Genomic DNA, 60,241 nt, shown 5'->3' on the forward strand with positions numbered 1-60,241 from the left:
CAAGCTCAAAGACAGTCCAGAAGGATAACATGATGGTATCAAATGCATACTAAGAGAGTATCAAATGCAGCTAAGACCAGGAGAATCATACCACCCCAATCCCAATCCCACCAAAGATTATCCATAAATATAATCTTTCCAATGCCATATCAGTGTTGTATCCAGACCTAAAGCTGACTGGAAAGATAATCCACTTTCTTCAGGGCCCTCTGAAGTTGTTGTACCACCACCTTCTCCACAACCTTTCTCAAAAAGGAAAGGTTGAAAAAAAATATCCAACACAGCTAGGTCCATCAGTGGTTTCTTGAGGAGAGGGCACATCAAGGTCTTCTTGAAGGTAAACAGAATAACCCCCTCACTCAAAGACAAATTAACCACCACTTGAAACCAGCAGTTTGTCACCTCTTGGGAAGACTTAACTAACCAGGAGGGACATCGAACTAAAACACAAGGAGCAGCTCTGACATCCCAGAAGATCCTTTCTTAAGATTCACAGGCTCAAATTCCTCTTATATAATAGAATTGTTCAGCCAGAGTGCACTTCTGAATGAACCCCTGACTTTAGCCATCAGATGCCTAGAATATTTCTCAGAGCAGCCCTTCAGTTCTTCTTCCTGTCTCTCAGCCCCCATGAGAGACCGGGTTATCTTAAAAAAGGGACACTGGGCACATTCTGCCAGTGTAACATGGAAGGGGGGAATAATTAAATTTTGCTACCCTTTTCACCATTGTGTAAGCCTTAACATAGGCTCCTACATGTGCATGATCAGATTCATTCTTCATCTTTCTCCAGCAGTGCTGGATGTGTCTCTTCTGATGCTTCATTTCCCAGAACTTCTCCAAAAACCAATAAATCCACCATGATCAGTGCAGAAGATAGGCTGTTCAGGTGTAATCCTATTCAATAATCTGAGGCTACTTTTTAGCATCCCATTACTTCTTCATAAGTAAGACTTGGAAGTGGTTATGGAGATATGTATATATGTGTGTATATATGAAATTTAAGAGAAATGTATGAAATAACAAATGTATTTTCCTCTTACATTCACTTAACATCTGTCTCCGGGATTGCTTACAGAGGAAAGTAACAGGATGGGGGGTTGTCTCCCTTAATTCAGTTTGTTCTGGAGAAGCAAAGACTATTCAGCTGTATGAAGGTGGGTGGGTTCTTCTATTAAACACCAAAGAAAAGTCAAAGGACAGACATGAGTTGTCTCAAGTACATGTTTTATTACAGCTTTTAAAAACATATTCATGAAAAACAAGATCAGATTTAGAAATAGTGAATCACTGCAGTAATCTAAAACCTAACTAGTCTAAAATCAAATAAACGGCTACAAGAATCAGACCTCAGTGAGGTCACCCAAGTTAGGTATCCCTGTTTCACAGACAGGCATTAAAATAGTAGAAATTTCTCATGAAACATGCTCTGAAGAAACATTAGTCAAGATGCTTAGAAGCCAAAGAAACCAATCTCAAGCCAGACAGTTCCAAACTCTAAAAACAGTACAAAATACATAATATGCAGCCAGAAACAAGGGGGGGGGGGGACATCCCAACCCAGCATTCTTAGAGGCCAGGGCCAGGGTCTACCAAAAATTCTCCTTTGCAGACGCCATGACACATGCTCACAAACATTACATGTTTTATGAACCTCTCACTCATTTCAGTGCTGTATGACTAGGAGAATATTCTGGTGGACTAGGTAGCAATCGTGCATTCAGTTACGCCTACTGAAGTTGCACCTAGTTTGTTGAGATTCTAAGCCAGTGTTTCTCAACCTTGGCAACTTTACAGTTGCCAAGGTTGAGAAACACTATTCTAAGCACACATAGCTAGATGTCAGGCTCCAATCTAAATGCTTTCCTTCCTGTAGCAGACAGTTTTAAGTGAAAAGCCATTTCTTCTAAGCCAGCCTTTCCAAGCTTAGGTCTCTCTTAATTTTGCCTCTCCCAGCATCCTCCCTGAACATTGGCCATACTAGCTGCAGTTAATTAGAGTTATAGTCCTAAACACTGGGAGGGAACCATTTTGAGAATGGTAGGTTAAACTCAGAACTGATTCAATCTGGTTAAAACCAGAAATTAGTTCCATGTCTCTTCCAGTGTTTCTGGCCCTGCATCAGGGCTACAGCTGAACTTCAGTGGTATAAAAAACTGTTAGTGGTCCATCATTAAAAATGATTAATACAAAACATTGCCAAAGGTTTTCTGATATCCACTAAAATGTGTGTCATTTTTTTTTTACAAGACATGGAGGTATTAAACTGCATGTCCAACTCTGGAATAAGTAAAGCTAAACCAGGATTTAGTGTTCAGGGACGTGAGCTCTTTCTCCTCTGAGAAAGCTTTCTTATATGGTCCAGCAAGTAGAGCAAAGCCAGGGCCAGTGAAAAGGAATTGGAATAGCAATTTCGGCTCAGTAAAGCTGCAAGGGAGGCTGTCACAGACTGGTAGTCCTTGCAGAGAATCAAGGACGGAACGTTTCCCAAGGCTGTTCTACGAATAGCTTAACGGGATATAGTAAATGCAAATATAGATGGCAAACAGTACGAAGAGCATCCAGCACTGCTGATATGCTTCATATAAAACCAGTCAGCTTTGTTCAAATTAATCTCCAGGTGCCGCTTTCTGTTCTGAATTCATGCTTCCATAAGGAAACACGAGGGGGAAACACAGAGTCTGAGGCCCAGACAGTCTCATATACTGGCCACTTCTCAGGACATCTAAGAATGGTACAGAGTCTTCATAAACCAGCCACAACACAGGGCTTTGGACAATAGGAATTAACATCATGAACTGGTTTCTGTTTCAACGTGTACTGGGTCAGCAACAGAGCCAGTCAGAGCTGAAAAGATGTATTTGTGTCCAGATTGGACATCTGTTGGCTTCAGTTCCATGTTCTCAGTCTGGTCACCAACTATTTTGTGACTATTTCCAACAAAGTATCATGATTGTCCTCTAACCACATTTTGACAGCTTAGCAATCCACATGTCAGACTTATGGTCACTTCCATACACAGCCCATGCAAAATGGAGCGTTACCTTCTACTCCAAGGCAAAGAATATTAAGTCACATGTCTCTTAGTCCAGACTTAAATGGAGACAGTACAGGAGAAAGTAGAGAGACAGTCCCTTTGCCCTCATTGGCCTGCCAGCTAGAATACTGACAATAAATGAAGGAACTCTGTCATGCAGGAAAAGGCTAACTTTTATGCCCCAAGAGAAGTGCAGCTGATGTGACTCCTCCATACAGATTCCTCAAGTCTAATCTTCTACACGGCCTCAACTTTTAGACCATAACTTACATCATTAGAGCTTGGTGGACAATGTATTGAAGATTCTACAGAAGGGATTTCATTATCTGTCCTGATGGTGTTTGGGTCAATCAGTATGGCCTGGAAAACAAACAATATTAGACCTGCCTCTCTTCCCATCTTTTCCCACATTCATCTGAGGAATTGGTTCTTTTTCTCCCAAATGTTTAAACTCAACTGACTGGATCATTTTTAACTTTAATATTTTCATTTTCTTACCTCACTCCAACCCAGATTAATTATTTTTAACCCACACCATTTTTCTGTCCATCCTAGCTACAATATGCCATTTTTTAAAATCACAACCTTTTGCATATGCAATGCAGTGATGGACATACTTTAATCAGACTCAGAAACAATAACCAAACTTCAATGCGCAGACATAACAGCAATGATAATTCTGGTAAGAAATCTCACCTCATTGGAGTCAGAGCGGGTTGCCCGGCACCAAAAATATGCAGTTGCAGATGCAATACAGAATTCCACAATGGTAAATGTCAGCAGCACAATGGCGATCCTATTGCCTGTCTTTTCCCCAAAGGAAACATAATGATACAAGCCAATTAACAAATGGGAATCTACTCAGTTATCTTCTCTTGGGGCCTGCCTAGATTTGCAGAATTGTTTCGTTCTATTCTCAGGGTCCCCCACTTACTGCCTTGGGGCTCCAATACTCTTGCAGAAATCTCCCATTGGGCCAGTTTGGCTATTTGTCCTACCTGTTTACATCTAAACCCATTTAATGTAAAAACAAGAAAAGTTGCTATAATGCATAGCATTAGCGTTGCATATTGTGGGCTTGCAGTATCATCTTCATTTCCAAGAATGTTTCTGCACCCCAAATGGTCCTGTATACTTTCTTAGAAAATAAAGTGATCAGCTTTATTGTCCAGAAGCAGTTGAGTTGCTCAGAAGAGGGCAAAAGTAATTGGGGGAGAAGAGATGTCCTGTAGAAAGTTGGGGGGGGCTAGAGGGCATAGCAGGTCACATTTGGATAAAAGAACTGGGAAATTTTCCCCTCTGCCATTCAGCCTTTTGCAAGAGCTCCCACAAAATGCTCTCCAAACACCAGATATATTCCTCAGAGCTAAAAGGTTGGGGATTCCTGCTCTAGTCGTGTGAACAAAAGCCTTTTCAAACTGAAAACGTGTCATTTGGGGCTTTTTTCTTTCAGACCATCATGTGGGGGAGGCATCCAATCTCATATACAGTATATCAGGTCTGAGGTTTTTAACCACTAATCAATGATAGGGCTCTCATTGTAAAACTCAGCACTAACCTCATGTCTCATAGAGTACAGAACACTTACTTCTCCATGAACACACATAGGATCAGATTGTATGTATTCTCAGCCCAAATTATTTAACTGGAGAAATCTGTTTTAGACAAGCTATTTGAAGCCCTTTGGCTATACATACGAGGGAGAGAAAGAGAGAGCAGAAGATGTGTGCATGAAAGGAGGGAAAGAAAATGTCAAAGGCAGGAAAGAAAGCAAACAATTGCCTAGAACAGTGTTTCTCAACCTTGGCAACTTGAAGATGTGTGGACTTCAACTCCCAAAATTCCCCAGCTAGCCATTGGCTGGGGAATTCTGGGAGCTGAAGTCCATACATCTTCAAGTTGCCAAGGTTGAGAAACACTGGCCTAGAACAATCATTCCATTCTTATCAGAAACCTTTCAAGATATGTTTCTAAGAAGCAGGGCTACAGTATCTGTTGCCTTAGGTTCCTTCTTAATTAGGATTTCAAGTTAGGACTTGAAGTTGGTTAATGAACCCTAGATAAGAGGACGATCTGGATAGTAAACAATGCTAATGTAACATATAACCATGGTTAAGTCAGGCTGGAGAGGAGCTGGAGAGCAAACATGCTGCATCATGAGTCTCATCCACTCTCTTCTCCATTGTAAAGAGATTAAATTATCATGTGATCCTAAGGACAGCTTTCTCCAATTCACACTGGGAGCCAATCCAGAAGCAGTACAGATGTCATGCTAAGGAAATCATACACAATAGTATAGCTTGGCACTACAGAAGGATGGCCCTGAAACTGGCTATCCATAGCTTGAACCAGGTTGCCAGTTTGGATTCAGGTAGTTATCATCTGGGTTTCAGGCATGTTTGATATACATGATTGACTGCCCAGATGAAATGTTCTTTAACTGGATACATCCTAATACTAGGAAACTGGATGTTTTCCTTCTCAAATATACAATAACTATACCAATTCCTTTGCTAGTTTCAGTTTTCCGACAGAACTGCACTGTGTCTAAACTGTTGAAACTTACCATCACTAGCGAATACTCGTAGTTATCATCTGAATGAAATGTCCCATTTATGCTCAGATCTACTATAAAGGCCAATATTCCAAGTAGTGCAAAAATGGCACTGATGATATTCATGGCTTGTGAGCCTTTTACCTAAAAGGCACAAATAATGAATGTTAGGCCATCATTGGGAGAACAAATTCTACTGAGAATTTTAGAACAGCCTTACCCAATCTGGTATCATCCAGATGGGTTGGGACTACAGCTTTGAGGAAGAATCTCCCCTAGTGACTTACAGCATCTTCTAGTGTCATCAATTATAGTGTCACCATTGTGGTGCTGATATAATAACAACAATAGGCTTTACAGAGCCTTAGTAATGACTGGTTGATGGTAGAAGATGTTCAAAGTCACTAGAGGGACAATTCTTTCAAGGTCTCCAGAACACATGGCTGGGAACTTGGGAGTTGTAATCCACCGTGTTGGGAGAGAACAAGGATAGTGAAGGTTGATTTGGAATATTAGTACATGTGAAGAGCTGCTTAAACTCTAGTTCTGCTGCTCATATCTTTGGGAATTCAACCTTCTCATTGAGAATTGGGAAATTTCAAATACTGTTGCCTCCTGCAGATGTCGATTAGAATGGAAACAGACAGACACTTTTTAGAGAGTTGAAGGTGATGATAGAGACACCATTTCCAGTGGCATGCCCTCTAATTTCTTCTGTCCTACTCTCACCTCTGTTTGAAATAGGGAGAATATCCCACACATATACACACTGAGCTGCAAAATCAGCAGTACAATGAGCTGGTATATTGTGAAGAATGCTGCCTTCTGTTCTCTCAAAAAGCAATTCTCAGCCTCCAAAGTTTGATAACTCAAGAATGATGAGCCAGCGAGTACCCTCAGTCTGAATCTCTCCCCTTTCAGTTGTGATCCCATTGTTCCAAAATCTCCTTACAAACGTTTTCTGCTTAGTTCTTTCCAGAAACACCGTGACTAAGAAAAACTCAGAAGCTTCCCATCTCCACCCCATAGAGGATTACTTGGAAGTAAGTCCCACTGAGTTCTGTGTGGATAAATACAGAGGCTTAGAACTGCTACACTGTTGTCATAGATCTACAATAGAGCTTAGATGGAATGGAATGCCCTAGGCAAAGCAAACTATTTTTGGGAACAATGCTTCTGATTCCTGCAGTCATTGTTACATAAAAACATTATGTGAAAGACAGTTAAAATCCTCCACAAATGGAAAAAGAAATCTCTTCCAGAAATGCAGTGGGTTTTTAATAGGACAAATGAGCAGTCCCTATGCACTTTATTGACGCACACACAGACGCCACCGCCCAAATATCCTCCTCTAAGTTGTACACATGCATTTAGTGGCTTCTAAACCTTCCTAAAGCAGTCATGCTTTACCCTGAAGAGGTACTTTGCACCTTGGAGGCAATCAGCATCTGCAGCAAACCATTGTGATTCCAAAATAATAGCATCTATGCAGTGAGACCATCATATAAATGCCACATTTATGTACTTCTATCCCAATGTCCAGCAGAAGTAAGCTGTGGCATTTGTGTGATGATGTTGTCACACCTTTGCTCCCTTCCCCACATGGATGCAGTTGTCTCACTTAGGTGCAGCTATAATGCGATTTGTGTCATCAAGGCACACTGAATCACTTCTTAGATCTTCTCTAGTATTTCCACTTGATGGAAGAGGCTTCTGCACATGCACAGAAGCCTCTTCTCCTACTGGAAGTGCCAAGGGAGACCCACGAAGTGAAGCAAGGCAGCAGTTTCTCATGCTCTTTAGAAGGGTGTGTGTCCATTATTTGCAGTTTTAAGCTCTGAAGGGTTGTTGGAAGCCTTAGTGGATTCTGCTACAATTCAAGTCATGGCTGGTCTATAATTGCCTATGATTTCCTTCTGGGTTGTGACCAACATGGGATATAATGGCACCCATGATTAGGGTTCTGTTCCCAGCTATGACTGGTGAATCAATTGTCCCTCTTCCTAGGGGAGTTGACCTAGCTATATTCATCCACGACTTAATCACTGTATATTTCTGCAACATGCTCTTCACAGGTCTAACCTTGAAGATTATTTGGAAACTGCAGCAAATGCCAAATTAAAGCTTTTTTGCTTTACATTGACTATGGTATACTAACCTTGCACCATCTGCCCTGGCTGCCAATTTGTTTGTTTGCTTACCTTTCCTCTAATGACAAAATTGCAACTAGTACATCTTCAGACCACTTCCCCCCTCCTTTATGAACCTGCCCATAATTTCAGATTTATTTTGAATACTTTTCCATATGTCCCATTATAAATTGGGTTAAATAGTGGGAGAACTGAAAAGGGTGTTTTCAGTGTGGCATCCCGTTATGTAAGTTTTTCTCTATGAGAAGGTTGGACTGCCCCTTCTTTTGTGTAATTTTAAGCCAGGGCCGTTATAATCATTTTATTCCACTTTGCATTGCCATATCTTAAAATTACTGCCTCCAATTTCAGCATGGACCTGAGGTTGATGGGAACTGAAGTTCTCACTGACTACCAGGTTGTAGAAGGCTGTTCCAGCCCCTATGCTGCAGCAGCTTATGGTTGATCTCCAGGCATGCATGAAGTCCACTGTTAATTCTAGGTGGGACAAAGCATTAAACTGTAGTTCACAGAAGAGAAAAGAATGTGAGACAGACTCACTGCACATTCGGTAGGGCTCTTCTCAGCACCAATGGAGAGACATCCGGAAACAATGAACTGTGTAGGAAGAAGGAAACCAGTAAACATTTACATCTCAATTAAGAGAGCTTCCCTTCCAACCCTCACTAGACAGTCTCATGAAGTTATGATAGAAATGAGAAGGAAGATTGGTACCATTAAAAATGCTTTGTCAAGAAAGAAAGGCTGTTTGTAAACTAAGCAGAGGGATATAACCCAGTATCTGTCCTGGAGGTCAGACCTTCAGTTAGCGATGGGCAACCCACCCACAGGGACATACGGGACCCTTCTGTTGATAATCCATCTGAATCTACAGCAAAAACACTCAGTTTTAATCTGATGCACAGGGAGAGAAAGACAGAGACAAAGAAAAGATATAAAAATGGAGTGGGGAGAACCTTTTACTTTTAGCTCCATTATTTGCTTAAACTCCACTTTCTATTAATATGTAAATCTCTAAGGGTTTATGAAAAAATATTGCCCAACCCCAATATCTGAGAAGTCTACCCTTTCAGTGTAATCAGTCTTACATTGATCTGTTAACATCCCAATCTTCCATCTTCTTCCTAAGGCCTTGAAAATCAGGCTGTTTCTGCTCTGGTAGGCAGAAGGTATAAAGCTCTTTCGTGCCTTCAAATTATGGATTCTTTGCTTTGGAGCCATAGAACAGAACAGTCTGTGCTCAATAATGATTGATTTTAGGGCTGAGATGAAAGTATTTGCCATATTTTTATATATTATATTAAAATAAACCAGTTTCTTAACCTCCGTTGCCCTCATTTGCCAACACTACTCTTTAACTCTGCTGGCTGTGGTGGTAAATCTGATAGTTTTATCAAAACTATCATGAAGAAAAAATCTCATGGAACTTACTCAACTTGAGCACATAGATCATCACAGCAAAAATTCAATGGGATTGCACAAGTGAGGACTTGGATAGTGAGGACAAAATAATGCGATTATTCAGCGAGAACAATCTTTTTATTAATAATTTGTGCTGATTCATAGGGAATATTCATTGCAGCCCTAGTCAGATGAGGGAAGTAAATGAACTTTGGGAAGTGATTTTACAGAAGTAGTTTTGAGTATTTTTGTATATGAGGCTTAAATAGTCTTTCTGTTCTTCCCTTGCTATTTTTCATAAATACACAGTTGTGATCTTCACATCCAGCATCAGCCTCCCTGGTCAATTAATAGCCATCACAGTTGCCATTTTAATTTCCATAATGATGCAGAGCAACATTATGCTGGCAGCACTGTGGGAAAGTGAAGTTGTAGGTCTATAGGTGAGCCAACAGCTAGAGTCCCGTTGACATAGGATCGAGTCCAAGATAGGTCATTTGGTACAGCCACCATCAAACCTGGCACCAGCATTAGTTGCTGGAAAGCAGGAGAGGGACACAGTTTTGATTTCAGACTCATATCACATACCAATTTAAGCAAACCATATTTTAAGCCTCATATATGAACATGTATAATAATACAGAAGAATGCTGGGAGGATAGTAATGAAAAGTAAGCTAGGATGATCAGACTGGTAATTGGTTTGAGGTGTATGGAAAAATGAAGTTGTGTGAACAGAGACAACTATATAAACATGTGTATAAGAACATGAACATCTACACAGGAAGTTGATGGTGAAACTGTTCAGAAGACAGTCACAGAACTGAACAGGGGTCAGACTTAGCATTGACAGTACATCACGCTGCTGCTTCACACACAATCAGAATTTGCTGGATGCAGTTCTGCTAAAGCTAGCAAAGAAACATCTGGGCTTATGTATAATCCACTAGAGATGGCATTTTCCAGATTTGTCTTATATGCAAACTGCCTTGACTGTTAAGCATGAAGATATGAACATATAGTTTTCATTATAAAAACAAAGACTTATCCACAAAAAGATTTGGACAAAACTTCCATGGTTTATCTTCCCTTTTCATAGCCTGCTGCTCACACAACACTATTCAATATTCGTTAGTGTATTTTTATATCTTTCTATTGGCAGCTGTGCATCACTGTGCCCATGCAGACTTTGCTGAGGTCACTGGTCAATTTTCCTCTTGGGTAATTATTCTTAGAGGACACTCAACTTATTTGTTACATCATCGGGCAGATCCTTCCTCATTTTTTTTCACCCTCTCCCTGCATCCAATGCACTGGGGTACACAGTAATGTAATTTTTTTAAAAAGTACAGCATTTAATAAAACACAGAACAAATGCTGAGCTCACATTTCTAGGATGAAAAGGCGCAACAGGAATGAGGAAATACTGAAACAGTGTTGAACCAAGGGAAATAAGAAAGGGATGCTGACAATAATTCTGGTTTAGATGCCTGCTAAGACGAACAAAAGAACTGGGAATATTTACAGTATATGAGTGTGTAGGTGTGTATGTTGCCAGACAGGTTGGTCCCAAGCCATATGGCAAAGAGGGCATTTTGCCACTTTCTGTTTTCGGCTGCCCTATAGACTTGACTGGATTTTGTCCCCAAATGAAAGAGCCATTTACTGAACAAAGTAACTGGAAGGCCCTCATATGTGTTCATTAGCCCTGACCTTAAAGCTGCTTATTCCAAATTAAGCCTATTGAGATTTGTATACTAAGAATTATGTTTAGGAGTCCCACAGTGGCATAAGGGCTGCTGTAGTATACAGCCCCTTAACACAGAGTAAAGTATCTTGTATTCTGTATGAGTGAAAAGCAAATAAATAAAGAAGAAATCCAAAGAGGGGGAGAGCAGTACGTTGACACTTTTCCAGGATGGTTGCATACTGACATCCCACTCACTGTAGAGAAGATGAATGGCACACCAGTTTGGTCCCAGAGTTGCAGTGGCAGGACCAAAAGGCAGTGCTAGAGTTACCATATCTCGGCTGCAAAAATTTAGACAACAAGATGGCAGCCGAGGGTCAACAGTTTCTGTATCTCTCTGCTGGCCTCCAATAATCACCTAGTTGGCATTAAAGTGAAGAAATGTCCCACTGACCACCAAAGTATGAATTGTGAAGGCCATGGTTTTCTCAGCTGAAACATATGCTATGACAGCTGAATTCTCAGAAAGACTGAATGAAGAAAAAGGATGCTTCTGAATTGTGGTTTGGAGAAAATGGTTGAGAATACCTTGGACTGCAAGAAGAGCAAATCATTCAGTATTAGATGAAGTGAAACCAGACTACCCATTGGAAGCACTAATAATGAAGCTAAAGCTTAGCTATGTTGGACATCCATTCCAAAGGCAAGAGTCACTGGAGAAGACCCTGATGCTTTGAAAAAGCTGGTTGACAGAAGACAAGGTGGTTGGATATTATCTCTGATGACATAAGCAAGAGCTTACAAGAACTCAAGCAATTATTAACAGACAATCCTGGCAACATGATGCCTATCAGGTCACAAAGACTCAAAGTGACTGAATGACTGAACAACAGTGACCACTCAGATTTGGGTAGCCCAGAGGTGGTAGCCCTAAATCATGATTATTTATTTCTTAGATTTATATCCCACCTCTTCTCTAAGAGCTTAAGACAGCTTGCACAGGGATTTCCCTTTATTTTATTCCCACACCAGCAATCCTGTGGCCCAAAGTCACCCCAAGAGTTCTCATGGGACATGTGGCTAAGACCACATGCTTGCTGTCTTTATATAGGACAATGCTCAATTAACTACTGAGCCCAACTTTCCTTAATGAGCTCTACAATGTGCTCAAGTTCCTTTTCCCATGGCAGCAAGATCTGACAATAAGCCTCAGTGAACTCTTGCCTTACAGACCTTTTACAGAATGGAACAAGCACGGCGAAAGTAAGGACACTCATTGGTCATGGGGTGCTGCCAGACTAGAATCCAGTAAGCTTTCAGGGACTCAGTCTATGAGACTCTAATTGTCTGCACCACTGAAGCAACTTTTAAGCAAAACAAATTTCCAGCTTGGTGTCTCCTGCTCTGCAACACCATCCCGTAAATGTCCTGCATTCTCTAACACATGGGCTTTAATATTCTCACAAAGAGATGGAATTGTAACAGCTGATGGACCTATACACACCTGCAGCGTATGGATTCTTTTTAAATAAATAGAAGTTTGACCCCAATGGGACTCTTAGATTCTCATATATCCATATAAACTTTTACAGCTATGTTTTCTCTCTCTGGCAGTTTCTGAGTATATATGTGCTCTGTTTGCACGTGCATAAAATCTCTACTAGGGAAACATGGGCAGCTGATAAATCTGGATGGCAAAAAACACAAGAAAACAGACCAGAGAGTGTGAAGAATCACCACCCCACCTTCCACGCCCAGCTACTTGTTTGATCCGGATCTGGTTCAGATGATCCTATCAAGATGTGGAAACCCCACCAATGCAAACTTTGTCTTGGAACTGGGCATTGGCAAGGGCATTTATTAGGCAAACTCTTTGGAAGGAACCAGGCCACTGGCTAATCAGAGCCTGGCAAAGAGTCTGCACAAGGACAAAAAGTGAATGCCTGGCTCACCTGCCTGCCATACAACCAGGGACTGGAAACGTGGTACCTGTAGGCACTAGTATACTTCCAGACACCTCCTGTTCTGGCTCCCTGTTCCACCTGACTTTTTTTTTTTTAAAGTCCTTCTCATTTAGATAGAAGGAAGATAGGTAGGTAGGTAGGTAGGTAGGTAGGTAGGTAGGTAGGTAGGTAGGTAGATAGATAGATAGATAGATAGATAGATAGATAGATAGATAGATAGATAGATAGATGAGGGGGGGCATTTATTTATTTATTAAATTTGTATGCCACCTTTCTCCTCCAAAGGGTGACTCTGGGCAGCTCACAGTTAGAGTAAAACCCAAAAACAATTAAAAAATAAATACCCACATTAATTAATTAAAAAGTCAGACTAGATAAAAAAGAACCTATACATAAAGCCCAGACTTTGGCATCCCATTTATTTGCAAGAATGCCTTTGGATCCCACAGAGGTCCCACTGGAGTCGAGAGCTTCCTATAGGGCTAATTCTGATAAATGGGCTTTCTGGCTGTCCAGAAAGCCATTATGGCATCTGTTTTGTGAATGTCCTCATCATACACTCTCAGATTCTTTCTCTACCCTGCACAATATAGGGAAAAAGTAAAGTAGCATGTGTGAGCACTATGCTAAATCCTTTTTTAGAATAAGATGATTAAAATTAGTTTTTGTTATCTTGTTGCAGAGAGAAATAGGTGAGAGAGAAAATATATACCCTAAGTATAATCACTAAATCAATTGATTGGTTTTATTTTATTTTACTACTACTACTGCTATTATTATTATTATTTATTATTATTATTATTATTAAAATGTGTATACTGCGTCTCCCAACAACTTTGGGCTGCTACAAATAAATACATCAAAAACAAGGAAAAATACAATAGACAAAAATGGAAGAGTAAATGTTATGCCTTCAAATCATTCTTGACTCCTAATGACTGCCTGCAGAAGTCCATAAAGCTGAGTAGTTTGTCCCTGCCACCTTCCAAGGGCTGAGAGAGAGAGACTGGTCCAAAGTCACCTAGCTGGGTTTGTGACCAATGGAGGACTAAATGGAGGACTAAATTCACAGACGCCCAGTTTCTAGCTTGGTGCTGTAAACTACTGCATCAAACTGACTCTCGTTGATTCATTTACAAACCCCATAGGTAGCTCCATACATTGTTCCTCAATCCTTAGAAATAAGGCCCACTGTGCTCAACAGGATTTATTCTCAGGAAAATGTATGTATATAAAACATTAATGTGCAATGGCTTGTCATATGCTTTAGGATTTTTGTTCCCTTCCTCTCATAGTGCGTTATGAACATGAAGCCGCAAAAATCCAACCAATGGTTTATATTTATTCTTTTTTTTCAGTTTATGCACATTTTTGTATTGTAGATTTTGGGCTGACAAGCGCTGCAGAAATGATTTGGGACCCAGGATATCAGCATCTCGCTTTCTGCTCTTTGAAAAGACAATTAAGCCACTTTGAATCATTTTGGGTTATTTTCTTTTTAACTTTCTTGGCCCATTTTGCCCATTTAACACATATGGTTTTCTTGCAGAACAGGAAAGGTGGGTTGACAGAGGGCTCTTGAGAGATTGACCCCATTATCTTGTTCTGTAATCACGAAGTTTAAAAAAGTCTTCCTTCAGTTTCATTTTTCATTTTCCAGTAGAACACACATGAAAACTGCAGTGTGAACTCATCAACAGGCATAGAAAATCTCCAAAGAAAACCTCCAACCTTCCTCAAAGGTGATAGACCCAACATACTTTGAGGTGCTCAACCTCTCCAAAAGGGAAGAGAGAGCCTATGGTCTGGGTGATAAATCTGGATGACCACTAGATGGCAGAAAAGCAATACAGAAATCACTACCCTTTTACTGTCTTAGTGGTTTTCCAGATTTTTGCAGCTCAGGTATACAGTAGTAGCCATGTTCTAGGATCTTCAGGCTTTCCCAAGAAAAAGAGTAGAAAAGTAGTTCCCATTTGCTCCTTGAAAGCATTCTATCCTCTGCCTCACCAGTCTGATTTTATACATCTCTCCAGGGTTATTTTTCTTGCCTGAAAGCCAAAAAATTGATGGTAGAGTTAAGGATTTGCCAGATTTTGCATCAATATTCCTAATCTTGAAGGAGAGGAGATAGAACCTGTTTCAATAAGCACCTTATGACTGATACATTTATTTAGACATATAAGCTTTCTTGAACTACAATCCGCTTGTTTTGATCCCTGGATTCTTGTTGTGAGTTACAAACATGAGTCAAACCAGCACACACACACACACACAAACACACACACATACACAGAGTTGTAGGGAGGGTACATAAACATGGAGATTAGAGGCAAATGAATGGCAATAAAAATGTCTTTGGGCATTTCTGCATCATCACAATTTCTATTTCCCAAACTCGATGAAGCTGTTTGAAGGTGATTTTTGGGTGCCCTCACTTCTGCCAACTTTAGAAAGCCTGGCACTTGGCAAGTTAACTTGTCCAATGCTGAAGAGGCAGGGAAAACTAATTTGGAGTGCAAGGATGGGGGAATTCTGTGAGTCAGTCCTTGTTCGCTGTGTGTGTATGTGTGTGTATTTTTACTTTAAAAAGCTCCCCCTTTCCTACAAGATGCTGAAGTGGGTTCCTATTGTCTGCTTCTACCTAGAAATGTGTAAGGCAGTCTTAAATGCCATCCAGATGACACCTCCCCAAACCCCCAGCCAGGATGAACAACAGGTATGTTGGCCAGACGTTATGGGAGTTAAAGTCCAACACTTGGGGAAGGTGTTGTAAGACAAAACAAAACAGAGTGATCATTTTGAACACAAAACAAGAGAAATGAGACTTCTCCTGCATCTGATGATGTGAACTGCAGCTCATGAAAGCTTTTGCCTTTTCATACAATTTGTTAGTTAGAAAAGGTGCTACCAGACTCCTGATGTTCTGCCACCTTAGACTAACATAAAGTAGTTTTCCTCCTACAATCTCCTGCCATACCTAGATTTGAAAATTAGCTTTTCAGGGCTGCTTTTTTTCCCCCTCCCTCAAAATAGCTCCAAATAGCAATATTTTTTGAAATGCACATGCATGTAGCAGATAGTTCACTTTAGAGGAAGGTTAGGGATGAAGTTTGCCACACAGTTCATGAATTTCTGTGTGTGAACAAAGGACAATTCTACCACACCAGTCTTTCTACCCTGATCCCTCATAACACAATGTGACATTGACCCAAGAATATTTTCACTATTAGCACATCTCTGCCAACCTCAGCATGTAGAGAGTACCAACGGCCAGTCTCTGCTCACCTTCTCTCCTTCCAGCTGATGAAAAGAAGAATGCAGAGAATCTCATTCAGCCCGTGTTGCACCCCTGAGCTACCACATGCTGTGGAATGGCAACATGCTCTCATCGCTCACTTCGCTCAGAACTTAAATAAAATGAATTGCAACCCTCCCCCAATGTTTTTCAGTGCACATTTGTCAGTTGGGGAAAAAAAAAACCGAGAGGTTGCTCTCAGAAGCTATGCAAAGGGAGTCTGAGTTTTAAAAAATGTAAACAAAGTACTGAAATCCCACCAAGGTTTCTTGACTGCCACACTGCTGTTCCGCTGCTGTGTGAAATGATAGCAAATGGGCACTTTTCCCAATAGCAGTGACCATGGTTGCGTGTTGCTATGGTGGCTGGGTCGGAGAAGTGGGAGAGTGATAAACACTACATAGAGACAAGTTCCGGGAAGAGGATGCTGTAGTGTTATGGGAATGGGAGGTGGGAGAAAATGCAATGGGTGGTTTGACCCCGGAAGATGGAGGATATGAGAATTCTTGCCAGTAGGAAAACAGACTGCCCACAAGGGTTGCAGAGCCACAATGATTCCAAGGAAAACACCAGCTTTGCTGCTATCTCCAGCAAAGTGGAGCAGACTTATTCAGCTCCCAAAATAGATGATGGTGATGGTGATGATCTGTTAGGTATGCCCGCTCCAGAAGACAATATAGATCCACAGCTGATCCCTAAGTGATACACGTGTGTGTGTGTGTGTGTGTGTGTGTAGAAGAGTATTTTAAGTGATAACCTTCTGGGAGGTGAGATAAGTCTTCCTAAAGAAAAGGAATTGTAATTTTGCAGTTTGGGACCTACCTCTTAAACTCACCCCAGTTTAAAAAGAACATTGATAAACTGGAGCAAGCACAGAGGAGGGCTACCAAGATTGTGAAAGGACCGGAAGCCAAGTCCAAGAGGAATGGTTCAAAGACCTAGGTATGTTTACCTTGTAGAAGAGAAGGTTGAGAGGGGACGTGATTGCCCTCTTCAAATGTCCTAAGGGCTGTCCCATTGTAGAGGGTTCAGGCTTGTGCCGGAGGGAAAGACTAGAACTAATGGGATGAAACTAATGGGATTTAGATACAGATTAGATATTTCAAGGGATTTGACAGTAAAAACTGTCAATCAGTGGGATAGGATTCTTCCCCTTCACTGGAAGTTTTCAGTTGGAGTTGGATAGTCATGTCTCAGGAATGGTGTAGTGAATCCTGCAGTATGCAGAGGTTGGACTTGATGACCTCTTAGGTCCCTTCCAACTCTATGATTCTATGATTCTTTGATCCACATAACATATACAAATTGTATTTTAAAAGCAAATGACAAGCATATAGTAGAAGAGAAGCAGGATGTGTTTTTTGACATGAAACTGAACCAACATTCTAATATGGTACAGGCTTCTCCGATGCGAATGATCTTTGACCTGAAGTGGTCTAGAATCTCAGAGCAATGGTGATTGTATTTATAATTTATTCCTCTTCCCTTTCCTAGGAGAAGGAGAAGAGTTTCCTCTCAAAGTAAAGATGCTTTTAACAAAATGGAAAAAGATATTTGGGCAAAAGTTTAAGTAATTCATTTTTAGTATGAACATGGTAGGAACATAATAAAAAAAAATTACAAACCAAAATTTTGGATGCTTCAAAACAAAGGAAGGAAGGAAAGAAGGAAGGACATCCAACCTCATAACATGGTTTTTGAACAGACAGGACAGTTTTTGGCAGAAGAGCTAATGATGACTCACAATGGATCACACATTTTTGAAGAAATCAGGCACCTGAAGGTTTGGTTCCACAGCACTGTTGGAAATCTCAGCTAGAGCTGGTTTAGCTGGGAAGAAGCATCACTGAACTCATTGAGGAGGAGATATTGCTAATCATGCAGTCCAGGAACTATTTCCTTCAGCAGCTGATGCCCTGTCTCTTTCTCACCAAGGACATCCCACCATCCTTCCTTCTTCATATAATCTCTCTGCCTGTTGCCTGACTGCTCTTCCACCTCTCTCCCCACCTATCCAGGAGGGGAAGGGAGTGTTCTCTAGTCCCATGTGTGATACTCACGGATGCTCCTCCCAAGAAGGGGATCTCTCCAGACACAAAGAATGAGGTATATACACTGGTCAGGGTGCTGAGAATGATCCCAAAGCTAATGTGTATGAAGCCAGTCATGATCTGGATGGTCTGTGGGAACAATCAGGGGAATAATACTCGGCACTTGATGGATTAAATTCACACATGCACGCACACACACCCCTTAATGATTATACTGACTTCAAAGCACTGGCACCAGAGGATCTACTGTCCTGATGGTTACCACATATTTTAACTTAGAGCAGCTTTTCCCATCCTGGAGATTTTCAGATGTGTAGGAGCATCTCCCCTCCCCTCATCTCCTGCTCAGTTTAGCCAAAGGTTGGGGAGGTTGCTCTGGAGCCTCTTTCCACAGATCATGTACTTCTCTCTCCTCTCATCTGCCCTCAATTTTATGTTGCATTACTTCAGCTTCTAAGAGCTTCCTAAAGTTTCATGAGAATAATTTATGTTTGCTAGTGGAAAGAAATCTGGTGTTTATAAATCTGTTGTAATTAATCCTTTCATTTTGACCAGTATCTAGCAGATTAGTATATACCACCTCCAAAATTAGTCCTAACCCTATTGACTTTTGGAAATCTCTTAAAATGAGTTTTTTTTTCAGCAGGCCTGGGGATCCCTTGGTGACAGGGAACCCGCAAGTTGGTTGTACTATGTGTGAGATTCTGACGCATTCTCCCACAACTTTGTTTATATTAATGCTCAGTTCTTCTTAATGGTTACTTAAGACTGTTTTAATTGTTGAATTTATTGTACATCACCTAGAGTCACATTCCTGAGATGGCAGCTACAGGTAGCCCTTGGGTTACAACCATTTGTTTAGCAACCGTTCAAATTTACAATGGCACTGAAGGAATGGTACTTACAATGGCTCCTGGTAGTTTTGGCTGTTGCAGCATCCCCCAGTCATGTGATTGTGATTTTCAATGTTCCTGCCAGCTTCTCACAAGCATAGTCAATGGGGAAGCCAGCAAGAAGTTAGAAGTTGTGGTCATATGTGGTCCTTGCTTAACGATCTGCGCAGTCGTTTGACAATGGCAACTGGGACTGCTGGAATTGCCGTTGCTAAGTGATGTGGTCATGTGACGTTGCACTTTATAACCGCATTGCTTAGTGATGGCAATTCTGGTCCCAAATGCCATTGTAAGCCAAGAACTACCTGTACATAAATCTGATAGATAGATAGATAGATAGATAGATAGATAGATAGATAGATAGATAGATAGATAAATAAATCCAGGTGACTCTGTATCTAAGGTGGGGAGGGGGATGCTCATTAGCCCGGAAAAGTTTGTAGGATAAGTTGAACTGTTTCTAAGGCTCCCAGTGTTCTGGTGTCCTCACTGCATGGTCCTCAGGTCAACCTGGGTCAGCCAGAGGTCATAGAATGGTTTTGCATTATGTGTGCCTAACAGAGTGACTTCGGTCTATATGAAAGCCCAGGAGGAATTTATGGGAGCATTCTGGTGTTGCTGTCTGCTTGGGGTGTTAGGCACCCAGACAGCAGCAGTAGCTCTTCAGATGCATCACTAGTTGTACAATGCTGTGGATGACGATCTGGACTGTGACAAGTAAGCATAGAACTTCTTCATGCAGGGAGCAGCATAGACCTTTTTACTGGATGCACTGTTGCCATAGATCAACCAGTCCCAATCTGGTCCCTCCTGGCTTACAGCTTCTGTCATCACTATTCCTCAAGCAGCCAAGCAAGGTCATTCTCTGTATTGGAGAAGGTTGCCATAGAGAATATATGGACTGTATTAAAATCCAGGTTTTAATTCAACCCAGATTTCACAAATAGAGTATTCATATTTTTAGGATGTGAGGGATGGGAACAGATCCCACTGTCATCATATAATATATCTGAAGGGAAAAAAAAACTGTAGCCTTTCCAGTTTGGTTGGTGGTATATATAGACCTAACAGGGTAGACATCGGGAGTCATAACAATGGGTGTAGCTACTTGGGGGTTCTGAGAAGGCTCAAGGAGAAGACTTTTCAGGAGCAGCTTCTTATTGCCACCTGGCCTAGATTGATTTTAGCACTCTTCTCTACTTCAGTCTCAGCTGACAATAATCAAAGATCCAGAGTAGACAAGCACAGAAGAACAATATAGTAAGACCTTGATTTGCTGTCAACTGGGGAAGGACTGTCCAGTATTCTCAAATGTCTGTTAAAACCCAAAGTACAGTGTATCATTTATGTCAATCTATGTCATTTGCATAACAACATCAATATCCAATGGTCATAAATTGCCATGGATTAAATTAATCAATTGATCAATCATCAAATTAAAGTAAAATTAATTTAAACTTAACTGCCTTGACCAGATTATTTTGGATGCAACAGCCTTGCCTGTTATTTCAGGGAAAAACTGGATGGAAATTTTGTCTGTTACATCCAGAGTCCATTACATAAACTGAGAAACTCTGGATTATTCCGTTGAATCAAGGTTTCATACTTATTCATAACTGGTTGCTATATTTTACTTATCTTTATGAAAAAATTCCTAATATATTACCTCTATCTGTAGAAATGTCCTTTTGGATAGAAATACTGAATATGGGTGTTTAAAATTCTATTTCTCTCCTTAAGATTACAAATGAATTTTTATAGGAAATTAAGCAGGGGTTTTGTTTTCCTATTTTGTTTTGTTCTGCTGTAGTGTAATTTTTGTTTCTTTGTTTGCTTATTGTGCTTTTTAAAAAATGTCAGTGCTTTGCTGATGCCCTGTTCAAAAGAAAAGAGAAAGAAAAAGAAAAGAAAAGAAAAGAAAAGAAAGAAAGGGAGAGAGAGAGAGAGAGAGAAAGAAAGAAAGAAAGAAAGAAAGAAAGAAAGAAAGAAAGAAAGAAAGAAAGAAAGAAAGAAAGAAAGAAAGAAAAGGAAAATGAGGGCAGAATTCTCAGAAGAGAGTCCAATGATTGGGTAAAAGCCACATCGTTACTGTTGTGTTGCCAAGCAGGCGGACAACAGTGTTTGGGCGGATTAGATATGGGAAAATTTCTCATTATCCTCATGATAAAATGTGCAAAAGATACTGGACTGGAGTCACCAAGTGACAGACAATGAGTCTGGCACCTTCAGGATTGCTTGATTAATTTTTCAAAGTTAAGGGATACTGATGCATCAGATGAGGTTGGCAGCTGCCTGGGAGAGCAAATGCCAGGCAAAACAAAACAGAACACATCCAAGGTGGTCACATGCCATGCAGACGTCTTTACTGAAGGCATTCCTTTGTCCAGGGCAAGCTGAAAGACAGTGAACCATTAGGAGAGCATTGCTCATCAGCAGAGGACCTGGAATGTCAGCCGTGCAGGAGCACAAGCCATCTGCTCGCATCTTCCCCACTGTGCCTGGTGTTTCTCTGTAAATGATTAGTGCTAAATGTGATTGTATAATATAGTTTTGCCTATGCAGATCAATCTTCTTTGTGTGTGTGGAACATTTTTTTTTTCTTAGTTCCTTTAGACTGAGTATCTGGTTCAAAAACAGGTAGAATTTGCCATCAACAGATGACTGGCTGCATAACTGAACCTACTGGGAAAAATGATAGGATAACCCTGGTCAAAATTTCTGGCTTTTCTTTGAAAATAACATTATATTTATTGTCTCCTTTTACTTTTTGTTAATTAAAGAGTCTGCACCCCCTATTTCTTTTGGAACATCATCTTCATTTTAATGCTTTGGTGCACTGAAAGAGAGAACAAGTCAACTTCTGCACTCAGCTGGGAAGAAAAAGTGAATGTATAGTTCCTTCCATCTGAAGGCAGCTTTGTCAAGCAGGACAATGTGCTGTGTCTGATTTTTCCAAACCAAGGCTTTTTTTTTGTATTTGGATCCAGAGCAGTTTTTTACAGCCTATCTAATGTTTCACAAGCCCAATCACTCCAGTTAGGGGCTCAGTTGCCTTCAAGAAGGGACTTAGTGTTTGTGATCTGGGCAATCCCAGCTAATACCACATCTATTTTTAGGAAGAAGTCCCTTTACATGGTTCTGTAGTAGCACAAAAGCACTGACTCTGTTGCAGGATTTCCCTTTGTAAATGTAGCCATTGGTTTATTCAGAATTTCTGCATAGCCGATACCCATTAATGAGTACACAGCAATTTTTATACAGATTCAAATGGACATGGGTCTGTGCTTAAGCTCCAGTCTTGAAATATATTTTGTCTATAGAAGAAGAAACCTTCTGATTTGCATGATGCAAGAGAATGCCACAGCATTGGACAGGCTGCTTAAGATGTGCTCTCGAAGAACAGTTCTAAATGCTTTTATTTTCCCCAATTATTTATCACTGTAGGGGAGAGCATGGAAGAAAAATGGAGGGCGGCAGGAGGGGGAGAGTTAAGGGAATGTGCTGCTATTTCCCTCTATCAGCAAAAACCACACAAGCATCTTTTGACTTAATTTATACAAGCCATGGCAGATTTGTACAAGCCATGTCTCTGTGCTTTGAAGATCAGTTTTTGTTTTTTGTTTTAAATTTAGAATTTACTAAGTTCTGACTGCAGCCCATTTTAAAAAGCAGGCTGAGCACTGGCTGGACAATATGGATTAAAAAAATAAAAATCATCCCTCTAGGCTTATGCAGAGTGCTCACAGATATAGGGAATCTGGGATTAGCTTTCTGGACAGTCCTGGACCTTGATCAACCTATTACTGGAAGTATTCTCCAAATTAGGACCCTTGTAGCCTAACTTTTCCATTAGCAGAATGCTTGTGGAAGCTTATAAGCAGGCGTAGAAATGATGGGCCTCCTTAGATGCTTGGGCTTAATATATGGTATTCAGAGCTAAACCACCTCTGAACATTGAGGTTCCATTTATGCAATACAGTAATTCTCAGCTGTGAACAGTGTCTCTGTGGACAGCTTTCAACTGTATTTTAATACATTTCCTTCCAAGAGTGACATTACCCACTTCTCCTATGTACTTAGGGCACTGGCTTCAGTGTTTAATTTTGGACAGCTCGTTCTTCTCCTGCTCCAAACCAAATGCTGAAGCTAGTGTCCCACGTCCACAGGAAAGGGCTATTCTGGAGTTGTGGGTCAGCAGGATCATTTGTTACTCTCCTTGCTGGCAGCAGACTTCATGCCTGCTCCTGGGAATATTTAGTCTAGGAATGCACACAAACACACATGTATTGGCAGGAGATCATTCTTAAAATGAACAAAGTGAGCTATTCTCAGAAAGCTGTTCTAACCAAATGGGTCTTTATTTCCCCTAAGTGGGGACATGACTGATTCTCAGGTTCTTTACACTGATTCATTCTAAAGCATTTCTCTAATTCCATCTCTTCCCATCTACACCCCTCATTCACACGTATGCAGATACACCGGAGAATCACATTGCTAAGCCTAAATCAAGAGATCTGGTACCCTGCTGGAGAAACCCATCCCCAACTCTTCTGTCCACCCCCAACCTTACCCAGCCCAACTCCCTCCCCAGAGGGTTCTCCCAAGCTTCTATCACTCACCCCCAGCACTCGGTTCTTCCCTTTGGGAATAGTTTCCACTGTGTACATCACAGTCCTTCTCCCCAGCCGGAAGTTCCCCATTCCCTGCATGGGAACCAGCTGGTGTGTGTGCTCCCAAGCCTACAGGTCCCTGGCAACTGAACACGCCGCTGCATCAGCCACGCAGGCTGAACACGGATAACGGCTCACTCGCTTGGCTCACTCGCTCGGCCTGGCTGCTCGGCTCCGGCACACGTTCTCTTCCAGGGAAGGGGGAAAGTGGTCTTATTGGCTTCTGCCAGCGATGATGTCACAGGCAGTCAGAGATGCCGCAAGAGGCTGAGGGGGTGGGGAGGGGAAAGGTCTGACTGGTGGGTAAAGCCACCTTCTTCCAAAACTACCTTCTCAGCAAGCGGAGAGGCAGCACCAGAGGTGCCTTTTACACAGAGCTACTGGATTTCTGAGCAATTAGAGATTTAGTCGGGGAAAGGTGCTGAGGAAGTCTCATTGATAGTCTGCGCTGTAACAGCCATTCACGGAGTTGTCTCTTTCGCAGACAGAGGAGAGCGCCTTAGCAAGAAAGTGGCTGGAAACCCTTTTGTGTAGGGAGTAAAGAAAAGTTCCCTGGATCTTCTCCATGGTGGTGTTAATACATTTGAAAATACTGCTGATTGGTTGGATTTAATGCACACATTTCCCTCCAAGATACTAAAATCAGTGTGGGTGGTATGCTGTGCTTCTCTTTCCCCTTCCTGCACTCCCACCCCTTACATTTTATTCACAGAGAGAGTCATGTTCAGGTGCACCTTCTGCCATGGAACGAGGCTTCTTTGCAATATTTCCAATTTGCTTTTTGAAAGCATTATCTGCACCTTCAAACTCCTGAGCTTAGTTACCTTACTTTTGCGTTCCCTGCAGAGATTGCTTCCTACATGAAGTGGCCTGGAGCAATAATCACAATGACTGGGGTTTTTATAAAATGAATGAGTGGTGTTTCCTTTCTGATGATACCTTGAAAACCAGCTCCCTTGACTTTGTTGATGTGATGGAATGGAATTATGAAGGCCAGACTCAGGGAGGGAAACATCCTTTTTCGTCTCCTGAGGGGCAAGGAAGAGATAAGAGGACGAGGCTGGCACTTCCCTGAGGAATTAACTCTGTTTTCACTGGCTGACTTTGGGAACTGAGTTTCAGTCTGGGAAGATTCTTGCTAGAGCTTGTAGCTAATAAACATTGCTGAACTGAATCTGCATGGTCTCCTGGAGTTCCTTGGGCTAGGCCTGACAGTTATTCTGTAAGTAGCAGGAGGGAACTGTCTTCAGGGCTGCCAATGTCTTCAGCTCCTTTCACATCTTCACTCTGAATAAGCTTTGCGAGGAGCCATTTGAACTCTTTCTCCTCATTTTAATTTAGCTTTAAACTGAGAGAGACATTTTGTGGTGATTAAGGTGTAGAACCTACTGGATAACTTTAGGCTGCTCTCTGTCAGTGCAATCTACCACACAGAGTGTTGTTGTGAGGATAAAATGGAGATTTTCATTAAACCGCTTTGAGTTCCCAGAAGAATGGTGGAAAACAGATATATAGTTTCCTTATTTGCAGATGAGCCATGGATGTGCACATTAGTGTGAGTGGGGGCGGGGGGAGTAAATCAGGTATTGCAACATCATCATGCAAATGTCATGACTTAAGTACTTGCATCAGATGTCAGGATGCAAATACATGGTGGTACATTGGCAGAATGGTGTTACCTAATGCAGGGTTCCTCAACCTTGGCAACTTTAAGACGGGTAAACTTCAACTTCTAGAATTCCCCAGCCAGCAAGTTGAAGTCCACCTGTCTTAAAGTTGCCAAGGTTGAGGAACCCTGACCTAATGCATATCATCATCCTGGCATCATTACAGATTAATTTGTTAATAAATAAAATAATAACATAAATCAGGATCATACATCAGTGATTAGATATGATTCATGATATTTCTGAATTCAATATTTCCATAGCAACATCAAGAATAGTTGGAAACTCCCTCCCCACATACACATGGAAAAGAAAAGAGAATATTGCTCACGAAAACTGAATAGCTGAAGCTGCTGAGTAGCAAGGACCCTTGAGTACCAAATTCCAGTGGTGAACATAACCTTGAATTAGGGCTTTTATGATGACATTTCAAAGTGTATCCTAATTATCTGGCTAATGGGCCATGACGAATGTGTAGAGTCCAGGCTCCCTTGAGTTGAAAACAGCTTCTGGTGCCTTCATGGATGTGCTCATGTAGGTGTTTTTGACAGTTTTTTACAGCTGGCTTCTTCCAGGACTTTTACGGAGGGGAGAGGGCTTCCAGGTTTAGCCTGCGGGCCTGCGATTTCCTAATGATCTACCCACCAAGTCTAGTCCCACTTAATTTTTCAAGATCATCCCAGGTCAGTTATATGGTTGAAAGTGGGGAGGAGGAAGAAATAAATTTGGGGGTTGAGGAACTTGACACTCAGCATAACACAGATACTATGCACACATCCCTGTATCCTCTGAAACACCTTTTTGTCTTCAACTCCAAAGCAGAAAACAGCCTAAAAAAAAACAAAAAAACAGCTAAGACAACAATCCTGTTTATATTTACCTGTGAGAAAATCCTAATGAAATCAGCAAAGCAGATTCTTGAATAACCAGGTGCAGGGCTGGGGTGTAAATCTATTGAAAGCTTAATTCCTACTTTGATTTCAGGAATGTACAATTGCAGACCAGCTAAGTCACTCTACCAGTTTCCATCCTGTGCACTATAGAGTGTCTCTTCTTGAGCATTTGCTGTGGGCAGAAGGGGGCTTTAGGTATTTATGGAAGCCTCCATGGAAGCCAGAACACTGTGGTGTCTGAGATCCAGCTCTCATTAAGGCCTTTCAGCATCATGGTCATCCTTGCAAAGCCTTCTTCTCAAAAGACATTCACCTGCATTGTTCACAAGCCCAGGAAAGATGTGATGTATTGGAGTGGAGCTGAGTGTTTTACCTCTGGCTGACAGAACCTCAGTGATCAAATATATTTCTTTCCCCACAAGGAAGAAAATAGCACAGATTTTCAGAGTGAGTGGGCACCCTGGAAAAGAGTACAGCATGCTTTCATGAGATCCAGGTGAGATGTGCATTGATATCAAATGCAGATAGGAAGAGGGCAATTTGGGTATAACATCTGATCTATATCTGGAAAGTGGACGCAAATATTTATTGCCTTCTTCATGCAAAACAAGACTGAATGGTCTTTAAGTAGTTGAAACAATAGTGTACGAAAATGGCTCATATGAGAAGCATAACATTATTTCCACCAAGCTTTGCAACTTATTCCTAAGGAGAGCGAGAGAAAGAATTAACACCACGCGTATCAGCCATCTTGTTGACCAAAACTAAAGCGATCCAATTCACATCACTTCTCCTCCCAGCCCAAAATGTGGAAATAATCTATTTTTTTCAGTTCAAATAGATAATGTTTAATAGATGAGAAAAGGCAAAAAGTGCTCTCAACTAATGGGTTAATCAGTTCGCAGACAGACTGCAGATAAATGCTCATTTTCTCAAATGTGCCCAGTCATTAAATGTAGAATCTGTACTTTAAAGCACTTTGAGATTCTTTTAATTGCTTTGTGAAGAAAGTTGAGCTGTTTTGCTTTTTTAAAGTAACCTTGTACTACATTATTCCTAAAAATATGCATCCTTACAAATGTGTGTTTTGCTGTATATATCATAAGTTTTACACGGCATTGTCATGAAACTCAGTCCTTAAAACCCATTGGTCCTTTATACAAAGCTTCTTGCTTGTGGGAGGAGATGGGACATAAAATGGTATCCTCCAAATCCCATTTGGGTATCTTGGATTTAGCATCTACTTTTACCCAGGATTGGACTGATAGATGGATACATTTTGAATTGAGGAAACAATGTATGTTGGAATTTTAATAGCAGGATATCCCACCAAGGAGCAAGCAAAGACCTGAACTGACCTTAGAACCTTCAAAATATACAAAAGCAGGGGTCATTCCAGGGTATAAACATAATGAGAGTTCTGTGTAAATGTTGCCTAGTAACTTGATAGAGATCAGAAAGAGATTGGCTTATGTGAATTCTAAGTTGTAGATATTGTATAGGGTCTATGGCTCTCAGGCCTTTCCTGTTTTGCTGTGCTGAGTGCTTTCTTGGACATTGTTTTTCTGTTCCTTACATTCTCACTTTGCTTCTGAATTAAATTTGCTAAGTTCTTAAGTCACTGGGTTCAGTTTGTGTATTATGACCTCCAGCTGTCATCTAGTGCATCAAATTGATTCTTGGCCTTCAGTGGGAAAGGGTTTCCCTGCTATGAAGTCCAGTTCTGTTAGACTCGGATTTTGAAAGTCTCTGGGGCCACCAGGGAGCAACCTCTCAGCTGCCTGAACAAACCTAGCATATAACTCCATTCCTCTTCTGACTTTCCCAGTTCATTTACTCTTGGGACATAACTCTCCCAATAAATCTGCTTCTCTGTGTCCTGAGTTGTATCAGAAATCCTGAATTGGATTTATGACCATGTGAGAAAACTACTGGATTTATTCTGGCAGTAACAGAGATACTAAGCTGCTGGTCATGAAGCCAGAACTCCTGAGGCTTTGATCCCTTGTGAGCAACACTGCCTACATTGAACTCCTGATTCTCTCAGATCACACCCACACAAGTGCTTTGCTCTGTTTGCCTCCAGTCCTGGAGCCAGCAGGAGCTCATGCCACCCTAAACCTTGCTGTCCCTGCAGTGTGCCCTTATTGCAACCCCGAAAGGGGTGTCCATACAGCTGTAATGTGCAGCATTCCAAGGGCCATGATTGTGGTTGCCATGGCTGAAAGTTCAGCCCCACCTATTGTGCACCATGTGAAAGCCTCTTCCAACTGGCAAGCACAACACTGTGGTCACTCTGTGCAGGGCATTTTTCTTTTCTTTCTATTCATACAGACAAGGAATTAATTATAAGGACCTTTTTTAGGTTCAGTCGACCACTAGGTTGCAGCAAAGACTTAGAGTTAAAAAAAAAAAAACACCTCTTGACTCCCAGGCAGTAGTTGTCTGCATTTGTGGGACTAAAATGCTGGAGTCAATTTAATGTAGTGGTTAAGGCATCAGGTGGGAGACTGGGAGTTCTAGTCCCACCTTAGCCAGAAAGCCAGCTGGGGGACCTTGGGCCAGTCACTCTCTCTCAGCCCTAGGAAGCCGGCAAGGGCTTCTGAAAAACCTTGCAAGAAAACTGCAGGGACTTGTCCAGGCAGTCGCCAGGAGTCAACACTGACTCAAAGGGACCAAAAAGAATGCAGTCACTGGGTGAGCATTCAAAAGACCTGGAATTTAAGAAGGGGGTTTGTTGTGGGCACTGTTACCTTACCTAAGAAGATAACTTGAGGAGAAGAAAGGAAGAACCAGGGCTTCTCTGGGAGCAGCAACCAATGGAAAGGGAATTCACTACTTCACAGGCTACAGAGGCACTTTCCTTCTTCTGCTCTAATTTCAGTTACACTTTCAATTACATGCATGAAGCCAGGGATGGGCTAGTTATTTCCAGAATTTTGCATCCTCTAGTCTGACTTAAATGGTCAGCCAGTCCATTTAAAAAAAAAATGGCTGCAGACACCAGGATTCTGGTCTATCATGCAGCCAGACCAGCACTGCAGAACAGTCAAACCAATACTGCAGAACTGAAGGATTGTCCAGATAGAACAGCTTGAGCCAGAACAAGAAGGAAAACATAATTTCCAGAATGGAGCACTTAAAGCTGTCTTTGGGTTGCCTCAGGAGCTGCATGAGGATATATCCGCTGTGAGGATGTGACCTAAGTTTGCAACGTCCAGGTCTCCTGAGTAGCTTGAAAGACTTCTGTAAGCACCTTCAAAAATACTGAAGATCCTACTGCCTTTTCCTTCAATATATTTTAGCACATACTACAACCAAGACCAAATACTGAAATAGAGTTAAGTACATCATAAGACTTTAACAAATCTTAATGCAGACGTTGGTGAAACATCCCATTAATATTAACAGTTAATGTATTAAAGTCATGAGATGATAGTGAACATTATTAAAACAAGTTTTATATCAATATTCCTTTTATGTTTCTCCCTTTATATATTTTTTTAAAGTAACTGGTGTACCTCATTTTAAAATACTGTTTGACATTCTGTATTTAAGAAACACTGTTTAACATTGAGCCGGGGGGGGGGTGTCAATGCAGAAAACTGCAGTTTCTATAGGCTTCACTCAGACTGAATGTGCAGATACAACCCTTTTGATGGAAATCATTGGCTCTTTTGTACAAAAGTGCTTCACTTATTCTAGGACTTGCCACTTTCAACCTTCCAAGAGAGAGTGGCTAGGGGTTGGTGAATGAGACTTATTTCAGAATAAAGTATGGTGTGCTATAATCACATCAGTACAGAGATCTGGATGATTGGAAGTACAAAGATAGGAAACAGGTGGTAATCTGTAACTCTATATCACTCTGGGACAGGAGAATACCGGGGAGCAGCAAGAAGCCATGGTCTGCTGGGAGTAGAAGTCACAGAAAGAGAGGCAAGACTATCTGAGCTCCAGTAGTGAGGGAATGAGAAGAAAAGGTGAAAGAGAGAGACAGCGTGCAGAAGTCATGAAGGACCCTGGCAGAAAATGCAGAAGCTTGAGCCTGTTGCAGAACATAGGGAACTGGGCAAGATCAGACCTTGCTTATAGCCACAAGGACACATGAGGGCTCAGAAAGGCTGGCAGCTCATCTCCGTGCAGTTTTTCTGTAGGTAGAAAGCAAACAAGCACAATTATACGGAGGCACAGATGGAATCAAGTACAACTAAAAAAAGCACCAGCTGCTGAAGCGTGGCTGAAAGCTGGATCCCCAAGGTTTGAAAGCATTCCATCTCTCTCCCTCCTTTTGTTTCTTCTCCTCCCTGCTTCCTGTTTCTTTACTTACTGTTGTCCATATATGTAGTGAGCTGCATTCCCCCATGTATAAATGGGGGGAAACCAAGAACACGGTGATCTTCTGTGCAAAAGCTACAAACAGGGAATGCTGCTCCAATCAGTGAGGCCAGTTTTTTCCCAGTCTGAACTTAGGTTAACTTAGGGTCCTGCAACCTGCCACAGGTGCATGAAATGAGAGCCAGTTTGGTGTAGTGGTTAAGATGCTGGATTAGAGATGAGGAGACCAGGAATTCTAGTCCTCCCTTAGGCATGAAAGCTGGCTGAGTGACTTTGCACCAGTCTCTCTCAGCCCAATCCACTCATCAAAGCTGTTATTGTGGGAAAAATAGGAGGCAGGAATATTATGTACATTGCCTTGAGTTGTACAAAATAAAGATGATGATGATGATGATGATGATGATGATGATGATGATGATGATGGGCTCCTATGAGCCCAAAGAACCATCCACAGAAAAATAAACCTGGCTTTCTTTCCCACTCAAACTTTTCTGGGGATTCTGGGCATGGAGAGCAACCCTTCCAATGTATTATCGCATATCATCATCATCATCATCATCATCATCATCATCAATACTTCAGCAAGGCTTCTAGATTTAGAAAAGCGGCATGCAATAATGAGATAAAGGAGGAGGAGGAGGACAAGGTTTAGGCTTGGGGGAGGCGGCAGCAGCTGGGTTATGAAGAAAGCACAAGGAGGAGCACAAGGCAGTGTACCTCCACTTTTTAACACTAAAGCATACATCAGATCAAAATGAACTAAAGAAATGAGTAAAACTAGTATCTGCAGGAAGATATATCAAATGTCTCCTTCAAAAATGTGAATTGTGGAAATTCATCTTTGATTTTCTGGAACAGTAGTTTTCAAGTTGTGCTATGGAAAACCTTAGGTCTCAAGGATGGTTTTCAGCTGAACAGATTACAGATGGAAGACAAGCAGCCTTAAAAGGTACTGATCACTACTGATCTCTATCAAAAAGGCATAACAGCAAGGGACCTGAGATAGGATGTGGGATCCATCAGTTCACAGAGATGACTGTGGAGCCTCACCAGCCTTGTCATGTCTTGGGTGACATGCACATGTACCGCCAGACAAATCACCTAATCCTTTACAATTTACTTATAATTTGAGCATCAGTGTCTACAGTATGAAATCATGTTTTATACTAAGAAATGTCTGATGATATCTAGTGCTCAAATCCTAGACTGCAGGCAGATCAGATAAAGTTTCTAAGTTGAATCTCTCTTTAATGACACAGTTCTAGAGTTCCAGGAGCGGCTTTCCTAAGCCCATAGGAGATTTCAGCTCTCCAAGGGTAGGTCATGTCTCCACTTGCATCGAACCATGGTACAAACATGCCCTGGGAACACTTATTGTCTTCTTTGTTCCCATGATGTTGTTCTAATCTCCAGTTCCATCTATTAGGGAAAGAGCCTTAAATCAGTTAGCTATACCAGTAATAAAGAACTGTTCATCTCTTTATTCCTCTGCCATCTAAGGAGAGCCACAAGGTGTAGAGAGTAAGGAAGGGGACCATGATGGAAATATGAAGGAACCATTACCTAGGCAAAAGGGGCTAAAACATTTTTTACGTCCAGAACAAGAAGATAATATTTGGACATGGCTTAGGCAGATACCTCCCGAATTCACTGAACTATAAGGAGGAAGAGGATGTATAGCACAATGAGACTTGCAAGATTCTGTTACTACAGCCAATCTGAATAAACATCATTTTAGATAAACTGGTGACTTCTGGATTTACCTATTAGAAAGGGCTGTATATGGAAACAAGGGAATTATGTTGTGTAACCTTGAAGGGGGGAAATGGTGTCAAATATATTTGTAACTGCTATAAAGAAGATTGGAAGTTGCTTCTATAAGTATCTCCCCCCCCTCCCTTTTTCCTTGCTCTTTATCGTTTTCAACACTTTTTCCTTTATCTTTCTTTCTTTCCTACTTTTCTTCTATATTTTTTCATGTCTGAAAAATATTTGTAAAAATATTATAAATATATATCACATAGTTTTAGCCTTTAGCTGGAGTTGATTTGGTCTGGTCTACCCTGTGGACTGACACAACATATGCTAAATCTGCTAGGTTATGTGAACTATTACCCTCTAGGGAAGTCAGTGACTGACAGGGACTGGGAATAGAGATAATACAAGCAGGATGAGGATTGGCAATAACAACAAATTTCATCCTGATACTGTTTTCTGCTGACTCAGCCATGGATGGATATTGCTTTAACTTAGCTAGAACAGTCTTCCCTTAAATCACTTCTAAGCTACCACAGAAACTTCCGATAGTCCTTATGTTTCACGTTATCAGTGCAGACCCTCTATGGAAATATTGGTTGGGGATAGATCAGAAGGTAGTTATGGATCATTTGTTTCTGAGAGGAATAAACATCTAGGGTAGCTGGTGGAAAGAAAAGTATAACAATAGAGAAATCAAAGTCTGAAAAGTTGGAGAGAAAACTTACTACCCTATCCCTGACCCTTTCAACTCACTAGCATAAGTCCACAAAGCTTTTAAATCAAGGAGCACATCTGCCATTTTGGTTCCCATTGTCATCACCAGAATTGCTCTGCCTTAGCTTCTATAATACCAAATCAAGTATGAAGGCCAATCCCTTATGCACATCTGGGTTTCTTATCAAAATAAATAGTTCATATATTGTGTCTAATTGCTGGATATTAGATCTCTTGTTTCTTGTTAGCACTGCAGTTCTTCTGGTGCATTTTTTGTCACTTGTACTTGCTGTCACCTCTGGGACTGGCATGGTGATAAAGATGGGGTGATGGAGTTGAGAGAATATCTAGGAAGGTATCTATCTTGGTATTCAAAGATATTGGTTGAAGAAAACACCAGCAGAGTTGGTTGACCCTGACCTGCAGAAGTTCTTCCATTTTCAAATCCATGGAATTTCCTGCAGAAAAGAGTTCCATGTTGGTTCTTCTTCATCTGGTCCATCAGAGAAAATTTTCCCCAGGCTCCATGTCCTCAGTTTCTCAGTCCTTCTCATCTGACATAGGTTTAAGTCCAGAAATGAACCCACCTATCATTAGATTCCTTTTAGAATTATTTTTGAGCAAGCAGAATGCAGACTCCAATGCAGAATGATTGTCACCAAGAACTGAACCATGTTGATTAGATTTGATGAAGACATGAGACTACAAAATGAGGGCCATCTACAGCCTGTGCAGGAAGAGAGATGTAAGTATATTTCCTGGGACTGCAGCCATAAGGTAAATCACATTGCTTTAAAACCTCTGTTGGGTTTAATGTAGCGTACTGTATTCATCAGGAGGAGAAGTCAAAACTTCATATGGTTCACAGGGTTGGTCAGAAAGTATAGCTGGGGAAATTATTTGTCTTGCTTCGAGAGGCAACAAAACAGGTTTCTGCAAAACACAGTGAAATTATTTCTCATTGACCACAGTCCTATCTTCCTTCTCTTTCTCTATTGACCATTGGCCATACATATCTTACAATCCCATCCTTGATGCTTTTCTCACTCTATCCTGAGAAATGGGACTAAATTTCACACAGGACTTTCAACAGAAAACATTTTAAAGCCTGATAGCTTTGGTGAAGAATGTGGGGAAGATCAAGACTGTGAATAAAAGATATGTGTAGAGTCCTTGGGGTTCTCTGAGCTTGATTGTTTTCTTGCAAATATTTCGTTACCCGGCTAGGTAACATCTTCAGTGCTAGAAGGGAGTGGGGTTTGCTCTCTGTTTATATACAGTAGCTTAGTATATAGTGCCAGTGTTGATGGGGGTGGGTTGCCCCCCCCCTTGGTAGTTTGAATACCAAGCTTCAGACAAGTCAGCCATCAAAAAGCACATTGAGATAAACAACATCTGCAAACTATTCAAAAGAAACAATAAAAATGAAACAAAAGACCAGAACATCTCCTCACCAGCAATCATCACCCAGATAAACAGAGATTAACACAAGATTAACACCAAACAATCAAGCAGTAAACAACAGCCTAATCAAGGAACTACCAAGGAGAAAACCACACTCCCACCAACACTGACAGGGCAAGCTACTGTATATAAACAGAGAGCAAACTCCACTACAAACCCCACTAACTTCTAGCACTGAAGATGTCTTAGTTATCTTAGCCAGGTAATGAAACGTTTGCAAGAAAACAACCAAGCTCAGAGAACCCCAAGGACTCCACAGTTCAACCCTAACTAACATATATTCTCTTCTATTGGTATATCTGTAGAGTATGTTGAATGAAGAGGAGAGTGGGTTCATGAATTACACTAAGCTATGGTTTATTTAATTCTGGTTTACTGCATAAAACACATTTAGTTGGGTTCACACAAAATACTAAATACTCGCACATACACCTACACTGATGTTACTTTAAATAGTCTATGGAAATTAAATTAAAGTGCAACTCAGCTGTTTTGGAATAGAATGGTATAGAAATACAATCAATCAATTGGAAAATATATGAGAAGAAAGCAGTTGCAAACTCTTGCACACTGTTGCCAAGAAAACAACATGGACAAGTCCACATAGTCACCAGGAGCTTGACTCAAGGGAGACTTAACCTTTAATTTAATTTCCCTTGGTTTCCTTCAAAGAACTGTAATTTGGCAAAAATGCTGAAAATTTGGATAGGGACGCCAAGACCGCATCCTGCTCCTACAATAAATGTTCCTAGGATTACTGGCAAGAAGAACTGATTAATAAATCAATCTGAGTCTGTCTATAGTATAAACATACGGAGAAGTTACAGGTATTTAGATACCAATGGGAAAATATCAGGAGAGAGTGTTTCAGAGTTCACTACAAGTGAAATGATCTCCCCGCAGATTTAATTGGCAGTAAGGTTTTGTCATCGGGTTAAGGCATGTTTCACTGCCAAGGTATTTCAAATTATCTAGTTTGTTTCAGCCTGTGCTAAAACTGTGCTTAAAGTAGCCTGGCAACAGCTAATGGGTGCACGGAGTGGGAGGAGGTTAGATCGTGAAATGGCAGGAAGCTTGCTTGCTGAGTGCAACCCCACCACCGCCACTACCACCCCAATCCCTCAACTGTTACACAGGCTACTTTTAAAAATTGACTGATTACTTTCCAGAAAGAGTGCTAAACGTGTGCAACAAAGGTGGCTGAACATGGGTTTAGTGCTCTTTCAGAAGATCATTAAATCTGTGTTTACATGTAGCCCCCAAAGCAGCTGACTGTGTAGTAGCCCCCAGCAACTGATACTAATTTGAGGCTTCGTTGACCAACACTGGGAGTCTGCACAGCATTGCCCAGGCTGGGAGAGAAAGTAGGTGAAATAGGAAGAACTCCCCATGGATCAGCTCTATGGGATCAAAGAGCTTCCAGGTAAAGTTTCCCTCACTCTCTTGCTGCCTCTCCTAGCCTGGGTGATCAGTTACTAGGAGCTTGTGCAAAACCTGGAAGAGGGTCTGAAAGGTGGTTAAATCTGAGAATCTAGCCATTTGTCAAAATTCATTACTGCCACAGCCTGTGTCTCATTCCACTTAAGGAGAGGGAATGGGGTTTGGTGGGATGGGAGGGAGAGAAACCAAGCCAGGGAAATCCACCAACCCCTTTCCATAACTTGCTCTATATACAGGAAAAAAGGACACCAATGTTTGGCAGTACCCTTCCTGTGGTAGGGTACTAGAGATTGGCAGTAGGGGCAGCAAATATGCTAGTATTATGTTCTGCCACTTGAAGGACTGATGGCTGGCACTTTAATGGGGCTGTGGGGAAGAGCCCTTGTTAGCACTAGTTACTGTGAAGATAGCCTAACGTTTTATTTTTGAAAAGATTAAATGCAAATCATCCATCATCTCTGCCTGAGACCTAGTCATCCATAGTTGAGATTCACAAACAAAAACGTATGAAGTCTCCCACCCCAGTCCAAAGCTGGTAATATTCAAATTATTTACCTTGCTGGTGTTACAACACAGTACACTGCAGGCAAATACTGAAGTTGACAAAACAATACCAATCTCCAAAAAGGTAAACAGCGTCAGGCAGGCTAGAATTCCCTGAGTGAGAAAGACACAAGATTTTACAAGGATCATAAGCCACTGACTTATGACAAAAATCATGGGAAAAAAAAACCATGCCTTGGAGGCCTCTTCCCTGCCCCCGCCCTCCCCCCCCCCCGTCTCACTCCCTTGACATTGCCTTCATCTCATCCCTGGCCTGCAAGGGAGACAGGTTTAAGTCATCCTTAGCTGTATCAGTGTTAAAGTAATATTTTCTCCCTTGTTCCAGTACTGCCAAGGACAGCCTCAAGGTGGAAAAATCTGCCAGGTTTGGTCACTCACTACCATAGAAGGAAATCTGGTGATAGCAATGACATGAAAACAGGTGACAGAGTCAGAAAAGGGATCCTGTCAACTCAGGAAGGAGTGAGAACATTTCAACAGCAATGGGGAAAAGCTTTTAGTTTCCACCAGGGGTGTCCACAGAGTATGGCCAAAAAAGTCAAGATGTGCATTACGCATAAAAAATAGGCAGAACTTCAAGATTGCAGCAGCCATCTTGACTTTTTTGACCATACCCTGTGGACATCCCTAATTTGCACAGAAGCAATGAAGCAATGCCTTGCTTTGTGCTGTGACTTGCCAAGTGCCTGCCAACCCTACTTTTTTACAACTTCAAACAGCCCTAAATAAGCAAGTGCATTTAACCATGGTTTACTGAAATATTTACATTTGGCTTGGCACAACATATGATGGCATTAATCCGAGGAATCTGAGTTTATGAATAAAATACCAGTACATTTTTCTGGGAAACATCATGTTTTCCCTCATCTTTGCTTACTTTGTTAAAGAACAAGAACTTTGCTGCACATGGATGAGAAATAGCAACCTGAATTTGGTTGATCTTTTAGATAAGAACAATAAAATTGCATTCCTGGAATCCTTGTTTCTTGACCAGGCCTGCCTCAAAGGGCTGAGACCTTCTCCTTGGTCCTTGTGCCTTTCCTTTGCTTTCCCAGATGTTTACACAACAGATGCCTTCACCATCTCTTCCCACACAATCCATTTTGATACTAGCCGAGACCCTTTCTCTCTCTTTTCTTCTCAACACACCATCATTGCTGTGATGCTACGATCATCAAAGCAAAGGGAACAAGTTGTTCTTTCTACACTCCTCTATAGGTCCATGGAAACTTTGCCACAAGGAAGAACGGATCATTCAGCTTCATAGAAACAAAGTAGTGATGGTCCTATATTGTAACTTAAAGGTGTTTTTAAAAATGCAGGAAAAGGAAGGGGAGCTTTCCAGTGCTACGGGCAGCAGGTGGGAAAGCAAAGGAAGCAGACATGGAAAGTTGAATGGAATATGGTGAGTTCTATAGATGATTGACAAATACACAATTGTTATTAAATACACAAGATTATTAAAAAATAGCACCTGTCAATCTGCAGAGAATATACCAGCCCCTCAACCCAGGATGAACTAGCTTGTCCAGCCAATGACCAGCTACAGGAGGGGAGGGAGGGGAGGGATTGTGCCAGGCCCTGCAGGCAATTAGAACTGGGGCTGCTACTGGAACTGAATGAAGCGCTGGAGACCATCCACTCTGAAGAGCTTCAGACAGCTCAGACCAGGAATCAGCAGCTTTGAATCAAACTGGAAAGCCAGGTGGGAGTGCATTTGCAACGGGCTGGGAGCAAGAGGAGGACAACATCATCCATGATTGCACTCAGCAAGGGATGAGTGGCTGGTCTCAGCACTCCCATGATTCCCAGCCAGCAATGGCCATAACGGCTGAGAACCATGGGAGTTGAAGCCAATTCAGATCTGAGAAGTAAAGGCATTTCTGGAAAATACACATTTACCAATTTAAAGCCTATCTCTTCTTTACAATGTGGAAGTGGAGATGTACAGGTCTGATTCAAGTTCGATAGTCCATAATATCCACTAATAACCAATATCTCTAATATTGCAAAGGGGCAGCTGACAATATTCATTCCCAGGCTGCATTTCACCTAATTGGAAAACAAATGCATTATCTTCTCCTGCAGCTCAGAAAGAGAAAGAGAAAGAGAAAGAGAGAGATGGACAGAAGTTCACATATGGATGCTACCCTCTTTAAACGACTGTTTAATTGTGATGTCTGTTCATTGGCCACGCAATCCAGCCCAACCCATGGTTTTGGACTTTGCACCTACAGCATCCTTTTGGAATAAGGTGACAAAACATGCCAGCATTATATGAGCTTCACAAAAATAGAGTTATAAGTGTGATGTATGCATATTTACTTATAAGTAAATGCACTGCTTTCAAATGCACCTACTCTCCCTTTCCCCTTGCAGGGAGGCTAGGTTGGCATTCTCATTGTTACCCTTCTGGAAACAGTTAAAGACAGAGTTGCTTTAGAACAGTGTTTCTCAGCCTTAGCAACTTTAAGCTGTGTGGACTTCAACTCCCAGAATTCCTGAGCCAGCAATGCTGGTTGGGGAATTCTGGGAGTTGAAGTCCACACAGCTTAAAGTTGCTAAGGTTGAGAAACACTGATTTAGAACAAACAGCAATTGTATTGTGGTACCGTTGTGCTTTTAGTAGTTCTTAGGCTTTTATTGTGTTTTTATGATGTAAACCACCAGCAGTCATTTTCTGAGACCAGCAGTATATAAACGTAATGAATTCTGCATATGGGATTCTAGTCTAACTTTGTAATTCTATGCAGCTTACTTGAGAGTAAATACAGTGGCATGACATATGATTAAACATGCATCACTAAATCTTCTGGCTCCTAAATGGACATTCACCAGCCATCTGTACTTTATCAATGTATATCATATGGTGTCCTTATTTTGCATTTGATTTGGTTTGATTGTATATGTTTTAATTCAGATTATATTTTTTTCCTGTGTTTTATTATAAATTGTCAAAAGAGCTTCAGCTATTGGGCAGTTTAAAAACGTTAATAAAGTGATTTTAAAAAATAAAAGTACTGAAACAGTGAAATATTCTGGATCCGGTAGGACTGCCTACGCAAACAATGTTATGGCACTGGAAATCCAGAAGTACATGTAGCATTGCACAGATAAAGTTCTGAAATTGACAAATGAAGAAGAAATGTAATTCAGGCTACATGAAGCTTCTGAAAAGAAATCAATGGGGTCTAGTCCCCATTTCTGGAATGCTTCAAAGCAGCAAGCACATTTGTATGAGTGTTTAAAGTGCCTTCTCAGAGTCTACCTCCTCTTATCTGAGCCTCCATTCCAGCATCACTGGCTGCTGTTTTTTCCCTGACCAGCAGAGTTTGACAGAAGTGGGTGTATTGCTGCCTTGCCCTGAAAAATGATCTCTTGGTAATTTACCAAGTTGGTGCGAAAGAAACCTGGAGCCATGTTTTCCCTTTGAATATTCAAATGTATAGTAGGTGTTAAAATAATGACTCTTTATTTGGTTGTTTACTGATTGAAATCAACCAACGTTCTGAACACATTGCTTCAACTGTTGATTTCTCTAAGAAATCTGGGCATCCCATCCAGGCAGTGGTGTTCACAGGGGGGTAGTGGAAGTCAGACTGATATCAACAGCATTGCCCTGTTGCAATACACACTCCACCCATTGTTCATGTGAATTGCAGTGTTGTGTGCAGGCCCCCAAAGGGCTGATTTTGTGGCATGACACTGCAGGGTGCTTCCATCATTCTGAGAAACACTGCAAGTTCCCAGGGATGCTGCAGCAGCCTGGCTTCTTTGTGGAGGCGATTAAACTACTGTAAAAAGGATGGTTGTAGGATAAATAGCTCCAGACTGATAATAGATACTACGACTAAGGCATTTCTAAGACATTCAACTTGTCTGAGAGGAAAAACATTTGAAAAAACAGTTTATAAATGTGAGTAATGCTTCTATATGGTTGCTAGGCATCAAAAATGACTTGATGGCATATAATCAATCAATCAATCAATCAATCAATCCAATTCAAATAAATTCAAAGATCCTCCAGAGAGTGATTTGAATTTTAGTCTTGCAATAGTAAGAGTGAAGTTTTCTTCATTTATCTTGCTTTAGAATAATATTTTGAATAATATTCAGCTCACCCGGGTTCTTGTCAGCTTGTTTTCAGCTGCAACTGAGTATGATCCAGAAATGATGTACTATTTAGGACAGAGAAATTGGTCAAGAGTCACAGATATTTCCTCCTAAAACAGTTAATAATTTTATCTGGGATGTGCTGGATTCCATACATTACAAAATCTTGCTTGGGCCCCTCTGCATCTGGACCCTGAACCTGAGTGGAAAACATCCCTTGAAATAATAATTTACTGCAAACTGAATGTGAATCAGCAGTGTGACGGTGCAAAAACAAACGAGCGAAGGTGAATGCAGCTTTAGGCTGCCTCAAAAGGAGCATCATTTCCAAATCACAGAAGGTAATAGCTGTACTTTATTCTGCATTAGTTAGACCCCCATCTTGAGAACCGTGTCTGGTCCTGGATATCGCAGTTTAAGAAAGATTCAGAGAAACTGAAAGGGGTCCAGTGGAAGGCAAGACAGATGAGCCAGGTACTTATAAGGTACTATAAGTCCTATCTACAAAGAGAGATTGAGGGAGTTGGCTGGGTATGTTTAGCCTTGAGAAGAAATGACCAATAGAATATAGGATAGTATGTGTCAGGAAAAAAACCATGTTAAACATGGGAGGCAGACACACCACAAAACAAGTTACTTCAAAGTTCTAAAAGCTTTATTAAATGTTAGTTCAATAAGCAAGTAAAGTTCAACCAATAGCATACATGGTACTCACTTAGATCCACACCTCAATGCGGACCACCCACTCAGATTCACATTGCAATGCCGACCATCACGAGCAAGCGGTCAGGTAAGACAGCTTAGCCGTGTGGCACCGACCCCCTCAGATGCAATCTTTTTTATCCTCAAAAACCACAAACCACAGACATGACTCCTAGGTTTAGCAACTGATTCGTAACGTCCTTGGTGCTAAGTTTATCATACTTTCCTGTTCTATTCGTCCCTGTCACGTCTTTTCCCAGCAGCAAGTTGCTTAGTCTTGCATTTGACTTTTCCTGTCATTGCCCTACAGGTCACAAGAAGCTAACTTGGGTTTATTAAATGCAATCAAAACTAACATTAAAACATATAGAAGGCTACTAAAATTTTCCTCTCACAATCCCCACTTCTTGTCCTAAGGACAACACAATACTGAATCAATCTATGCAAAGCTATGTAGCAACACTCCAGTTTAAGACCAGGAGAGGATTCTACATATTTCAGCCTATTTCAAAAGGTCAGCGAAGCCAAGCATAATTACCATAGCACAGACAAACAGGCTACAAAATTTCATAGCCAGGCACAGATGCTTGTGGTTACTTTATTATTTTTCAATTCCCTTTTTCTCAATCATTTCTCCCAACAATTGCTTCATCCACACATACACAAACTTTAAAAAGGGAACGTTTAACTCCTTCAGTGTTTTGTTTCTTTTGTCTCTTAAAGTCCTCTCACTCACCACCAATCACACCAACACTGGCAATCGTAAAACCAATACATCCAAAAGAGGGACAGGCTCCACATTCATAAATTGTCAAACACTCTCACTTTCACTGAATCTGTGGAGGCATGAGAGGTCCATCAACTGCCCTTGCGTTCCAGACGCCCTGGTCACTGACCACTGGCCTTGCAAGGAGCTGGGTGCGGCTGCAATTGATTTCTCGCTCAGCCCTGGTCCACAGAGGGGATATAAAAGGAAACGATCACACACACCTTTCTTTTTTTTTTCCTTGTTGTTGCGCAACCCCGGGTTTAGTTTTAGTGGAAACTCGCCCTTGTCAACAAGACAATCCTTATCTACGGAAAAGAGCTGGTCCACTTGTGCAGGGGAAACCACACCTCGGCAAAGTAGCCAACCCTTATCTACGAGAAAGGTGGGGGAACCCTTAAAGGGCAAAATATAAACTGAAAGCTGTAAGGCTACACCCCAATGTGAGATACAAAAGAGCAGCAAGACAAACAGCATAACAGACAAACATAAAACAGCAACAACTTTGAATACCCACAATAAAGACAAAACAAACATGGACAAAATAAATGAGCAACAAGAGAGTCACCCAATGACGAGAAACCTCATAACAAAACCCAAACCACCCCATCAAGTAGAAAATGGAAACCAAAGTAATGAAAAATAGTCGTCAAAGTAAAGTTATAGATCACTGAAATAAAAGGATAGCTAAAGAAACCTCAGGGCACGACCCTGACCACAACTCAGCTTCAACGCTGACTCGACAAGTTCCCAGCCAAAGAAATATCTGGACTGTTTCGCTCTCGAGCGCAGCAATTCCATAGCCGGAATACTTCTCATTACATAGCAGAAATTCCAGAAAAACCAAAAAATCCCCAGTGGGACTTCCCAGAAAAAGAGTACCTTCTTACCTTAGAACTTTGAAGCAACGGTGTGGGTAATACCTGGAAGGAGCAGCTGAGAGCAAATGTTCAGCTTGTCCCTTCCCGGCCAATGCACCAAAACTGTCAGAGAAAAAACCACGTTAAACACAGGAGGCAGACACACCATAAAACAAGTTACTTCAAAGTTCTAAAAGCTTTATTAAATGTTAGTTCAATAAGCAAGTAAAGTTCAACCAATAGCATACATGGTACTCACTTAGATCCACACCTCAATGCGGACCACCCACTTAGATTCACATTGCAATGCCGACCATCACGAGCAAGCGGTCAGGTAAGACAGCTTAGCCGTGTGGCACCGACCCCCTCAGATGCAATCTTTTTTATCCTCAAAAACCACAAACCACAGACATGACTCCTAGGTTTAGCAACTGATTCGTAACATCCTTGGTGCTAAGTTTATCATACTTTTCTGTTCTATTCGTCCCTGTCACGTCTTTTCCCATCAGCAAGTTGCTTAGTCTTGCATTTGACTTTTCCTGTCAAGAAGCTAACTTGGCTTTATTAAATGCAATCAAAACTAACATTAAAACATATAGAAGGCTACTAAAATACAAGAAGCTAACTTGGCTTTATTAAATGCAATCAAAACTAACATTAAAACATATAGAAGGCTACTAAAATTTTCATCTCACACATGATAGGGTTTTTCAAATACTGTACCTGAAAGGATTTTGCATAGAAGAAGGTGAAGACCTGTTGTGTGTGTAGAACAGTGTTTTTCAAACTTGGCAACTTTAAGGTGTGTGGACTTCAACTCCCAGAATTCCCCAGCCAGCATTCCCCAGCATGCTGGCTGGGGAATTCTGGGAGTTGAAGTCCATACATCTTAAATTTGCCAGCTTTGAAAAACACTGGTGTAGAACATGGAATAATGGATTTAATGACTGGAAGTCAGATTTTAATTGAATGTTAGAAAAAATTCCTAACAGTGAGAGAAGTACAACAGTGGAATCATTTACTTTTTGTTGGATGTGTTCATACATAGGTCAGACTGCCATTTGTTGGGGAATAGTTTATTTTGGACTTGTTGGCCTATGATGGCCCTTTTCAATCAGTGATTTTGCCATCCTAACCCAAAGAACCTGGCAATAAATGAGATACAGTAAGAAAAATGAAACCTGTTTCAGGAGCAGTTTTAGAAAGGAAACCTGATCCCTCAAAAAGAAGTAGGATTCTATAACCCTGGCAAAAATTGAGTTATCTCGGGCATCACTTTTTTGAAATCAAACTTTTAGGAAAAAATCAATGGGCACTCTTGCTCAGTGAGAAAAAAATAAAAAATAAAGCTGTGGGTAATAGTGAAATCTGCAGAGTTTCACAGAACCAATACCCTGCTCCTATCTACTTCTTGGTGCAAATTAACCATCAGGACAATGAAAAGGCTAGAATGGGCACAGAAACTTAGAGTGGCCTCTACCACTGATACAGTCCAACACAAAGGTAAATGGGCTATAACTCACTGATGTAGTAGCTCATTACTCTAACTGTGGCTATTAATACCTTGCTCACCAACCCATATTATCTTCCTTTTTGTATACAGAGTTTTAATAACTAAGTCAGGAACTCAAAATGAAACAGAAGCATAACATTCAGAAGATGATGGCAAACTACTTCCATATCGAGCCAAGAAACTGCACAGAAGTATTCATATAAGGTCACCAAGGGCTACACTTGACCCAGGGTTAAGTTTACAATTTTTATCAACCTTTTTTTTAAAAAAATTGTTTTTATTTAGATAACTCACAAAGAGAGATCCCAGAACCACAATGATCATGGTGCTATTACTATGAAAAACGTCAGCCACACCGTACCAACAGGCTAAATGCGTCAGGCCAATCATGATCTGGACAACCTGTAAGAAGAATATGCATCATTTTGAAAGCAGTGTAAAGCTCTCCATCCTTTCCCTGCAAACATCAGCACTGTGATGGGTTTGGGAATCAACAAATCTTAATTTCCCTAGAGGTTTTTTTTTTTCCAATGGTACAATGTTTCTTGCAGAAAAAAGTAGCTACCAATGGTGAGGGATGCTTCTTCCCACTTTCTATAAATAATTTACAATATGGGTCCTGGCTTCGTGTGTGTGTGTGTGTGTGTGTGATGAATGAGGGGGTGGAACCTTGGGCAAGATATCTCCATCAAAGTGAGCCAAAGAGGCATAGGCTAAAACCACAAGGAGGTGAAGCAGGACTATGGACCAGGAAGATGGAGTCTCAGGTAGTGCCTGATCCTGCTTCACATTGGCTGTGCTTGTGTGAAAGTCTCTGCTTGGTCCCAAGTCAATTATTTTCTCTTTTCTAATGCTCCATTTTGAAAAAGATTCATATTCTTACCCCCAGTGCTTTGGGTTGTGCTTGAAGGAACTTGTTCAGGTTATCTGGGGATGGCTGAACCACAGGAATAGGAGAAGCTTGCCTCGGCTGGGCAGAGTTTGGTGGGATAACCACAAACACCTCACCTGCTGGGGTCACCATAGGATTCACTGTTTGAAGGCAGCGGGATAGAAACAGTAGAAAAATTATTTTACTTTAAGGTAAGTGGGTAAGAAGGACAGTCCAAGAAGCCCGAGATGCACATCTGGGCAGTGTCTCCTGCTTCCAGCTGCCCATTCTCTCTCTTTCTCCACACGTCAGTTCCATTTCTACTTCTATCATCTGTTGTGCTGAATCCTCTTTTCCCTGTTCTCTGTGAAAAATTCCTACTTTCTTGCCTGTTCACCAGTAGTGGTCAGCTGGGAGACTGAAGTGCAGGATAGGAAGAGAAATCAAAGTAGCTGCAGTTGGGAAGGGGGGCAATAGTTGTGGCAGTGCAGCCACGCCAAAGACTGCAGAAAAGAGATTCAGCAGCCACAGGCAGCCATGGCCTCAACTTGCCCACCCTTGAGTTGTATAAATACAGAGCTTGCCCCTTGGAAGAGGCAAGTCATAAATGGCATGAGTACACTGTCAGATCACAGACTGCCAGCCAGTGGCCCAAGAGCCAGATTTGGCCTGTAGAAGTCCCAGTATCACCATCATCATCATCATCATCACCACCACCATCATCATCATCATCATCATCATCATCATCATCATCATCATCATCTTAATTACTTATAATTTAACTTTCTCAGAGCAGAAACAATGAGGCCTTTGGTGTGCTCATTATTGTGAGTAAATGTTACTGCAATCTGTTCTTACAACATTTTGGCAAAACAAAGGATTCCCCAATCCCCCAATCTTGTGAGAGGAAACCTTATAAAGCAAGCTTATCCTTCCGTACTTCCTTAGACACATTTGCCCCCCAGTGGATAATTGACAATCCGTGAGGCGATTAGATTGTTCTAGCCCCTGAACTCTTGCCTGGAAAATGAAATGCATCTATTTGTGGCCAAAATATACAGATGTTGGCAATCCTTGCTATTTAGTGAGGACGGGAGGGGCTTTCCACCTTAATCTGCTACCTTAAATATTTCATAGATTTTAATGCAGCTTGATCCTCCATTAGCAAATGAATGACAATAATCCAGTAAATTCCAAAATTTTGACAAGTGGAAGTTCTGATATGTTTCAAATGGAGCAAAACTTTTATAAAAGTATACTTCATAGAAATAACAATCCTAAAGTGATAGCAAACAAAATAAGGAATCATCTTTTAGTTCAAAACTTATTACATACATTTTTGAAATTGAGACTCCACTTCACCAAATGCAGCTACCATTATGTTTTAAGAGTATTTTACTAACACCTTAGTATTATATGTCAGTATTAATATTCTGTCAGTGATTCCCAATCAAAGGTCCAGGAACCTCTACAAGATTCCTGCAGGTAATTCATGTTGTAAATATTAATGTGCCAACCTCTCACAAATCTCATGAATTTAGTATTCTTAGTAAAATCTCACACAATATCAAATGGCAACAACAAACAATTAGATTTGGAGATCTTGTGAGGTTTTAGCCATTTTTTTAAAAAAAATGGAAATTAAATTTTATTTAACATGGGATGATAGAGAAGACATTTGGGAAGGTCATGTCTCTTCAGATACCCAAAAGCACTATATTGCTATCCCCTGCATGATGTGGTGGTCCTTAAAAGCTTTTGATGGCAATGTAATGGCTCACATAAAGGTTGGGAACTGCTGTTCTAACTAATGTATATACATTAGTTTTATGTTTAAAGAATCTACATGAGTGTTTCTCAACCTTAGCAAGTTTAAGATATGTAGACTTCAACTCCCAGAACTCTGCAGCTCTCCGCAGAACTCCCAGGGAATTCTGGGAGCTGAAGTCCACATATCTTAAACTTGCTAAGGTGAGAAACACTGATTTCCATTATTACATAGTAAATGGAAACTGAATCGTGTCAGCTGGAGGTTCTGTGATTGGGTGGTTTTCATATTAGGAGATCTGCCTGTTCTGGATAGGATGGCCCTCTCTCTCTGAAAGAGCAGTTGTATCATTCTGAGCTGTTTCAAGAATCATAATTATGACCAAAGCCAAGTGGCTATAAAACTAATACCATCTTTATAGCACTATCTAGCCATCACTAAGGCAATATAAAGCCTGTTTTCATAACTGTTAGGTAAGCACAATGATCATGCTAGAAAGCGGTATAATTCACTAATAAGGAAATGACCGAGAAACATCTTTAGAGTAGCCTTAGATTAATAGGCCAGCTATAAGCATTCCTGGACAAAGATTACTTTGATCCTGACTCTTTCTGGCTCCAGGCCATGAGTGACAAAAAGGCTCTTAGTTACTGTAATGGAGCCTTTACTCTGTTACCATGGAGCTACGCTTGTGTGTGGTCCGGAAGCTGCAGCAAGCACAAAACATAGCAGTAAGATTATAGTCTCATGCACCAAAGGCCTGATGTATAACAGAGCTTTTGAGAAAATTGTCCTTGCTATTCTTGGCCTCAGGTTACACTGAAGTTTTCAATTTTAATCGAAAAGATTTTAAGCGATTCAGGGGTAGAAATCTTCTCTCATAAAAACATCCTGCCTCTCTTTTGCCACAGTTCTTGCTCGTTTTCCCCTTCCAACAGATGTTCGTTTGATGTTGATCTGATTTTTCTTGAGCCAGTCACTCTCTCTCAACCCTAGGAAGAAAGCAATGGCAAACCACTTCCAAAAATGTTGCTGCTTAAACTGCTGGGCCCTGTGCAGGAGTCTTCCGGAGTCAAGACTGACTTGAACATTGGTCAATAGCCAAATTGCTCATCAATGCAGAAAACATCTTCAGTAGGTTGAGCAGGCAGAGATCACCTGGTGAGAGTTCTCCTCGCTATGGTGAGACTTAGGTCTATTTTATTAGTAGTTATTCCTAAACTTTCATCTATACTTATAAATTGACATGCCTGTGTTTTATGCAAAGTTGCATCTATTATGCCCTTTTCCTTTTCTTTTTTGGGACATGAACATCTAACCTTACTCCTGGGTTTTAACATTTCCTAAATTCTTTACTCATTTTCTTCCAGTATCACACATTTCTCAACGTTACTTTGTTTTTGTGCCTTTGAGTCATATGATATGATATGAATTACGTATATGTATGTGTATGTGTGTACACATACACACACACACACACTTATCTATGATAAGTCAAGGACAGATATAATCAGCTGAGTAGATCTAGCATCTTAAACATGGAGTTTTCAATGGAATCAGTTCATACATAAATACTATCTTTAAAATGTATAAAAGTTACCATTAGCACATTCTAGTAATGGTTATACATATGTGAAAGAGTCAGATTAATGGAGGAGGCCCATTTGGAGGTAATCAGAATTTTCTAATCTAATATTTAAGGGTGTACCAATAGCTGCCTCCACCTATAAGAACTGGAGGGAAAACCTAATCCATCATCTTCGTCTTCTAACTGCCCTGCTCCCCTAGGCCCTAAATCAGAATCTGTGCAAAAATCAGCTACAACTCAGTCTTGAATGAAGGAACATGATGGTGATGGAGACAAACATATGGTTCTGATCAAAAAGTAATTCAGGGGTAGCTGCCAGTGCCCAATCTAACAAAATAAAACCCTTCTGGGAGTGATTATAAGTCTCGCTATTTACCTGACTTTCATCTTTTGTCAATGATAGTTGAACATTGGCAAGTAGATCCAAGGGCACCAAGTCCCTTTGAAGAAATAAAAGACTTACTTTTCTTGTAATTATCCTCAATCAATGATGGAGCCGCTTCAAGGAGGGTCAGCCTTCCGAAGCTTCAACAGTGTTGGTGGTTCCAGTTAGGCCCTGTTGACTGATTGCCAGATAAAGTCCTTATCTAGAACTGTGCTCAAGCAAGATAAAAAATATAAAACCCTGCAAGGAGAGAAATTTCTCACTTCTCTTTTATAGACCCTGTTGCCTTGCAAGGCCTTGCAAGGTCACAGGAAGAAAGAAAAACCAGAGGACTTACCCCAAATGTTATTGTGACAGGAATAAGACATATTATGTAACATTTTACATGAACAGTGAACATTGGAATATCATTAGGTTATGTGTTGCCTCATTTTTAGGCATGTTAAACATTTTTAAGTGAGAAAACTTTCCTGCATTTTTATTTTATTTTATTTTTTGCTTTTCAGGGCTCCAGAACAAAATAAAATTGTTGGAGTTTTGAATTCAGCAGAAGCTTATTTGAAAGAATAGGCTCCTGAATTGAAGCAGAGTGGTGAAAAAATATTGAGGAATTAAGTAGCAGAACATCCCATAAAAAAATATATATATTTTTAAAAGCTGTGTCAAAAGAATTATAAGAAATAATAAAAGAGGGGGAAAGGTATTTTAAAAACTCTTATCAGGACATTTTACAAACAAACAACACATTTGCAATGAAAAAGTTTCTCAGAAAATATAAATTCAAAACTACATTAGGGTGAGTTGTGTCAAAATCCTTATATGTTAAGATTTTGATTTAATCTCTTAAATCAACATTGAAAAAGAAACACTGAAAATCCAGGAAGGGCTGGAATATTGTCCTACAAACCTGGATAGAAAAATGAAGTGAATTATCATGAACTACATACCCTTCAATATATTAGCCAGATAGCTTAAACTAATGATTTCCTTCCTTGATCACAAATTCCAAGGGTACAAATACTGGAGAATCATAGATTTCTTTTCAACATGATCAGTTCCATTTCACTGCAGTATAATTTATGATCTGCTACATGCGTATCACATGTCAAAAAAGTTCCCTATGTTTCAGGCTAGCAGTAAGAAAACATGTAAAATACTCAGATGAGTAAGAACTTGTGGGAAACAGAATCTATATAAAAATTCCTAGTATATCAAGAAAATAACTAAGAAAAAAACTAAGAAAATAAGGGTTAGTGCTAATTATGAAGAGTAAACAAAAAGAAATAATTGGTTAGTTGAAAATTTAAAAACCTCTGTGCAACACATCAAAGAAATTCAGTTAAATTTTAAATCTGATGCTAATTCCTAACTCTTTATTCAGTTCAACTAAGTGGAGCACCTATTTTTCAATATTTTTAACGTTTAATTACAGAGAAAATGATGTTGGTCAGCCTCATCCAAATTCCCTGGGATAGCAGGTAAGAGAAGTTAGAGTGGGGAAGAGGTCCTTTCCTGGCTGAGAGCAGAAAAGGCACCCACTGGCTACAGGACATTTATGTCACAGAAGCTTCCACAACTATAAATCTCAAGATATGCCCACTTGGTGTGGGCAGCAAACAGCACAGGAGAAGTGGGATGGAGCTAGCCCTAATATTTTTGCATTGTATTCATGTCTCTGCAAGTTTATAGAGATGCATAGCAAAAGCCAACAACAACAAAAAATCTCAGTGTTTGTCTCAGACAAAAATAGTGTTGGTTGAAGAAAGACATGATTATTTCAACATTTTATTCTGATCTGGAGAAAAACTTAGAAGCTAAGCTGTTGGGTGTGGTTGAAATGAAATTGGTCATGAAATGTTTTCTCTATAACCCCATATTAGGGATAGCTAAAGTAAGGATCATCAGAGGAAAGCCCATATGGCTAAGAAGACCTTTGCACAAATCTATCTTTTGTATCAATTGCACCCTCACAGGTCCCGACAATATTTCAGATAGTCATTCATGCTTTGATCACCTTGCGCATGGATTATTACAGTGTGCTCTACATGGGGCTGCCCTTGAAGACCACTTGGGAGCTGCAGTTAGTTCTGATTGCAGTAACATAGCAGTTATGGGCACGCCATGTCATGTCCATATAACGTTTTTGCTCCATGTTACCAATAGGCTTCTGACTGCAATTCAAGGTGCTGGTTACCGGCTATAAAGCCCTTCAAGGCATAGGGCCCAATTATCTTGAAGACTGTTTTTTTTTTTAGTTTCTGCATGTTCTATAACAGTGTTTCTCAACCTTGGCAACTTTAAGACGCATGGACCTCAACTCCCAGAACTCTCCAGCCAGCAATTCTGGGAATTGAAGTCCATGCCATGGTTGAGAAACACTGGTCTATACAATCCAACAATGTCATTTGATGGGACCTAGGAAATTGTCTTCTCTGCAGCAGCACCTGCCCTCTGGAACATCATCCCTCCTGAGATAGAACTGGCCCCCACCCTGGCTGTGTTTAAAAGAGTCCCGAAAATCTGGCTCTTCCCCCAGGCCTTGCTTTAGGATTGCTGTTTTTATTGCTTTAAAATGCTGTTTCTTCTTCTGGGGTTTGGGGTTTTGATTTGTATTTTAATATTGATTTATTGTGTGTTGCCCAGAGTCGATACAGAATTGGGCAGACTTAAAAATGCAATAAAATAAATATATGAAATTTTGCTTAGAAATAATGTTATCCCATCTTTTATAATACAAGCAATGACATTGCTTGGCAGTTGGTTTAGCACTGAAAAGCAAATGCCCTTCACACTGTTACATTCTGGAATTCATTACTAGGAAGTGTTAAAGATAATGCCAGTCAGTTAAAACCATGACAGGCAAAGATGCCATCCCTACTGAGAGGCTGGAATCTCAGCTGCTGAAAGCAGACTGAGGAGGAAGGAAACGGTGGCCACCCACTCTGTTTGTAGAGGGCCTCAGTCTGGCTGCTGTTGGGAACGGAAGCTGCCTTGGCCTGGGAGTTGCTGAACTCTACTCAGCTTTAACCATGTAGACACGTATCTGCATTTTCATCTTTGAAATACAGGAAGCTGTGAATGAAATCCCGTCAGTAGAAGCTTCTTTTCCCATGATTGCTAATCTCAGGCCTGTTAAGGGATACAAATATGCTCATTCTTACGGCTCATCCATGCAACCTGAGGATGTGCTTTCCTTTCCTGCTCAAGATGAGAAGAAAGTATGTCACTCTGTAAACCAACATTCTTCTTCTTACACCCCTGAAACACTGGCTACCCTTATGAAGGGAGGCAACAGTTAGGTGCTCCCAGTGCTATTAGTGGTGATGCTCTTCTGAAGCAGTGGGAAACAAGAGGTCCAAGGGTCATTCTATCATTTGAAATAAAAATAAGAAGCCAGAGGAATTCACATGAAGGTAGAAAAGACTTTGTAGAGAAAAAAGAGAGGCATTTATTTAATCACATTTTTAGAGGTGCCCCACTCAACTGACTCTGGGCGGCTTACAATACAAAATCCTGAAAAGTTAGTAAGATCAGATAAAAATGACGAAAAACTAAAAAAAACCAGGTCTGATGATAAGTAGATAACTGGAAACAACTCCTCATCCCAGGGCCTAGACATCAAGGCTCTTTTAAAGGAAGCAGAAACCTCTGGAGGGTTGCCATTCACGAGGGCATGGCTGGCAGTTCCTGCAGAGATCATATCTCCAGCTGAGTTCCTAAGAGCCTTCCTAACTGGCAGGGGAGGAGAGCAGGGCCATGCAAAGATCTGAGCTTGCAAAGGTCTGAGGTACTCCATGACACCTCTTGGAAGCTATTTCCTCTCACTCTCCACCTCAAGTGACCTCTGAAGGCCTCTCTCATTCATAGCAAGAAGGTGAGGGCAAGCCAGTGTTTCCCAGGCAGCTGGAGAAATTTTTAAAGATAATGATGCACCATCAAATCCTATAGTTCCAGCCTACCTCACCCAAAGTTTGGCTCAGCCAACCCAGGACTCCCTTCCCTTCCGCTCTGCTATAGATGTCAGCTCCAGGCTACCTCAGCAGCAAGCTAGCCCTGAGATGAAGGTTCTATTCCATCTGGAGCCGACTGGAATAGAGAGGTGTAGAAACGTTGAGAATAAATAGAAAAATGTGAAGACACGTCTTCAGCAAACAATAAACAGGCCATCTCAGAGCCAGAGCTGAGGAAGCTGTGTGGATGAGCCCTAAAAGAGAAAAGGGGTATGTGTGTGTGTGCATGTGTGTGTGAGAATGTGTGTGTGTATACATATATATGTGTATATGTATGTGTGTGTATGGAAGCTGTGTGATTGAGCCCTAAAAGAGGAAAGTGGTGTGTATGTGTGTGCGTGTATTGTGTCAGGTTCGGTCAGCACGGGGCTTCAGGGAAGCACGCGGCTTCAGGGAAGCTCGCAGCCAGACCATGCGGAATCCACCGACGGTAGCTAGCGGGGAAAAGAGGAACTGAAAGCGCCGCTAATTAACGGGCCACCTGCGCCCAGCCAAACCGGAAAACCGCAGCGGAAGCTTTTAACTATAAACTGATAACGGCGCGAGCCAGCAATGAACGGGGCCGCAGGCAGCGAAACAAGATCGCAACGCAGCACAGAACCCGCGGGCTTGCACGTAACGGGGAGGAACCAACCCAGCCGGAGGGGGACTGGCAATCAAGGACAATAGACCCTGACCGATCCTGCCATCATGAACAATCAAGGGGGATTATTGGGGGCCCATAATCCGCAGCTGCAACGTGATCGCGGGGCGGGAAAAAAGCGCGGGAAGGGGGGAATATAACAAGTGATGCAATTGTACCAAGCCAGTCCTGGCTTTGCTTGTGACTACTACGTTACGCATGAGTAAACCTTCTTTGTGAACCACACGTGTCACGAGAGTTTCTCTGTCGAACGGGGCAAACCTTACATAAAGCCAGGACTCACCGTTAGCGCTACCCGGTACCACCGAGGAGCGTTTCCTTTTCCAATACAGGCATGACCAGCGACGAGGAATCCATGGGTCAGCTGGAGCACAAGGAACCCAGGCTCAAGGAGGGACGGTCGGAGCCACCCAGGAGCGACGGGACAGCGGCCAGGACCGGGCGCCCTCCAGCCGAGCGGTGGTCGATGGGCGTGAACCAAGGGCCAGACGGTTCAGGCGTCACAATGACCCGAGGTTCAGGGTCCCGGAACCGCGAGTGGGACGAGAAGTTCGCCCGACTAGAGGAGAGAGTCGAGCGGCGCCTAGACGCCATGGAGGCGATGCTCCAGACCCTGCTACAGAGAGTGGGACCACCTGCGGTGAGCGAGGGGGCGAGCAACAGGGGTGGCGGTCCGGCACCTCAGCCGGCACCGCCCACGATGCCCCGGTCGGTGGACCGACGGGCGGCAGACGCCCTGAGACTTCGAGGTATCACTGGGAAGTTCTCAGGGGACCCTGAACAGCTGCCGCACTTTTTGACGCACGTTAGGGGGTTCATGCAGAGGGGTGGTCACCTATTCGCTAGGGACGAGGATAGAGTATCCTACGTGGCCGAGCTGCTAGATGGTCAAGCAGCTAGCTGGGTGATCGGACTATACGATGCCAACGCGGCGGAACTACAGAGTTTCCCGGACTTCATGCAGGCGCTCCGGGACAGATTCGAGGACACATTGAGCGCCAAGCGGGCGGAGGACGACATCCTGCAGTTCAGACAGCGGGGCAAGTCGGTATCAGAGTACGCCCTGGAGTTCCAGAGATTGGCAGAGAAGCTCACGGACTGGCCGGAGTCCCTGAGGGTGAAGTATTTTAAGAGGGGGCTCAATCCAGAGATCCTGGAGCGGGCACTGGGGCGGGACGACCCGTCCACAGTGAAAGATTGGATCTGGCTGGCCGGAACGGCGGAATCGGCATGGCGGCAGATCCAACAGAGCGCGAGGCGACGGGACCAGACGAGGGACCAGCCGAGGGAGAGAACCCCCGAGGAAAGGCGGAGCAGTCGGCAGCAGTCCACCGGGGTGCAAGAGGCGACCAGAGCCCCGAACCTGTGCTTCCGGTGCGGAGGCAGAGGCCACCGAGCAGCACAGTGCCCGACGGAGCGGGAAGGAGCCCCACCATGGCCTGAAGTCAAGCCCCCGCGTGCGACCGGGAAAAGGGCCGGCGACCGACCGCGGAAGGGGGCAGTGGCGGCGGTGACCGAGAAAGGACGCGGGGGGTGGTCGACCCCGGAGACAGCGTCCTCCGGAGAGGACTCGGAGCCGGCGGGAAACGAGGCGCGCTCGCACTGAACGGCGTCCCAGTGCGAGCAGGGGAGTCGAGGCGCGCGGACCCAATAGGAGATGAGGACTGCCCTCCGTTCCGGGTGAGAATACACATCCGGGGGGTGAGATCCGGAGGGGAGGCACAGCTGCGGGCGCTACTGGATTCAGGCTGCACCCACTGCTTGATGCACCCAGCTGTGGTCTCGGGGCTCGGACTACAGCTGAGGCGCCTCCGGGAGCCCATTGCATTCAGCCAGCTAGACGGCACGCTGGCAGGGGGGGGGCCAGCTCAGTATTACACCGAGCCGGTCCAGATGACGATCGGGAGTCACCGGGAAGAACTGAGATTTGTGGTGGTCCCGGTGGCCGACTACGCGGTGGTACTCGGCTTGGCGTGGCTGCGACGACGGAACCCATGGGTCGACTGGACGGTGGAGGCAGTGCGGTTCGGGGTCGACAGGCCGGCGAAGTGCGGGAGCCAAGGGGACCGAGCCGTGGAGACGGGTGCAGCCGCAACCACAGACGGGCAAGTGGAGGGTCCGGGACACCGGGAGACGGGGCGAGAGCAGACGGAGCCTGAGACCTGGCCAGCAGCAGCAGCAGCAGCAGCGCCGGGACCCCGGAGACCCGCAACGATCCCGAGGCGTGGGGAGGCAGCGGCGACTGGTGAGACAACCGCAAAGAGAGAGGCCGGGCCCGGGGAACCCACGACGGGCGGCGGAATCCCGAGGCAGTATCGAGACCTGGCGGCAGCGTTCGGGGAGAAGGAGTCCGACCAGCTCCCACCACACCGGCCTAGTGATTGCGCCATCGAGTTAGAGCCAGGGGCGACCCTGCCTAAGCCGAAAATGTACTCCCTGTCAAGGAGAGAAATGGGGGCTCTGCGGGAGTTCATAGACAAGAACCTGGCGCGAGGATTCATCCAACCCGCGAAGTCGCCATTAGCGGCCCCGGTACTATTCCGGGAGAAGAAGGATGGCTCGCTTCGAATGTGCGTAGACTACCGGGGGCTGAACGCAATCAGCACGGAGTACAAATACCCCCTCCCCCTGATGAAGGACTTGATGTTGCATCTGTCTAAGGGGAGGGTGTTCACAAAACTGGACTTGCGCGAAGCTTACTTCAGAGTCAGGATCCGCGCAAAAGATGAGTGGAAGACGGCGTTCAACACGCCGCTCGGAAGCTACCAGTTTTCCGTGATGCCGTTCGGATTAAAAGGGGCCCCGGGGGTATTTATGCAGCTAATAAATGAGGTGCTGCACGACCTACTCTATCGGGGCATCCTGGTCTACCTGGACGACATCCTCATCTACACCGAAACCCTGGCGGAGCACGTGAGCCTGGTGCGCATGGTGCTCCAGAGACTGCTGAAGGCACAGCTGTACACGAAGCTATCGAAATGCGAGTTCCATCGAGAGCAACTAGACTACCTCGGCTACCGAATATCCAGCCGGGGAATTGAGATGGACCCGGCGAAAGTGAAGGATGTCCTGGGCTGGGAAGCGCCGCGAACCCGGAGGCAACTCCAAAGCTTCCTAGGGTTTGCGAACTTCTATAGACAGTTTATCCCGAACTTCGCCCAAATCGCCCTTCCCCTAACCGACCTGCTGAAGACCAAGGGCACTGGGAAACCCCCCAAGCCCAGCATGGCACTTGCGTGGACTGCAGAATGCCAGGGGGCGTTTGAGGAGCTAAAACGGTGGTTCACAGCGGAGCCGATCCTGCGCCATCCTGACCCAGATCGGCGGTTTATAATCCAAGTAGATGCGTCAGACGTGGCAATGGGGGCAGTCCTGCTCCAGCCCAGCCCGGAGGGGGCCATCCACCCATGCGCCTACGCCTCCCGCAAATTCACCGAGACGGAGAGAAGGTGGATGGTGTGGGAGAAAGAGGCGTACGCAGTCAAGTGGGCACTGGCCACGTGGAGGCATCTACTGGAGGGGGCAGCTGAACCGTTCGAGGTGTGGACGGACCATAAGAACCTCGAGGCCCTGAAGACCCCGCGTAAGCTATCCCCCAAACAGGCGCGGTGGTCCCAGTACTTCGGGAGGTTCAGGTTCACACTAAAACACATCCCCGGGAAGCGCAACTTCCTAGCAGATGGACTGTCTCGCATGCCCCAGCACGCCAGCCTACGGGAGGAGATCGTGGACTCCATCATCCCTGCCAGCAGACTGGCTGCAAAGGCGGTGACCCGAAGCCAGACCAAGGGGGAGCGACGGGACGCGGCGCCTGAAGTAAGGCAAGGGTTCGCGGAGGCGGCGGAGCGGGACGCTTGGCTCAAGCAGAACCGAGAGGCGCTAACCAGCCAAGAGGGGTTGTGGTGGCACGAAGGAAAGCTGTACGTGCCCGAGGGTTGCCGACGGGAGGTCATGGAAAGAGCCCACGACAGCCGGAGGGCGGGGCATTACGGCTTCGTAAAGACGCTCCACTTAATCCGGCGGCAATTTTGGTGGCCCACGCTCCGTAAGGACGTGGAGGCGTACTCGGGGGGTTGCCCGGTGTGCGCGACGGCGAAAGGGGCCAAAGGCAAACCTAGAGGGCTACTCCAGTCGGTAGCGGAACCCGACGGCCCATGGCAAGAGGTCGCCATGGACTTCATAGTAGAGCTCCCGGAGAGTAAGGGGAAGACCGCCATTTGGGTGGTTACGGACTTATTCTCTAAACAAGCGCACTTTGTAGCGTGCCGGCGAGTCCCCACGGCAGAGGGGTTGGCGAGACTGTTCGTGCAACATGTTTACCGGCTCCACGGCGCGCCCCGACGGGTCATCAGCGATCGGGGCAGCAACTTCATCGCGCGGTTCTGGAGGGAGTTCCTGAAGCGGGTGGGGACAAAACAAGCCCTTTCTTCCGCGGCGCATCCGCAGACGGACGGAGCCACGGAACGCCTGAACGGGGGGCTCGAACAGTACCTGCGCTGCTACGTGGGGCACCAACAGGACGATTGGGCAGAGCTACTACCATTCGCGGAAGTGGCATACAACAACGCCGTCCGCAAGAGTACCGGGTTCTCTCCGTTCAAAGTAGCCACCGGGAGAGACTTCGTCCCCATGCCGGAGTTGCCTCAGCCGGAATCCCAGATCAACTCCCTGGACGCCTGGTTCGCCCAAATCGACGCGACCCGGCGAGCGGCGCACGCGGCATTGCAAAGAGCCAAAGCCGACTACAAGAAACACGCAGACCACAAGAGGCTCCCCGAGGAGCAGTGGAAAGTGGGGGACCAGGTGTATCTGTCAACCAAAAACCTAAAAATGCACCAGGCATCGAAAAAACTCAGCCCGAGGTTTGTGGGGCCGTTCCCCATTGCAGAGGTCATCAATCCAGTAACCGTCAGGCTGACGCTCCCGAAAAGCCTCGGAAAGATCCACCCGGTGTTTCATTGCAGCCTGCTAAAGCTGCACCAGCCGGGGAACGCCTGGCACAAGACAGAGGGAGTGCCACCACCCATCATGGTCGGGGGGGAGCAGCATTTCGAGATCAACCAGATACTGGACGCCCAGAGGCACAAGGGGCAGACCCAGCTCCTAGTGCAATGGAAACATTTTCCCAAGTCCCACAGCGAATGGGTGAGTAAAACCCACATAAGGGCACCGGACCTAGTGCGGGACTTTTACAAGAAATACCCCGGGAAGCCGAAATAGAGCCGGGGGGGGAATTGTCTTCAGGGGGGCGGTATGTCAGGTTCGGTCAGCACGGGGCTTCAGGGAAGCACGCGGCTTCAGGGAAGCTCGCAGCCAGACCATGCGGAATCCACCGACGGTAGCTAGCGGGGAAAAGAGGAACTGAAAGCGCCGCTAATTAACGGGCCACCTGCGCCCAGCCAAACCGGAAAACCGCAGCGGAAGCTTTTAACTATAAACTGATAACGGCGCGAGCCAGCAATGAACGGGGCCGCAGGCAGCGAAACAAGATCGCAACGCAGCACAGAACCCGCGGGCTTGCACGTAACGGGGAGGAACCAACCCAGCCGGAGGGGGACTGGCAATCAAGGACAATAGACCCTGACCGATCCTGCCATCATGAACAATCAAGGGGGATTATTGGGGGCCCATAATCCGCAGCTGCAACGTGATCGCGGGGCGGGAAAAAAGCGCGGGAAGGGGGGAATATAACAAGTGATGCAATTGTACCAAGCCAGTCCTGGCTTTGCTTGTGACTACTACGTTACGCATGAGTAAACCTTCTTTGTGAACCACACGTGTCACGAGAGTTTCTCTGTCGAACGGGGCAAACCTTACATATTGCACAATACAAGCATGTTTTCCATGATTCACTTTCCTAGAAAAGTCCTTTCAGAGAAACAGAGGAAGGACAGCACACACTGTCTGAGGATTTTTCTGACGGAGGAGTTAATATGCAACTGAATTGGTGCAAAACATAAAATATGTTGCCCCCCTTGCCAAACCCTGTCCTGCCTCTCTCGGGTGGTTCAGAGACATTGCTGAACGGGGTTCTCCTGATTACAAGCAACCGGCTTTCTCCTCTAGCTTTAAAGTGTCCCCCTTCAGCACAGTACCAGCCAGTGGGGAACAGATCCATCAGCCGGAGCCGCGTAGCCCAAAGGGGGAAAGTCTGACTTTGGAACTGTCGGGAAGGGAGAGAAAACACGCCCAGAATCCAACAAGAAATTAGCCATCAAGGGGAGTGTGGAGCTAGATGAGACTTAGGGTTTTTTACAATTGTTTAGGAGAGCTAGTTTGGTGTGGTGGTGAAGGCTGATTCGAAAGCAAAAAAAAAAAAAAAAGTACTGTATGTATTAGGGATTGATCAGAGGTGTTTCTTTGCAATTTAGTCCTATTTTGTTCTACCCATATTGTCTTCATGTCTGTCTGTGAATTCCAGCCTGGAAGATCAGTTGTGAAAGGAAAAGGAGAAGCTGCTGCCTTGCAACATCCAGG

The 60,241-nt window shown here is 43.0% G+C and overlaps 1 protein-coding gene and 1 long non-coding RNA gene across 2 annotated transcripts; both read right to left on the reverse strand.

Moving 5' to 3' along the window:
• Positions 1–1,220: 1,220 nt before the first annotated feature.
• On the reverse strand, positions 1,221–23,879 carry LOC112541763 (membrane-spanning 4-domains subfamily A member 12-like). Its single transcript, XM_025172629.2, has 6 exons — positions 23,657–23,879; positions 18,154–18,273; positions 8,282–8,338; positions 5,604–5,735; positions 3,734–3,844; positions 1,221–3,397 (listed from the first exon to the last, which is right to left on the reverse strand). Exons 1-6 carry the CDS (start codon positions 23,744–23,746, stop codon positions 3,275–3,277), a joined length of 633 nt encoding a protein of 210 aa, XP_025028397.1. The 5' UTR covers positions 23,747–23,879; the 3' UTR covers positions 1,221–3,274.
• A 9,997-nt stretch (positions 23,880–33,876) lies between these two features.
• Positions 33,877–44,892, reverse strand: LOC148215014 (uncharacterized). The gene is made up of 3 exons (XR_015797142.1): positions 44,794–44,892; positions 36,537–36,638; positions 33,877–34,010 (listed from the first exon to the last, which is right to left on the reverse strand). It is a non-coding gene; the product is annotated as an uncharacterized LOC148215014 (long non-coding RNA).
• Between the last annotated feature and the right edge of the window lie 15,349 nt (positions 44,893–60,241).

Source organism: Python bivittatus, unplaced genomic scaffold, assembly GCF_059951505.1.
Source record: "Python bivittatus isolate LINGU-HERP-01145 unplaced genomic scaffold, Pbiv_v1 ctg000480_np1212, whole genome shotgun sequence".
In the NCBI taxonomy this organism is placed as follows: domain Eukaryota; kingdom Metazoa; phylum Chordata; class Lepidosauria; order Squamata; family Pythonidae; genus Python; species Python bivittatus.

Bases quoted from the DNA above. Each gene is read 5' to 3' on its own strand.
- LOC112541763 (XM_025172629.2), bottom strand. From the start codon at position 23,746: ATGCAGGGAATGGGGAACTTCCGGCTGGGGAGAAGGACTGTGATGTAC. The intron at 8,339-18,153 runs GTGAGTATCACA...CTTCCTACACAG, and splicing joins CCTTCTTGGGAGGAGCATCC to TTCATTGTTTCCGGATGTCT. The intron at 3,845-5,603 runs GTAAGTTTCAAC...TTTGGGGAAAAG, and splicing joins ACGAGTATTCGCTAGTGATG to ACAGGCAATAGGATCGCCAT.